The sequence below is a fragment of the Acipenser ruthenus genome, chromosome 6 (genome assembly GCF_902713425.1).
Source record: "Acipenser ruthenus chromosome 6, fAciRut3.2 maternal haplotype, whole genome shotgun sequence".
Classification (NCBI taxonomy): domain Eukaryota; kingdom Metazoa; phylum Chordata; class Actinopteri; order Acipenseriformes; family Acipenseridae; genus Acipenser; species Acipenser ruthenus.
In genome coordinates, this window is record NC_081194.1 from 60838424 (window position 1) to 60909103 (window position 70680).

The window sequence follows — 70680 nt, forward strand, 5'->3', positions numbered from 1 at the left end:
ACAAGCAAAGTGTTCTCTTAGCCGAAGTGTTCTTTAAGACAGAGTTGACCACCGGACCCAATATGACAAGGCCAATCACAATATGAATCAATAAATACAAATGTATGTATTACTTTCATGACGCATGTGCATCAACATATGAAATTAACAGAATAAGTAAGAGAAAAGCAAAAGGCAAGCGTGTATTAATAAACTATAATAATAAGCTAAGAGACAAACTAACGTCATATGGTAAAAATGCAGCAGTGGCTCCAACAGTAATTATAAATATAAGAATGAATTTCAACACAATGGTTATTAACACGGCACCACCCTACACACATTATAAATGCAGCAACAGGTCTAGATTACTCTCGCGATGACAAGCCAGTTCTGTATCAGTTTTGAATCTGTGCCTAAAAGGGGTTATTTTAAGTGAAGTTCCTGTTCCTTTAGGCACAGCACTTATAATGGGAAATTTCTGTTTCACCACAAGGTTATTCCCTAAGCCAAATTGTTCCTATGCGCAGCGACTACTGTATATAATACAAATATAATATATATATATATATATATATATATATATATATATACACACACACAGTATATGTCAGTTATTACCAACCCTGATAAAGACAACTTTCGGTTATTAACAAAAAAATTGCCCAGGAACCAATCCCATCCCATAGACTTTAATGTTAATGGAATTCTGATATTAGCAACTGCACACCGCTTATTGACAACTTTATTAGTAGTTGCCAGTGATACAGAGCGCACCTGCATGATTTATATGCATATGGTTGGGAGTTCCACGCTGCCTCAGCAGAGTGGGACTTTATGGTAAAGGAATACTGCAGCTACCAGTCTCTGCTCTAACCGAGGAGTTTAAGTGCGCCAAGGTCAGACTGGAAATGACATTAGTAGAGTCACGCGATAAATGCGTAAGGGAGGCAGCACCTGTGTTGAAAACTGGAAGAAAGTGGGCGGCAAAGAAAGCTGTGGAAGATGCAAAGGCTGCCCTTCGAATTGGTGATATCATGGGGCAAGTTCAGCATGGAAGAGGGGGTCTTGGTTTCAGTTCAACTCCTCCTACATGGCACAAGGCGGCCCCAGCTCAAAGGAGGAAGCTGGTAGTCAACGAGGTGCAAAAGCAGGAGGAGAGGATGAGGTGTATAAAGGCCATTTCCCAGGCCAAACAGGGAGAATGGATGAGATGGGAAAGTGTGGAACAACGCAAGATTGGCTGGCAAGACCTATGGTCAATGGAACAGAGCAGGATCAGTTTCCTCATCAGGTCAACATATGATGTTCTCCCATCACCACAGAACCTAAACCTCTGGGTAGGAGAGGATCCCTCATGTCCTTTGTGTTCATCACCTGCAACATTAAGGCACATTTTGACAGGATGTAAGGTGGCTCTTAGCCAAGGACGGTTTACTTGGCGCCATGACCAGGTGCTGCGATGTTTGGCCTTAGCATTGGAAAACAAGCGTAACATGACCAATAAGTTGCCACCTGTTCCATCAAAACATTACACACAAAAGACAACATTCCTCCGCCCAGGAGAGCAACCACCAAGAAAAGGTGTTAAAACCAATCCTCGCCCAGGACAACTGGAAGCTGCTAGAGACTGGAATATGCTGGCAGATGTTGGTCAACGGCTTATTTTTCCACCTAAGATTGCCACCACTAACCTTCGACCAGATATTGTCTTGTGGTCTGGATCAGCACTCCTTGTTCACCTGGTAGAGTTAACAGTGCCATGGGAGGATGCTGTAGATGAGGCGTATGAGAGGAAGAAACTGCGGTATACTCAACTAGCCACTGAAGCGGAACAGCGAGGATGGAGAGTTCGGGTTTACCCAGTGGAAGTGGGTTGTCGAGGATTTGTGGCACACTCTACAACCCGGTTTCTCAGAGACGTCGGATTCAGTGGCCAAGAGTTGCGTCGCACAGTGAAGAACTTATCTGAAGCAGCAGAGAGGAGCAGCAACTGGCTGTGGTTGAGACGGAAAGATTCTGGCTGGGGACAGGTAAGTAAGCTGGGCTGAGTTGAGTGGGGGACGGAGGGGGGTGATGCTGGGACGCCAGAATCACCGTCGAGCCCTCTTGAGGTGTCGTGGGCTAGTCGACGAAACACTGAGGATGGAAGGTGCCCACTTGAAAACCCCAGAGATGTACCCTACTTAGCTCAATCCAGACGGTTGTCATGCTGATGCGCTGGGGAGGCCGCACTTTGGTTGATCCCCGGAGCCAGCATCGCAGCCGTTGTGTGTGCTGATGCGCCAGGGAGGCAAAATAAGCTGATCCCTGGAGCCAGCATTACACTTCAGCCATTAACACCAGACAGAAGGATATCTACATCATCATATGGAAGGAAACGTAAATGGAGGGAGACACATATGGATCACATTAGTTTACTGTAAAGCTACGTCTTAGTTGGTGCTTATCTTGGCGAGAGCCGAGTTCAAATCAGCATGAAGTTTTAACATCTACTCTCGTGTAATGGAAATCATACTTCATGCAGCTTTTATAACACACTGACTTCACAACTGTGTATTTCTGATGGACTGAGGCAGAATCATGGCTTTGAAACTGGCTATGAAGTTGCACGCAAAATTGAGATGGTTTTACAGTGGGAGGTGGTACATTATAGAAAGCAGACAATGTTGAACAATTTCTTATTTTAAAAGTCTGTTCTTTAGAATTGATTGTAAGTACAACACATATTTTCTGTTTGCTTTACTCATTGTAAGGACAATTGTAGTACAAGTCTCCCTCTGACATGTGATTGGTTCACATCACTGTCAGTCCCGTCCCTTTTCAAAGGAACACCCTTCATCTCCACTCATCAAAAAAAGAGAAAATGGCTGAATGCAAAAAAAAACTGCTCAACAGCAATTTTGTGACTTGACAGAAAATGAATTACAAAACATACTACAAAAGAAAGATGAAACAAACGGTGATTAAAACGTCACTGTCACTGTTTTCGGACTTTCTAAAATTCAAACAAATTAGACGATGTAAACAAATATGACAGCCAGGATTTAAACTGTTTTTATGCAGCAGTCAGCAAACCAGATGATAACTATGCGGTATGACCTTCAAAATACATTTTCTGTTATTTATTTATTTATTTACATAATGCTGTATCAGCTATATTTAAACAAAATATATAAATTCATATTTACAATCCAACCTTGCCTCACTTCTTGACGGATTCATATATTAAATATGTACGGCAGACTCTGCTCATTGTGGCACCTCCAGGGTGCAATGGCCTCAGCCTGCGACTTCGGGCATCATAGCCCCGTAAGCAACAATAGTCTTCTCTCATGGCAATAATTTTCCACTATGGCCCTCCTCTCCAGTCCATATTTACTATATATATTGAGTTATTATACTGTATATACACAGACAAAAAGACAGTAGATGGGGCTGACAGTGTTAACAGGACATATTGCCACATGATTTGAATAGAACAAGGAAGGCTGAGGCCCAGCACTTAGACAAGCTCATATAACATGTGAAAAAGAAACACAAAGCTATATACATGCAAAAGCTGAGGATTTGTTTCTTCACAACTGTAACCAAGACTGATTTATCTGCAAAATGCATATACAGTAAATACAATTAGCTGAACTGTTGACGTTTCTTAAGCGTCTGTTCAAGGCCTGTTGCTGTTTTCTTAACCAATAGAGCAAATTAAATACCTATTATTGCAAGGGACACTAATTATCAATGTTGCCTTTTCTAATCTGTCTAATCTGATAAGACAGGCATTAGATTCTACCACCAATTTGTAACTCAGCTAGTTCCCGCCAACATGGGAATGTGCTAGTTGTCAAACTTTGTTCCAGTGTTAAATGTAAACAAAACTGTAACATATTTCATATACACTGAATAGTTTCCAAAAATGAAGACCCCTACTTTTGGCAAACATTTAGGTTCAGGCTTATCTGATGGTTTGTCAAATGATTTCAACTTTATGCCAGGAGAAAATATGTAAAGCAAGAGGAGACAAAGCATGGAAATGATAAGACTTCAAAAATGCCACTTATACTTAAATAAAGCCCTAATTATATCCTTAGAAGTTTCATGTAATTTGTTATCCATTTTCATAATTACATTTTCATGGGGTTTTGCATTTGTTTCAACTTGTTAAAAGCTAAACCTATGTAATTTAAACTTTATTAAAAATACTTAAGAAGGATTGTCTATAGTTAAAGATGGGGTATTAAAATTCATGCCATACATTTTTTTTTCCCCAGCCTTTGTTATTCCTACTTCTAATGCCAATATGAACACATTACTGTGTCTATTCAACTGATGTAAACAGCAGTGGATCTAAATAATGTCGCTGTTTAGGTTCTTAAAAAAGAAGGGTCCTTTGGGTAAAAATCACCCTACAAGCTCCCTATTTGAATTATTTAAATGCAAGTGTATTGGTCCATCTTATTAGCCAGAACTCAGGCATAAGTATTAGTTATTTAAAAAAATTACAAATTGCACAAATCATTAGGCATCACCCAATACATTTTTTAATTGGTAAAACATGACATACCACGTGACCACATAATTTACAAACATTGCAGGCTAGAGGATTCTATCATTTGACTTCTGTTCTCTCATTTTTCTCCTACATGATATAGCACAAGCAAAATAAATAAAAGTTTTTGAGCTGTGGCTTAAATTGCACTTCAAGCACATCTTTCATATAATGAAATCTCTTTCACTGGCTTTAGTGACTCAGCTTTCCAAATCAATATGGCCCATAATTGTATGTAAAAAAATAATGTGATATCTGTATAATGTGAAATAATGTGATATCTTGTAACAATTGTAAGTCGCCCTGGATAAGGGCGTCTGCTAAGAAATAAATAATAATAATAAAATTACACATAAAACCATTAATTAAAATCCAATACAATCCACAATACCATGTCAGTGTCCCTTCAAATATGTTTGGTTATAAAATGGCCAGTTAAAACTATTAAATTATTCTACCTCACTGATTGACTCAGCTAATGAGTTCCTCAGCACTGAAGAGAAGAGTCTGTCATCACAAGAACCGAGATTAAACACGTGAAATACATAATGGCATAGCTTTAGCAAACTGAAGGTGCAAATAGATCATGAAGGTAATGGAAGTTCATGGAGAAATCGGGCCACTGCATGTTTCTGAGTCTGCCAATAGAAGGACCATGGGATGTCTACTCTTTTAGTGGAATTTCAAATGAGCCAATTGCTTGTCTTTTGGAAACCTGTGGCAGAGAATGCAATATTGTGGCAGATTGACCAGCCACCTGGAAGTGACATTAATCATCTTGCATAGCAACCAGATTGTCAAACATCTTTTTAGCCTCATCAGTTAAGATACAATACCCAGTGGGAATTGATATTAACCTTGACTTTGCTATTGTCTACACACTTGAGGCCTTAAATAAATTTGTCTGGTCAAAATTTGGGAGGCAAGAACAACTGTAACTACATATGTAAAAAAACAAGTGTGACACATGCATAGATAGACGGATGGACAGGTTCCTCATATTTAAATATCTCATAAATCTGACAGTCTTACTAACTTATGCTAAATAATGTCCTTAAGTAGTTTCATCTACACTGGTTCCCTAAATATGTGTAAAATTGTAAGTACACGATGTATACACGATGGTACTGCAATGGATTACCAGTGTGGTTTGCCAAAACATGTGGTGCCATTCTAAGATACATTGAGGAAGCCTTTGTGCTACCATTGCCACTTAGTACAGAATTATTGCTTTGCTTTTGTACTTCCACTGCTCCATTGATGAAGATATGGTAAGCGACTTTATACTTGAGAAGACAGAGAGAACACATGTTTAATGGTGTTGCTGGCTCTGTGTTTATTCTTAAATGTGCTACAAAAATCTTCTTCATCGTACATATAACACATTTAATAATTTGTTGTGACCTTCACCTTTTTGTCTAGAGATAAAATGAAATATAGAAAAGCCAGCAACATAACTGAAAGCTCTTCTTTTTTTTTTAAATCAAACAATAAGACCAAAAAAAAAAAAAAAAGATTACTTATCAAATGCAGAGGCACACATCTTTTATATGTTTTTAAATAAGAAGTTATCAGTGCTACAAAATGCTTAAGCACCGTCACTGGAGTTTCTAAATTTTATATATTTATAAATATTGTAATCCAAATATCCTTGCTTGTTTGTTTCATGGCACAAATAAACCACACACCGTATACAAAGAACACAACATAATTAGAAATAAAAAAATAATAATTTTACTAGTGATTAAAAAGTAAAATAAAATAAAAACTGAAAGAGAAAAAACTTAATTCATCGCAATATGTATCCAATTGTCATTGCAGGGTTGTCAAAATTATTTCATTTACATGTAGTTTTCTCATAAATAAACCATCGCCCACAAAAAAAAAGAAAGCATAAGTAGCACAAGCAACATTTCAAAATGAACTACTCTGGTAATTCCAAGATCAAGTTTCTACATTATTGTATGCTTGCAGAAATTACAATTTCATCTTATCTTGACATGACATAGCACTTTCAGAATGTAGGGTTCTCCTGTACTTGTTAAAAAATCCATATCTAACAGAAATGTACAGTGACTTATCACAAGAAAATCAGATGAGAAGTCTTTTTACCTATGACAAGTCTTTGTACAATTCATAGGGGCAACCCTTATGCCTTACCCCAAAAAATGACCCCATTATTATAAGGCACAAAGAATGTGAAACATGTATCTGTTATGGAAAGTCAGAATATTGGCAAATCTCAAGATTTACTGGAAAATGTCTGAAATAAATGCAGAAAATCACCAGTATATTTCAAGAACAACCAAGCGCCTTTATCAATACGCTTTGGGAAATCATAAGATTAATCGGTAAATGTCCAAAAAGCAATATATTTCTTCATAGTTTCGGGCATTTACCAGCTTACTTGGTAAATGTTGACAGTTACTGGTAAAACCTAAGATTTACCAGATTCAAACCTGTACTGTAACATATCCATCATACAGAATCACAGAAAAAACTAAAAGAATAATCTCTTTGGTTTTCCACCGTGATAAATTTTGAATCTATGAAAAATATTTTTTAGTCTTCAATGTTAATAATGTTGCTGCTTTCTAATCTGATGACTATTTAAAAGTATTTTTCTTTTTAAACAGCTAAACGTCTACAGGCATTAATAATGTATAGTGCAAAAGTCAGATTTAATGTTGTCTTCTGCAAAGTCATGCTTATTGAGTTAAAAAATAAAATGTGTGTTACACAAAAACATATTTTATAAAACCAAGCAAAGATGAAAAAAGGAAACCCTGAGTTCCATCTTACCATAATTTTCTATTATCTGTTTAACAAATTTAGGCAAACTAAATTCTAATCCTAAATCAATGACCTTGTGGTCTGCTTGAAGGTATTTAAGAATGAAAATCAAACCTGTTCGAAAAAAAACATCAGTATTGCACGGATTTTTAATATGCTACCTCCAGGAACCAGGATCCTATATACGAGAACTCCTTTATCAGGGGCAAATTAAATATACTCTGGGTATTCGTCTAGTAGAGTTTATGGGACATATTCTAAGATTTATATCATGAACTATTTAAAGAATGATTTTATAAATAAAATATAGCTTGGTATTCATGAACTCTTCTAGACTGCTGTTGATGTCTAACTCTTTCAACGCTGCAGACCTTTAATCATGTCTAGGAAAGATAACTCCACTCAAAACTGCACATCATTATAGTAGTTTAGGGTGGATAACTTCACTTAAATCATTCAGACCACTAAACTTATTGATTATACTAACTTGGATCCATTTGACTGGTTACCATGGGGGTAGTGTTAATGTAGAGTTACTTGGTGCTGAAAGAGTTTACAGCAGAATATACAATAACATTACTAAAATAACTCCAAGTTTTGTGACTAGGGCCCTCTAGTACACATGAGTACTTGAGCTACACATTAAACATTTGAATGTTGATCTCAGTGCACCCATATGAAACAGGGTACTTTGCTCCATCCTCTGAGATGTGCTATACAGGGTCAGGGAGGTCACTGGGTAAAGCTTTTTTTGATGGACACTTTGGGAAACTGGACAGTCAGCTCCTGCACCACCCGGGTATCAATCTGGGAACAGAAGGACACATCAAGCAGGAGGAGATTCTTGCATGACTGAAGCAGCTTTCTCAACGATGCTGGGCTCACCATTCTAGTTCCTGCAAGACAAAAAAATATATATATATAAAGAAAAAAGAAAAAAGAGAAAAGAATATTTCAGGTACTTAAAAAGGTAGAATAATTGATTACAAATCAATTATCAGGACGTTTCGGACTACAAGACCTTCATCGGCTGAATACAAAAAAACAGTGATATATATATCACTGATTTATTTATTAAGCATGACATCGGGTAGAAGAATTCAGAGTTGGTTCTAGGCCTACTAGGAACCGGGTTACCCGATTTCTGGAAAGGGTTAATTACACCGTTTTTTCCCCTAAAGCACTACAAACTAATGCATGTGTGTTTGTGGCTGTAGGTCGAAATAATCAAGTTATAAGGTTGTTGTACATCACGGCTGGAGCAGTGGAGAAGGGAAGGGAATGCAAGCCAGCTGACCTACAGGCACCTTGTAGACAATATACAAGGTATGAATACTTTTGAATTAGCATGTAGACATCTATTTCTTGTAACTTTTTTTGCCTCATCCACAAAAGTTCAAAGCAAAACTTTTGCTACAAAAGATTTTTCCTAAAATTCTTTGTTGTCGAGAAATTTCTAGAAATTATAAATTTCCACTGGAGTATGTAATCTTTTGACTACAACTATCTATCTATCTATCTATCTATCTATCGTCAGTGCTTGGAAATTCTGGCCTGTGATTGGTTAAAACCTCATCATTAGGAGCAAAAATAGATTGAACTATTGCCCTAACATCCGCTAAACAAAATACTGTAAAGCGATAAATATTTGCGACCAAAATATTTGGTGAATAACACCCATAAAACCTATTTTGCTCCAGAAATGTTGGGGACCTGTTGTACTGGTAGTAGTATATTACTTCATTATATGCACAACACTAAGATATTCATGCCAATTTTGTTAATTTTGTTTTATTTTATACGCAAAAAAACGCATAATATATATATATATATATATATATATATATATATATATATATATATATATATATATGAAAAAACTACAATTACAATTACAATAAATAACAATCATTTTAAATGATAAACTGTAAAGTTGTAATGCTGATAAAGCCATAAGCTGAAAGGTTTTACTTTGTATTAAACACAACAAATAGGTTTTATTGCCAGTAAGAACTCTCTCACTTTGATACTGTCAGTCTTTTAGAAGGACTGAACACACAACCTATTTAAGGCAGTACTAGCTAACTCATCTGGTAAAGTGTGCCTTTTCCTTTCCTAAACAAGGGAAACAGATTGTACTGCAGCCTTCTACTCATTCAACAATATCTATGTAAGGCAGTGTAGCTCCTTTAAGCATTTTTCTAAAGAGGGTAATGTGAGGATGATTTGCAGGGATTTGCCTGGGATTATTCAGAATAGGATTTCTCAAATTGCGTTTAACTTCCTCAAGCAGGTAAGACTTGTCCAAAGAAAAACAGTCTGATTTTTTTTTTTTGAACAGGGGAGGTTTCCTCCTCCTTACCTAGAAGGTCTAGATGTTGCAGGTTTGGGCAGTTGGCTGCCAGCTCCTCCACATCTGTGTCGCATACAGTCCTGTTTGCTGTGACAAAGAACTTGCGCAGCTTTGGAAGGTGGCGAGCCAGATGCACGAAGCAGCCAGTGCTGCTCTGCAGTGTGGAGCACCAGCCGAGGTCCAGCTCTTCCAGTAACCGGCACCCTGACACCAGCTCGCTGATTCCTTTCTCTGTAATGTTTTTACACCTCCAGATATCCAAGGATTTTAGATTTTTGCTCTTTGCACTTAGCATGCTAGCAATCACATCATAATCCTCAATCTGAAAAAGAACAAGAATGGTTAACACCCATTCATTTACAGATTGAAGACAAAAAAATAAAATAAATAAATAAACAATTAGGTTTAACTGTGAGAATTGGAATAAAAACACTAGACACTGAACACCAAAAGGGCTGAGTTATGAGAGAGCTGTTCCTAATAAAGGGAGATCAAAGGGGTGGATGGAGGGGTCTTCATGATGATCTTGTCTTTATAGCAAACTGATCTACTTTTTTGATTTTTAAATTTTAAAAGTACATTCATGATACTCCCAAGTTATAGTTAATGAAAAATCAACACCAAACCTAAAAATGCAGATACAAATTACTTTCAAATGATGATCTGCACTGTACTATACAGTCAGAGACAAAAATATTGGCAGCCTGTGCTTATTATACCATAATTTGAGGTAACAGATTAAGGACAAGCATTTAGTAAACTTTAACCACTGTTTAATAAAACTGAAAAAAAACAAACAAACTTATTTCATTTAAAAGCATTTGTTCAAGACAAATGTCTTGGCACACCTGCTTTAGTATTGCATGTGTCCTCCTTTTGCTATTTTTTTTTTTTTTTTTTTACAGCTTTCAGGTGTTTATGATAATTCAGTATGTTACATCTTGTTAGTGAAATCTGTCTTGCATAGTTCCTTCAGCTCAGACAGATTGGATACACAATGCTTGGCTACAGATTTTTTTAGAACAGTCCGAAGCATTTCTATTGGATTGAGATCTGGTGATTGCGAAGGCCATTCCAGAACTTTTATCTTTGTTTTCTTCAAGAATTCCAGCGCCGAGTAAGCCGTATGCTTTGGGTCGTTGTTGTGTTGGAAGATAAACATCTGCCAATCAACCTACGAGCAGATGGTATCATTGTACTTTGTAGAATGTTTTGACATATGGCTGCATTCATTCGATCTTCAATCACATCAATGTTTCCAGTCCCTGACCTGCTAAAACACTCCCATCATGATCAAACCACCTCCATGTTTAACTGTAGGTACAAGGTTTTCTTTACTGAAGGCTTTCCCCTTTTTTTTCTCCAAACATACAGTGGTCCATTTTTGGGGAAAAGTTATATTTTAATCTCACTGGACCAGATCATTTTGTTGAAGAATGCTTCAGATTCCTGTTCATATTTCCGACGGTTTGTTTTTATGAATTTTCTTTAAAAGCAGTTTGCAGTGAGGTTTACGTGAACACAACTCTTGTATGACTCTTGTATACAACTTTGTTCAGGTGCCTTTGTACAGTTCTTTTGCACACTATTATGCCTTGATGCGTCTAAATTTTTCTTTAATTCCTTTGCTGTTAATCTTGTATTTTATTTTTTTTTTTACCTACTGTACCCGTAATCTTCTTTGGATGTCTGTTTTTTTCAAGAGTTTCAGTTGAATTTGGTCTGTGGTACCTCTTTGATTGTTATTGTGAATGTGGATTTGGGTATTCCATATTTTTAAAAAATGTTCTGTGGCCATTTCCTTTGTTGTAGTTTGCTATCAGTGCTTTCCTCAAATATGAATCCAACTTATTTGTCTTGACAATCATCTGCTGTACTGTCAAAACATTCTTCAACAGATGTTGAAAACAATTACCTCTTTTTCTGGCTACTGACTGTATAATGCAACTTAGTTACTGTGTAATGGTTTTCAATCAATTAATATATTTTTATTAGTTTATAATATATTTAAATTAGTTCTATTCAATTTTACAGTCTTTTAAGGTAAAGGTGCCAATACTTTTGTCATGAACAAATATTTGAAATTGCTTTTGTTTTATTTCTAAAGCTTGTTTGTTAAACTACCAGAAATTGTGTATTTTGGTCTTTATCATATTCATTAGTGGCTAGTGTTCAACAAATGCTTGTGTTTAACACGCTTTCTTGAAGGATCTTATATTAAGTGTAGGGTGCCAATACCTTTGTCTGTGTCTGTATGTATTGATTGAGGTTTGATGGATTATGTAAATGGTCACGTGTGGATCTTCAGCTTTGTTGGTCATGTGATCAGGATCTTTGTTGAGCCTTTTAAGGAAGATCAGACTGAGGGTACAGGATTATTGAAAGTCTACAACAAACAAAAAAATCTTAAAACTATGCAAGTGAAATACTATCACCCCGAACACTTTCTGGAGGATGGCAAGTGTGTGGTCATAGAGGATGATATTGAAAAAAAAAACTCCAAGTCCCTACCATGACACAGCTGCCAAGGTTAAGGTGCCGAAGGTCAGTGCAAAAAGTCAGAATGCTGAGCAGGGCTGTTTGCTGACACCAGGAAACACATCAGAAGCAGGCATGTAAAATGAAACAAAGAGAAAAAAGAGGTCAATTAGGCATTATAGGCTGTCAGTAGGTTCTATAAAATACTACTCCAGGCTTAGCGTACAGATACCACAAATGCTATTTAATGAGTCTCCCGGCTCCCAGCCCATTGATTACCTTGCAGTCAAGGAAATCATTACAAGCCCCAAAGTAGTTGACCAAGATATGAAAATGCATGAACTGCAGCCACCATGGTCCCTTGGCTGCTTAGTACTCTTCCCTGAGGAAGACCTTTGGAAAATGTGGGAACCCTAAGTAACAGTGAAGAAAGATAAATCAGCAGGAAAGATCAGTGCTATCCCAGAAGAGCAGTGGCAACTCTGATATTCACCGATCAGCAAGGCTGACAAGACTGTCAATAGCGGAGCCACACACAGGGGCTCATCGAGTGAATGCGACCTTAACCTGTCACAGGGTTCTAGTGACTTGCAGTAGTGTTTACTGAGAAGATTCTAATAAACAAATGCATAATAACACCTTTTCAGGGTCAGACTCTCAAAGCTTTTTTAGTCTTTTATAGTGTCTTTCTGGGACATTTGTGGGTTGTTATATGAGTTATGATCAGGGTTTAAGTAGCCATGTTATTACACTGTAACAACTGGGTAATGTTCTATGTTCCAGCATGGTAAGTACTGTATAATTACATACACAAGGTCTTGTGAACTACATCTTCTTGGTAGCTGTGAATACATGTTAACAGGCATAGTACTGACTCAATGGCATTCCAGTTAATTGTTAAACAGCCTAGTTTTTTTCCTTGAAAATATGTGGTCTTTTTGCGTGGCAGAACCAGTGTGCAAGCTCCTGTTAAAAAAAAAACTGCAGAGTCCAAAATGCACCTGCCCGGACTCAACTTATTTATTTTTTCATCTCTATTTGGAAAAGGAGACAGCATAGGAAAAAGGCAAGCAAGGTTCAATTAAGTTGTTGTTTTAAATGACGATATAATAAGCAACCTCCTGTAAGATCGCTAATAACAAGATAAATACCATGGCATGCTGTGCGGTTCCCATGATATATACCACGCTTTTAACCACCCCAGAAGTGGTATATATCATTGGAACCGCACGGCACAAAGTGGTTTATACTGCTCATAGCACGGCTACCTGTCAATGGGGGAATTAAAATAATTAAAATACATTTTAAATTAAACAAAACCAGAAATTTATATTGTGTATACATCCGCAGTATACATCCACATTGAATTTAATTTCATTTAAATGTATTGTTCACTTATTAAAAATAAATTGCACGTCTCTGTTTATTGTGAATTTATGCATAGAAAGTGGCATCTTGAAACTTGAGTACTGAGCACAAGCTAATGATGTTGCTGGCATGGGCGGAGTTTCAAATAACAGGGGACAGTGCATCAGTTTCTCAGACCCTTCAAATCCAAGCCGGTAAGGCTTTAAGTACATTAATAGCCCATTCTGTTGGGTTTTTTTTTTGTGTTTTTTCAATCTTAGTTTTCTTCTGTTTCATTTACCTGTTCCTCATCTGCTGTATGTGTCTACTCTTGACAGTTGCTGGTGCACTTATTTTATTTTATTTATTTTTTTTCAGGTGGGCTGCTGTCTTCACTATATATATATATATATAAAAACATATGAATGAATTAATGAATGGAGTTCTTATACATTCTGGTATTTAATTGGTTAATACCTGATCACATGACCAAAAATACATCCAACTGTTGCTACCCTGAGTTCTTCTCTACACACAACAAAGCAAAATGGCGGACAACACAAATTAATTACAAAATATATTACAAAACAAAGATGCTGCAAACACTAAAATCATCATAAAATCATCATAAAAACGTCGCTGTCTGTCTCTCAAAGACCCATTGATACCAGGGCTTGCAATACTTCCACCAAGTCTGACTGCCAACGAGTCATCTTAAAGTCATTTTTTTTGCATGACTATGGAATTACCTATTGTTCATTGTTTTGTTTTTTTAATGCAGAGGTATGCCAGGAGTTTCAAATATACACCCTGTAGAAACACATTTAATAATGATACTAGTGTAACTTAACCATGCACAGTCACTTAATATCAAAACCACCACCGAAACTTACCCAGCTGCAGCAATGGTGGTCCTGAACTACTTAATGTTGTTGTTAACTTGCATAAGAAGTAATGTATTGTCCTTTTTGTTTGCTAAGGACACCTCAAGGGTATTTATTACCGTAAGCATTAAAGTTATAAAACTAGCAAAGAATTTCTCTGATCAATAATTGGCCTTGTCCTGGGTGCAGTTCCTCACTAGTTTTATACCATTACTTTGCGAAAAGACTGAAAACGTTTAAGCTGTTTAAATATTAAATTATCTTTGTCTAACTTCGCCTAACTTTAAATTAATGTTATTTGTCTTATTTGTTCAACTTCGTTCTTTTCACAGTTGTAATCTGCTTTTATTTTGCGCCGTCTGTCCCTTTTTCTCCCGAGGCTGCAGGTCTTCAGCAGTGCTTTAACTTTATCTTGCTGTGTTCTGCAAATTCTCTCTTTTTTTTTTTTTCTTTTTTATTAATTTACTGACCACTACTGCCTGTTTGGGGTAATCGATATTAAATATGCAATACATTGGGTCTTGTACATTTTTTTTTTTACTTGTGCAACTTTGCGGTGGACTTCTCGTGAATTGTTTTTTTCTTTTTAGAGAAATTAATTGTCTGTTGCCAGTTTAAGTTTGCAAAAAAATTATGTATAATTAATGGTAAATGTTCCTCTTTAGACAATAGGAAAACACCAATCAGTTCGCAATTGATTGCGCATGTACCAAAATATGACATTGTACCACTTTCTGCCATTACATGAGTCAAGTTGTGGTACGCATACCACATTCTCATGATGTACCACTTTCTAACACTACACCAGCTCTATAGTCCAGATCATGGCTTCTATCAATGTGAACAACAACGTCCACAAACTTGAACTTAAAGGGGAATTATAATGCAAATGAATATATAACCATTTCAATAGAAAACATGTTAGCTAAAGCGTTTGGCGTATTTTCAGCCTCTCCTTGAGCAGTACATCATATGAAAACCGTTAAAACAAATGAACATTGAATGTATTGGAGCTCTCTTCCATCACGCTCTGTGTGACATCATGTCGTTGACTCGCTCTATAGTCACACATAGTATTCTATTGAGCGTATGTCCCATTCCTATATTATGTAGCTATTGTTTTGTTATGGCCGCCCTTTGTTGGTAAAGGCTTAGGCACACAAAAATACTTTTTGTTACTGTTTTTCCTTTTGTTATTTTTGCACCCGGATGCTTTGCATTCTGACATAATTCACCCTGCCAGTGTCGTTCACTGGTGTGGGGGGCTGTCAGTGATATTACGTAACAGCGGCGCCAGAAAGGTTCCAATATGGCGGCGGCCTGCATTTCCAGCTGACCCGGAAAGCTGACAAAAAAATGGCCAAACGCTTGACTTTTTAACAACATTGGTGCAGCGAGACGCATTTGTTATTATTATTATTATTATTATTTATTTATTAGCAGACGCCCTTATCCAGGGCGACTTACAATTGTTACAAGATATCACATTATACACATTATACATTATTTCACATTATTTTTTACATACAATTACCCATTTATACAGTTGTGTTTTTACTGGAGCAATCTAGGTAAAGTACCTTGCTCAAGGGTACAGCAGCAGTGTCCCCCCACCTGGGATTGAACCCACGACCCCTCCGATCAAGAGTCCAGAGCCCTAAGCACTACTCCACACTTATCGATACAGAGCATTTAGACAGCCTTGTTATTTTGAGTACAGTTCCCCTTTAAAGCTTATCTATAAACTTCAGGTACATTCAAACGGTATTCCAATTCCAATAGAAAAGAAGATAGTGACAGACATATTTAAAAAGGCATGCAAATAGAATAACCTAGCTAGAAAAAATAAATCAAATAATTTTTGGTATTTTTATTTTTTGTGCATTGTGCAGGGATATCAGACAATGTTTGTTAGGTAAACTGTTCCCCCACTACTACCACTAGTTGAATGACAATTGATTTGAGTTTGTTTCAAGGACTCAGACTCGAAAAACACACGCTTTGAAAGTTCTGCTGACGAGCTTGTTATCACGAATGTTAACCTGAGCTTTAAAGCCAATTGAATGAAAACAAATTTTTTGCTTCTCACTCATTGTGAACTGATACTGTAACCAGCTGCACTTGGTAGTTGCGAATTAATGAATGAATGAAAAACAAACTAAATAAACCTAGCTCTCAGCTGGAGCACTAACTAGATCTCTTACTCGAGTTTCGGTTTCTTTTTGTTACTTCTTCTTCCTTACGCCTCTATACCCCCCATCACAAAAGTATCAGCTAAGCCATTTCTATCTAGGTGTTATGAACTTTAACAAGCAGTTAACCAATTGGATTTTTCATGGGCGTGCATAGATGCGAAAACTTGTGACATCTAGTGGTCAACCCATTACACTGCAGCCAGGGAACAAGCTCTTCTAATTCTCATATTAAGTTTGATTCTGCACCACAATAATCATATCGGTCTGCTTTTAAGAATCAACCACTTATAAGAATCAAAACACCGGGGACGGATGTGATTCTTATAAATGGAGAGCACTGTATGTATGTATGTGTATATATATATATATATATATATATATATATATATATATATATATATATATATATATATATATATATAATTAGGACTTTTAAGCAATTAAAAAAATGAAAAGCAATTAATCTCGTGATTAAAAATCTTAGTTTTAACTGATACAAATTACTGAAGGTAACATTAGCTGTTTCAACACCTTGGACTGCTTTACCGAGGGTAACATTAGCTGTTCCAAGATTAGTGCTAATTGAGGTCTTTAAAACGAGTCAATGTCATAAATCAGCTGGGGAATATATTCCTCTGCTTTTATCCGAGACAGGGAGGATTTCAATGAGCAACACAGTGTATCCAGATCAGGCTCCCTCTAGGAACAATGCTTATTTTCTGTTCCCACAATACCCCCACAATATGCCACAAGGTTTAATTGATTCTTCCTACCTCAATTTTTGTGCGATATAGTAAGAGACGTCTCAAGCCCACCAGTTTGGAAATGTGGTTGAAAGCCTGAGGATGCAGTCTATCACAGGAGGAGAGGTTCAGTTCCTGAAGGTTCGGGCACATCTGAGCAATAACTTCCAGACAGGCCTCATTCAGGAAATGACAGCATGCCAACTCAAGGCACACCAACTGGAAACCGCACACTTTCAAGAACCTGCCCCAAATAAGAAGAAAAACAAAATAAACCCAGACAAATAGAAAAGAAAAACATTTGTACTAAACACAGACTTCCATTCATACAGCAATTTGTGAAACACACACCTATTATTTAAAAATGAGTTGTCTGGCATGCAAGTATTATAATCTCACAAATTATTTTCAATGGAACTGCAGTGGTTTTGTGCTTAGGGGGCTGTGGTTGGAGGGAAGATGCAATTGTATAAGCCAGTGGTTCTCAAACTTGTTTGTTCGCGGACCACCTGAATTTCTTTTTTTATCTTGGCAGACCACACAATAAACAGTATAACTTACCTTTCTTTGTTTTAATGTGATGGGTTAGCTTGTTTCTGTGAGCAAAGTTATGTAATGTTGGGTGTAATGTTAGTTAGTTTTAGCCTCAGGTCAGGTTCGGCATTCATCCTGCTTTTATATTTAGACTTCAGTGCTGCAAGTGGTGAAAATCACATCTCGCACAGGTACGCAAATAGCATCAGAAAACTCACTGCATTGTATGCAAGTTCTGGGTGCTCTTTGATTCTCTGAATCCAGAATTCTAGTGAATGTCTTTTAAACTCACAAGAAAGCTCCAATAAGTGCTCTTCTTCTTTAGTAGAGAAACCAAGGGGAAGCTCACTGATTTCTATACTGAATGGGTCACGAATCCAGTTATTGGTTTCGGCTTCTAATGGAAAGTAATCTTCAAACTGTTGTTTGAGAGCAAGTAGGTGTTCTTCGATGTCCTTTGTGTTGCCATTGTTGGTAATAATGTTAAAAGCTTCTTTAGTATAATAAAATTGTATTTTTAATGGTAGCTCAATGCTATTTTTCAAATATTTCAGTACGCCTTTCAGTTTTTTTATATTATTATTTTTCTTTTAGAAATTGTGAGTTAGTAAATGGAAAATATCCACATAAAATCACAGTTGTAGAGGGGGCAGAAATTTCAGCTTCACACCCCATACGGTCATTTCTTAAAAATAAATAAATAAAATAAATTCCTTCAGAAATTCAGCTTTTATGAGCCTTTTCAGAAGCAGCTGTCATAGCTGAAATAGTCATTAAGCCTGGTAAATAATGATCTATTCAGAAACAGCAATAAATAATTATACAGCTCACACACAATAAGAGTTTAAACAGGTAAGGAATTAAATATTCAAAAAATGTATATGGTATATTATTTTAAACAGTCTTTTATCAGTTGATTTTCTACACAAATAATGTTGATGGTATAACATTTAGCTTTAATAAAGTTAAAAGGCAGCAGCATTTAGATTGGACCCTGTTTAGAGTTTTAAAATAGACCCTTTATACCAGTTTTACTTAGTTAAACATGCAAATGTTATTTCACAAGAATGTTACTTAAAACGATGTATGCCAGCCATGTCATTTACTGTATGCCAGTTGATTTTCCATGCACAACATGGGAAAAATCAGGTGGAGCAGAACGTTTACGAAGGGAATCCTGTGACTGTCTCTGATCTATTATATTAGCACTAACCTGCAGAACCCCGGCACAGAGATTGCTCCCCTGTTTCCGCTCCAGGACAGATTGAGTCTCTGAATCAGGGTGCAGCGCGACTGCAAGTGGTCGAGAGCGGCATCGTTCACTCGTGCCCAGTATGGCTGTAAACTCAGCTGGATGTATTGCAGGGGGTCGCAGCAGTGCTGGTACAGCAGCTTACAGGTCTGTGCCAACCTGCACAGGTCTGGGAGGGTGAGATGATCTAAAAGCAGCTGAATCAACTATAAAAGAAAGGAAGAAGTGGAAATGATATATTTGTTATTGACTGCATCTACGGTACATGCTTACAATACTTTGCAATGTTCTGTATAACTTTTAAGCATGCAATTAAGCACATATTCCAATGAAATCATTAAAACGCAGACTGATTACCTTTTGACATATTGCTGTGGCAGCAAAATTACTTAACCCTGGAACCAATTAGCATACTCCTTTCAATGTCAAGCAGTGTGTCTGTGGACTTAAACTTTGTAATAAATCCCAGAGGGAAAATAAATGGCTTGCTTTTGGGGAGATGGGTTTAACTCATTTTAAGACACTTTCTAATGTATGCAGAGTAGAACCATCTGGAGATATAATAATTCACATTGGATATCTAGAAATTGTGCTTAAGAAATCAGCAGATCAGACACTGTAAACATTTATTTTCAAGCACATTCTGTATTGTAGACATTCTGGCAGAAAATTACAGACTGGCCTTAATTGTGGGTAGGACACGACATGTGATCATATACAGTTGCATAATAGAGGATTTTCTACATTTTATTTACATTCAGTATTTTCTGAATTCACTTCAGCTGCTGTCAAAATGAACAACTTGAGCTGGGATCAAAGTTAAAGGATGATGCTGCTATCCTGTTAGCGCCTTAAAATAATAACACAAAATAAACCAATAAACCAAAAACAACCTTTAATTTGTTTATTTTCTTTGGTACTTCCTATGAAGGGCATGGAATGGCAATACCAGACAGTTTTCTTAACTAATTTATTATTATTCTCGTTTAAATTGAGTTAGTCTATTATTTTATATTTCAGTCATCCCAGTGACTTTAAAATTCAGAAGTTGGGCTCAAAAGGGATCTCAAACATACCTCCTCCCTAACTTCAGCTGGTACACCAGAGTTTAACTATTTACCTGTCACCTGTGTAACACTCTTTCCCCAGTGGATGTAAAAAAGACCACATTTATTGGGGCAGAGTGTTGTGGGGGGACAGGTAAATAGTTACACCAGCTGATATTAGAGAGAAGACATATTTGAGGCCACATGTATGCTGTAAACTTCTGATGTGATGACACAGGAAACAGTAAACAAGATACAAAGTAAATCGAAATAATGCATTAATTAACAGAACTGTGACATTTCAGACCCATACAGCTTAAGGCATACAGTGGCACTGTAATTAAAATGTTATCACTGCCTTGGTGACATCCATATGAACAGCTGTATACAGTACTTCTGTGTATAGTGTCTTCAAAGTTTTTAGTTATATAATCTCAGATACACAGGTGTTTATCTGTATACCAAACAGACTCTGCTGTTTCTGAGCATTCTTAAAAGTGCTTGATTTCAATGGACCCAGCTATTGTCATCCCTGATGATAACTCATGAAACACTGAAAGAGAAAACCAATTGGATGCTGGGATGCATTTTATTGGATCTACATTGGCAGCCTTCAGACCCTTAGCAATCCTGCACTAATCCTCTGCAAAACAAACGTGGAGACTGGAAACATATGGCTAGCATGCATATGTTATTATTTGTTTTCTTTATTTTAATTAACTAAATGATGGGTTTTCAGACCTTGAGGGCAAATCTCATTAATCATAGCTGGTCAGGAATATACGGTGACTGTCATAAAACTGCTTTGTCTTTGTGTAATCAGGCCCATTACTGAGCTGTCATAACAATTTAGGATTTTAAAACCTGCTAGAAACTGACAGGAGTGGTTTCTGCCTTGTGTTATTTTTTTTTCACAGAAAGCATACATTTACACTGTGTAGAACACGGCATCAATAAAATACTACCCTTATTGTGTTGGGCAACACATGTGCCTAGGCAGAAGTGAAAGAATGATTTTTAGATCACAGCACACATTAGGACAGCTGTGTCGTTGCTATTGCTGTTTGAAAGAGGGGTGAGTGAAGTGTCATGAAAAACAGATTTTGGAGCTAAAAAGCTAAAATCTGATCTACCTAGTAAAGCTTATTGGCTTGCACAAACACAGTTTTGGAACCATTTTCTTTGTTTCTAAAGCCAATCTATATGAATGGCACATAATGCTGGGACTAACATATGTTTTTCATGTTTGAATATTCTTTCCAAATTTAAATAAATAATATTCAAATTGAATATATATACACAGTCACCTCCAAAATTATTGGCACCCTTGATAAAAATGAGCAAAAAAGACTGTATAAAATAAATAATACCAGTACTGAGCTATATTGTAATTTTTCAACATGTGGAATATATTTGACTTTATTAATGATTCAATGGAATCAACCAAAATTACACATTTCTCAAATTATAAATTTATTTCCAAAAAAAACGAAGTGTCACAATTATTGGCACCCTTGTTTTCAGTACTTTGTGCACCCTCCCCTTGCAAGGATAACAGCACTGAGTCTTTTTCTATAATGTTTAATGAGATTGGAGAACACACTGGGAGGGATTTTAGACCATTCCTCCATACAGAATCTTTCCAGATCCTTAATATGCTTCGGTCTGCGCTTATGGACTGCCCTCTTCAATTGAAACCACAGATTTTCAATGGGGTTCAAGTCCGGAGACTGAGATGGCCATTGCAAAATGTTGATTTTGTGGTCAATTAACTATTTCTTTGTGGATTTTAATGTGTGCTTGGGGTCATTGTCTTGCTGGAAGATCCAATTGCAGCCAAGTTTCAGCCTCCTGGCAGAGGCAACCAGGTTTTTGCCTAAAATGTTCTGGTACTGGGTAGAGGTCATGATGCTGTTGACCTTAACAAGGGCCCCAGGACCAGTGGAAGCAAAATAGCCCCATAACATCAAAGATCCACCACCATATTTTACAGTAGGTATGAGGTTCTTTTCTGCACACGCATCCTTCTTTCGACGTGAAACCCACCGCTGGTGTGCGTGGCCAAAGAGCTCTATTTTCGTCTCATCTGACCATAGCACCCGGTTCCAATCGAAGTGCGAATGCCGTTTAGCAAACTCCAGGCGCGTACGTTTGTTGGTTGCTCTCAATAAAGGCTTTTTCCTGACAACCCTTCCAAATAGCCTATTGGCATGGAGATTTGGAGACTTGGTGACCCCAAGATGCAACCAAGTTCTGTAATTCTCCAACTGTGGCCCTTGGATTTCCCTTTGCCTCCCAAACCATCTGCCTCACTGTGCGTGGGGGCAAGACACACTTGCGTCCTCTACCAGGCAAGTTTACAACTGTTCCAGTGGTTTTGAACTTCTTAATTATTGCCCTAATAGTGGTAAGTGGTATATTTAGTTTTTTAGCTATTGTTTTGTACCCATTTCCTGATTTATGAAGTTCAACAACCATTTGTCTCTTTTCATTTGTGAGTTCTTTGCCTTTCCCCATGGTGATGGATGACAAATGGATTTCATATGCGTGGTACCTCATTTTTATACTCCAGTGAAACAGGAAGCCATGGAAGGCCACAATACAGTTCCTTAAGACTGAGATGAACTTAAAGAAATAGAATGTTAATGCAGATTTCATTTTGTTTGATTTTATTTATAAGAATCTTTAGGGGTGCCAATAATTCTGACACCTATCTTTTTGAGAAAGTTTGTTATTACTTGTTAATAAAAAACTTTCTCTGAGCAATTGTATTAGAATAAAAGAATATGGTTTTCCCATATATTTGAGCATAAAATATAGCTCATTACCTGTGTTGTTTATTTTATACGGCCTTTTTCACTCATCTTTATCAAGGGTGCCAATAATTTTGGAGGTGGCTGTATATACAGAGAGAGAGAGTTCTGGTCACCTCGCTACAAAAAGGATATTGCTGCTCTAGAAAGAGTGCAAAGAAGAGCGACCAGAATTATTCCAGGTTTAACTCTTTGCAGTCCATTTATTAAGTGCGTGTCAGGCGCTGAGGTCCAATTTATTTTCACACGCGCAGTTAATTTTAGACGTGCTGTTTAAAAGTATTTTTTTTCCACAGTCAAACGGGTTTAAAAGGCCCTGCATATCAACAAAGCACTCACTAGGCATCTCCAGCCCCGCCCCACCCTTTCGTTCGCTATAGCTTTAACATATGCTAATAAATAAATAATAATAATAATAGTCGTACATACCGATCAATCATCTCCTGATCACTTGTTTTATCACCAAACGCCTCAATAATACGATCCAAGTCATTACTTTATTACTATAACATCTGAAAAAAGCTCTGCAAATGTCTGTGATATTCTCTGAGCGCTGATGCAGTCACAGCCAGCTTGTTTCCTTATGGCCGCTGTTATCTGATGCCAGGGGCAAGTATGACTAATCATGAAATACGGCCATTTTTTTTTTTTTAGGCTTGTCTCGGATCCTGTTGCTCCCACTCGGCCATTGAATGGTTTTCTCTGCTTTTTCCAGAGAAAAAAACGACTAGAAACCCGTTTTTTGCGTCTTTTTGATGATGTCGGACAGGGACCGGATAGGAATAATTGCAATGTCGGACCAGGTCCGACATAGGACCGCAAAGGGTTAAAAGGCATGTCATATGCAGACTACGTGGCAATCTGATTCAAGCATTCAAAATTCTAAAAGGTATAGACAATGGCGACCCAAGGGACTTTTTCGACCTGAAAAAAAGAAATAAGGACCAGGGGTCACAAGTGGAGATTAGATAACGGGGCATTCAGAACAGAAAATAGGAAGGCACTTTTTTACACAGAGAATAGTGGGAATCTGGAACCAACTCCCCAGTCATGTTGTTGAAGCTGACACCCTGGGATCCTTCAAGAAGCTTCTTGATCAGATTCCGGGATCAATAAGCTACTAACAACCCAAACAAGCAAGATGGGCTGAATGGCCTCCTCTTGTTTGTAATCTTTCTTATGTTCTTATATATATATATATATATATATATATATATATATATATATATATATATATATATATATATAATCAACCATAAATATGCAGTAGTTAAATCTATACACAGAAAAAATTTAAGTTGCTTAATCACTGTACCAACTGTACCACTGTACTATTGCGGCAAAGACAGAACAAAATTATTAAATTTGCATTTAACTTTACAATAAACTTTTCAAAGTAATAATTTATTATCTCATGAATGCAAAATGTAAGAAGCCAAGATGTTGGAAGCCCTGCAAGGCAAACTAAATTAACATTGTTGAAAAATAAGATCTACAGCTGTAATAGGAAGCTAATAATAATTTTGAAGCAGCTTGTTCCTACAGGTGAGCTCTTGCATTGCCAAGCTACAGGACTGTAACGGCATGCAGCTGCACCATCTACACTACCAACTGTTTGAAGAGGAAGTTATACTAAGTTGTATCCAATACACAACATGTTGAAGCTCTTCAGTAAACCATAAAGGTCTGGTTTGAAGAAACGATTTTGTATTATTTTTACTTCATAAAACTAAAATAAATAAATAAATAAATAAATAAGAGTAGTGCTGGATATTTTAAATGCCGCGACTTTATTCTCTCGTACGTGATTCTCGTTTGCCAGAGTCATTAAATGAAAACAGTGCAGAATGTACAAAACAAACAAACGACAGCAGTGAAGGGAAAAGCAAAATAGATACATTTCAGCCAAACTGGCTGAAGATTTACCCATGGCTGGAGTTTAATAACAGTAAAATTAGCTGTTCAGTCTGCAGTCTCTATGCAACTGTAAAGTTTACTGGCCATTGTTATAAAACATCTACATTATTGAGACATTCTAGTAGCAGTACACACAATGCAGCTTTGAAACAGAAACATGAAGTAAAAATGCTCTGTCTCACAGTGATGAACAGCTGTTAGGTCTCCTGAAAGCAGCTTATTTTAAAGCAACACCAGTGATAATGATGATGTAGTAAAATATATATAGTTTTTTTATAAGCAAAAGTGCCTTTTTTTTCCCTCAGCACACAAAAATGAAACTCAATCCCTGGAGACTTAAAAATAAAATCCAAGATGGCCGCCGGGTGAAAGTCAAAGCGAGGCTTGGTGCGTAAAAAAGTATTTGTTACATGTTTAAAATATTTTTTTGTGTTTTCTTTATTTCAGATATGTTTAAGTTAGATGAAAACTATTTACAAAAGTCGATTTGATTTTTTGATAGTTACAATCAGAAATTATGTTTGTCCACCCTCGTGTAAGTGGATAACTACCGAAAGCCAGGAATGCATCTTAGCTATCGAAAGCCAGGAATGCATCTTAGTTCAGTTGACGCCATCTCACTATCTCGTCACATTCGCACTCTTCCCAACCCACCCACATCATGTGATCTCCACGTCCCAGATGACCACCTATGGGGAAAAATAGAATACTGTGTCTTTTGCCGGCTCACCGTACCTGGAGACACTTCGATTCTTCAAATGGAGGCAATTATGTGGAATTACTTTCTCTGATTTCTGACTACGACAGCATGTTACAATCACTTGTCAATAGCCACAGTATTCTCGGGTACCTGTAACAAGATTCTGAATGACTTCATCACTTCGGTGCCTCAGGTTCTGCTAGATTCAGAAGTACGTAGCTATGTAAACAACCAATATAACCAATGTGTTACATTTACTAAAATAAAATTAACAATAAAAATGCTTTTAAAAAGACCAAATTCCCAATGGCTTTTTTTTTTTCTTTTTAGATTCTATTGATTTTTTTGTATTACATACAAGACAGCCGCTATAATATTGTTACCTTTATTAAAAATGTGCACGGATTACTCTACCGATTAATTAACTAATGCCCATACATTAACCGATAAAAAATTTTAATCGATTGACAGCTCTAAATATATATATATATATATATATATATATATATATATATATATATATATATATATATATATATATATATATATATATATTTATATTTATTAATTAGTGCTGGGACGAACACTGGATTTTCATGTTCGGATATTCGCTCAATTTAAATATTTGTTCGGATATTCATTCGTTTTCAAAAAGTAATAAAAGCCATTATATTGCTCAGAATGCAGGCAGAGACTGTATAGCAGCAGGACAGGTGGGCGTGGCCCACGTTTGTGCCTGTGTTTTACAGCAAGACGTTAAAATAACACTTCAAAGTAGAAAAATATCACAGGAGTAAAGAATACGTTGTGTAGGCCTTACTTTACCCCAGTGAATTAACCTCTAAACAAAGGATGCCAAATAGCAGTTCAAGTTGAACATTGATTTGTTTATTCCTGAAATAAATAGTACACCAAGTTGACACTGCATTTCAGAGGTCACGTTTACACAGAATTCTGTGATATATATGCAGGACATTTTAATAAAATGCAAAAAAAATAACAGCAGTGCGTTTCTAAAACGCAGATGTAAAAGACAAGAGATTTTCATCCCTATCCAACAATTTCATTTATATATCATAGTAGTTTTATGCAATGCAACGAGTAAAAATGGTTCCACTGCTCCCTGCATCCTCTTTTAAACAAAAAAGCAACTGAGGTCTCAGTATCCCATGTAGCACTGTGCACGTCCATGGTATTAGAGCGACTGTATCAGAGCATCTTACCTGTTGACACTTAGCCAAAACACATGCTCAAAAATCATGGTTTTAAGACCAAGGATGAGGCCTGCAGGGTTTCTATTGAGAACTAATCCGACATCTTTCCTGCTTTGGCAAAACTTGCAGCAATTGCAGTTACGATACCTGTATCTTGTGTACCAGTAGAACAGGGTTTTAGCTGACTTATGACAATTTCAATGGAATTATTAAGACTTTGATTTGGAAAGAGCATGAGTAATTTTTTTGACTTGGGTTGTAAAAGGAAAATGTAAAGAACTTTTAAACAGCAAAACTGTAAATAGTTCTGATGTTGACAGCTACCCGCAGAGACATTGGTACATGTTCTACAACACTGATTTATACATAGTGAATGGGGGATTTTCAAAAGAAAACGTTTCATGGTAAGCTTGTCTTTATGTCTATTTCTACTACCATTATTTATACTGTGTACTGTTTTGCATGTTAACTTTGTTAATCTGAAATAGTTACATTAGAAAATATCTATGTTGATGCAATATGCAGATGTTATGGTTGAAAACGCAGATTTTGAGATGGTATGCTTTTCACAAATGCACATTTTTAAAGGCTAGCGTGACCTCTGCCGCATTTTATTTATTTATTTTACTTTTTATTTTAAATTCCTTGCTATTGCCGTTTCTTCACAGTAAACAGTGGCCATAGACACGTTTTCATAAAGTAATAACATGAGGTTTACTTGTGCCTTATTGTAGCTGAACGAAACCAAATAAAAACTGAAATTCAACTTTAAACACTTCAAATAAAACAAAAGTGGAAATGACGTTGTAAAAGAAGGGATAAAAGACTCACCGTTTTGGTTCTCGTTTATTACATTCTACATAACAAAGTCGCAACAAAAAAAATATATAACATACAATCTATATAAAAATCACTACACGACATTTACAGCAAGTTGGGCACTGTTTAAGCCAGGCATTTCTCGCATACCACGTGGCGCTCTTTTGCATTTGCCCTGTTTGAAACTGTAGCGCAACTTTTGGCGAAGTGGTAAATAAGAAATAAGTGCAAGGTATATTTGTAATTTCTAGCGAATACGAACATCTGATTTTTGTATCCGAATACATGTCAAAAAATATTCGTTAGAATATTCAGATATTTGTCCCAGCACTAATATTAATATATATATATATATATATATATATATATATATATATATATATATATATATATATATAAATATATATATATATATATAATTCAAAAACAGCAAACAGCTCTATATCCAAGGAGAATCGTTGTAACTAATTATTAAAAAAGTGAGTTTTCAGTTTATAAATTACTTTTCTATAAATGCGTTTTTTAAAAACTGTACCTCGTATGGAAGTTTATCAAAGTATCCATTATTGGTGTGTTCATTAATGGCTGTGTCTCCGAACTGCTTACGTAGTCTTTCTGCTTCATAAGCATCCTTTTCTTCTTCGCTGTCACTAAAATCGCTGATATCTATCAGGGGCATCTTGTACAGGGACAGTAAAGGCCTCTCCTTCACTCCACGTAGAACAACAGCATCCAGTTCCATGTAATACTCCAGCAGCGAGCTGTTGACTTCTAAACGTATTAGGTTGGTAGTGAAGTTTATTTGCTTGATGCACGGTGTAAACTGACGAGCCTGATGTGTGACCATTTTTGACGGCTCTCCCAACCACAGTACCTCCCATCTGAAAAAATAAAATAAAATACATACATAGTATTTTAGGAGCTTTGAGATATTTTAAATATTAAGATTAAACATCATTTGACTTTTAAACTTTAAGATATTTGGAATGTTAGTAACCACTCACAGCAAGAAGCTCTAACAAGAGTTTATGAATAACTTTACACTGTGCAGTTACTACTGACTGTATAACTACTGAGGCCAACAAGGTAAGTACTCTGTTTACTTACACAGCTTGATTGATAGTGGCTTTGATTAGTGCTGCAGCTGTCACTCTCTCACAGACCCACATATACAGTGAATATACATATACAGTACATGACAAACGCAGATAGAATGTAATGTTAAGTAGTAGGAGGCGCTGTGAATGAATAATATTTGTTCTTTGTTCTTCTAATCTGTATTGTGGATAATGTAATAATCTTTTTTTTTTATTCCATACATCTAGATCTGTATTATAGTAACTATGTAAATATGTTTGCTGAATGATTAGGAAGTTGAGGGTGATGTTATTTTTTTATATATTTTTTATATAAGAAAACTTGCTTCCTTCTGTTCTGACAATGTTCCCCAACTCTGAGGATTGGTTTTTCCAGCAGGACAATGCTCCATGCCACACAGCCAGGTCAATCAAGGTGTGGATGGAGGACCACCAGGTCAAGACCCTGTCATGGCCAGCCCAATCTCCAGACCTGAACCCCATTGAAAACCTCTGGAATGTGATCCAGAGGAAGATGGATGGTCACAAGCCATCAAATAAAGCCGAGCTGCTTGAAGTTTTGCGCCAGGAGTGGCATAAAGTCACCCAACATCAATGTGATCGACTGGTGGAGAGCATGCCAAGACGCATGAAAGCTGTGCTTGAAAATCAGGGTTATTCCACAAAATACTGATTTCTGAACTCTTCCTAAGTTAAAACATTAGTATTGTGTTGTTTAAAAATAAATATGAACTTATTTTCTTTGCATTATTCGAGGTCTGGCAACAATGCATCTTTTTTGTTATTTTGACCAGTTGTCATTTTCTGCAAATAAATGCTCTACATGACAATATTTTATTTGGAATTTGGAAGAAATGTTGTCAGTAGTTTATAGAATAAAACAAAAATGTTCATTTTACCCAAACACATACCTATAAATAGTAAAAGCAGAGAAACTGATAATTTTGCAGTGGTCTCTTAATTTTTTTCCAGAGCTATATACAGTGCCTTGCGAAAGTATTCGGCCCCCTTGAACTTTGCGACCTTTTGCCACATTTCAGGCTTCAAACATAAAGATATGAAACTGTAATTTTTTGTGAAGAATCAACAACAAGTGGGACACAATCATGAAGTGGAACGAAATTTATTGGACATTTCAAACTTTTTTAACAAATAAAAAACTGAAAAATTGGGCGTGCAAAATTATTCAGCCCCTTTACTTTCAGTGCAGCAAACTCTCTCCAGAAGTTCAGTGAGGATCTCTGAATGATCCAATGTTGACCTAAATGACTAATGATGATAAATAGAATCCACCTGTGTGTAATCAAGTCTCCGTATAAATGCACCTGCACTGTGATAGTCTCAGAGGTCCGTTTAAAGCGCAGAGAGCATCATGAAGAACAAGGAACACACCAGGCAGGTCCGAGATACTGTTGTGGAGAAGTTTAAAGCCGGATTTGGATACAAAAAGATTTCCCAAGCTTTAAACATCCCAAGGAGCACTGTGCAAGCGATAATATTGAAATGGAAGGAGTATCAGACCACTGCAAATCTACCAAGACCTGGCCGTCCCTCTAAACTTTCAGCTCATACAAGGAGAAGACTGATCAGAGATGCAGCCAAGAGGCCCATGATCACTCTGGATGAACTGCAGAGATCTACAGCTGAGGTGGGAGACTCTGTCCATAGGACAACAATCAGTCGTATACTGCACAAATCTGGCCTTTATGGAAGAGTGGCAAGAAGAAAGCCATTTCTTAAAGATATCCATAAAAAGTGTCGTTTACAGTTTGCCACAAGCCACCTGGGAGACACACCAAACATGTGGAAGAAGGTGCTCTGGTCAGATGAAACCAAAATCGAACTTATTGGCAACAATGCAAAACGTTATGTTTGGCGTAAAAGCAACACAGCTCATCACCCTGAACACACCATCCCCACTGTCAAACATGGTGGTGGCAGCATCATGGTTTGGGCCTGCTTTTCTTCAGCAGGGACAGGGAAGATGGTTAAAATTGATGGGAAGATGGATGGAGCCAAATACAGGACCATTCTGGAAGAAAACCTGATGGAGTCTGCAAAAGACCTGAGACTGGGACGGAGATTTGTCTTCCAACAAGACAATGATCCAAAACATAAAGCAAAATCTACAATGGAATGGTTCACAAATAAACATATCCAGGTGTTAGAATGGCCAAGTCAAAGTCCAGACCTGAATCCAATCGAGAATCTGTGGAAAGAACTGAAAACTGCTGTTCACAAATGCTCTCCATCCAACCTCACTGAGCTCGAGCTGTTTTGCAAGGAGGAATGGGCAAAAATTTCAGTCTCTCGATGTGCAAAACTGATAGAGACATACCCCAAGCGACTTACAGCTGTAATCGCAGCAAAAGGTGGCGCTACAAAGTATTAACTTAAGGGGGCTGAATAATTTTGCACGCCCAATTTTTCAGTTTTTTATTTGTTAAAAAAGTTTGAAATATCCAATAAATTTCGTTCCACTTCATGATTGTGTCCCACTTGTTGTTGATTCTTCACAAAAAATTACAGTTTCATATCTTTATGTTTGAAGCCTGAAATGTGGCAAAAGGTCGCAAAGTTCAAGGGGGCCGAATACTTTCGCAAGGCACTGTATATATATATATATATATATATATATATATATATATATATATATATATATATATATATATTACATTGCACTATCGCATTGGCTGACCGTGTAATATGTGACATGCTCCTATTAACACCTAAAGGATTTTTTTTTTTTAAATTAGGATTACTTTGATACAGCGTGTTAAGACTGCTTTTGGTGTGTGCAGGATTCCCAAAGTTGACTAATCTACTCTCTGCTGGACATCATTAACACCTACACAATGTGAGTTGATTTCTTTTGACTGCTTCAGGATTTAGTAGGCCTACTTAGTCCTCCTAGGTTATTAAAGCAATTTACAAAGTACACATGTAACACACAAAGTTAAATAAACAAGTTTCATGTCGTTACTGTGTTCTAACGATGCTACTTAATTTAAAATAACTGTAGCAGGCTCTTATTATTGAACACCCCTTACTTTAAACAATTCAAGACTTTTAGTAAGATATATGTGTTGCTGTAAAATTGATTGTAAAATGGGGCTGTACAATCATTTTTAAAAAAGTCAATGGCTTAACTTACAGTGCAGTACTTAAATCATCACTAAAGACTGATTAATGTAACACAACTTTATGTACATATGATAAAATATAAATTATTAGGTTTATTGATGGAAGTGCTTCCAGCTAAATATGATTGATAAGGGGCGTAAATGGGACCTATTAGAGTTTACCTTACTTCTGCTGGTAGATTCTGAGAGAATGGGTTGAGTGAGCAGGCAAGGATCCGGATAACAGCCCCAGGGTGGTAGGTTTCAAGAATATCAATGGAGGTGGGGTAAACAGGCTCCTCAAAAGCAAGCTCTACATAGTCCTGACTCTGAAACTTTTCCGGTGTCCTTCGAAAGGGCTGGGGCGCACTGGCACACTGCTCCCACCATTTACCATACATCCTAAAAACTGCTGTCTGTGTGAAATCGCCAGAACTAGGGTAGACATTGGGCATCCCAGCCAAGTTCCACATGGTGTAAGACATGCTGTTCTCGCTGCCATAGTGAGAACTGAAGTCGACGATTTCTTTGACGTACTGTTCCACTTCGACAGTGAGAGGTAGCGTTCGCTGGTTGGATTCAATGGCTCGGCGACTGTTCATGATCTCTCCTCTTGTCCCTATCCTGGCCCGACGCCGAAGGCAGATATAGTAAAACATGCTCAGAACTGTTAGCATAGGAAACATTGGTATTTAATTTGAGTATGTTCAAAGCAGCAGAGGCAGCCTTGGTTTCTCTTTACACCACATGCATGTCCTGCAAGGTTAACAAAAGAGAAGACAACATATAAGAGCAGCAATACAAAATGATCCCTATTTGTAGAGCAGAAACTTGTGAGTTATTGCACAAAACACCTATTTTTTATATAACCAAACACAGGTAGCCAATGCATACCTTGGTTATTCCCCAGTTAAAATGCAGCCATAAATCCAGCTGTGGCTTACCCCGGCGGGTATAGGCTGATAAAATCGACCCCTTTGCAAACCAGAAGAGTCGATTTGAAACTCCTACCCATAGTAATTTGATAATGTGCTGTGTCCAGAGCCTTTTGCTCAATAGACATGTAAAACACTGTTTGGTGAATAACCACTGTATACACTGGGACGATGAAATTCGAGATGAACTCAACTCACAAACATAAACTAGGATGTGCCAGTCAATTTCTTCATTTTTATGTAGGATGTAATTGTTTTATATTGTATATTAACTATTGATATTGTTTGTTCAATAATACAGCATTTGTCATTTATTTTCACCAGGACTTATATTAAAAGATTTATTAAATTAAAAAATAGGCAAAGTGTGCAGGTCACCCAGAGCAGGACATGTTGAAGCACCTGTATTACAAAACAATATATATTCCATTTTTTTAAATACTTGTGCTCGTGTTTATCAACTTGAGGAAAACCTTTTTTTACAGTGAATTCTGAATTCTTGACGGAAATAAACTGCACAAATTCCAGGTAATGTGGTTGCTGATAACAAAAGACAGTAACAGTAGGCCATCTCCCTGCCCCTCGGTGCCCTAAACATCCATTTGATTTACTGTACGAAGCGTGACGTGGGGAAAACTAACGTTTGGAATGGTTTCGTTTTCATTTTAAATGTATTACCAGTGTCTAGCACTCAGTATAACATTTACATATTTTAATACACTAAACGTGACACATTTAAACCTGTTTCAATATAGTCACAGTTGAAATAGAAAATTAAGAAGAAAAAAATATTTAATGACAAAACTATGTAGCGGCAGTATTTTCTAATTCCCTAAAGTTTTATATAATTTTCAATGATACAGCAAGTTAAAGCAGTGTAGTCTGTACTCAGATCCTCAACAGCCAGGGCACTCACTTTCGTTTATCAAATCAAAACTATATGCATCCATGTGTAAACAGTTGTATTGTCATTGGTAGAATAGTACTTAAAGAAAACAGCTGTACCGGAACCTCACGGTAATAGCAGCCTTGTCTTAAGCATACATGTATATTTCTTCCTTAATTGCTGGTGATTCTGAATGTAACTCAATCGTGTGGTACTGTAGAACTACAAAGAAAATAATACTCACGACATCTCTCAATATCAATTCTGAAAAACAATTCACCATTTCTCCAATGCCTTGATCCACTGTACTACCGCAATCAATGCTGTCATTAAACCTGTTTCTATATTTATCTCGAACATCAACATCCTTCTATTTCCGGAAGCGTGGGTGACAGAGGATCTTTGGGAACTGTAGTCCTAAACAAGTCTGCCGGTTGTTAATTTTCAAATCGAACCTTATCAAAAGACTCTGTATTCCAGAATCCTGTAGTGCATGAGAGGCGGGGTTTATGGTTTTGTTGGCATTGCACATGCTTCAGACTGACCCATGGATCTGTCTGTCATTTGTATTAAACTAGCTTTACATTTGTACAAGGCTCAACCCCCGGTAGAGATCGTTCTAACCAGTGACCATTCATTGAAGGCTTCTTAATTCAAGTTGGAAATGATATTATTTTAAATGAACCAATGTTGTTGTTTTCTTTTTCTTTTATTAATCATTGTCCAAAATGTTCTCGATGAAGAGGGATATTATGAAGCCTTATAAACACTTCTAGCTCAGGTGGAACACAGTTGTGAGCCATTTGAACTCAAAAGGTAAAAAAAAAAAAAAAAAAAAAAACGTTGAAAACAGCACTATATATGACATTTGACCGCTGATAATGTCACATGATCATACTACCCCACACTGTGACATATTACATAAAACACAGAGGCACACTGATACCACTTTTGTGTTAGTCCACTGTGTCATTTGTCTTACCACCACCCAACTTTTTCAGATACTAATTTCATGTAAGTTACATGAAAAACGGCCTGTATTTTTTGGCTGTATTTTTACAACATTTTACCCCAAACATTGAATGTTATCATACGTAGAGAGACAATTAGTGTAACGCATCAGACATGCTATTGGATTAATAAAGTTGAATGTGTTTGTGAGGTCTCCCTTGCTTTAAATAGTAAACATGAGTATAGTGTAGATAGTAATTCACGAACGTTTCTCTACAATATTATTCTGAAGCAATACCAATATATACTGTTTGCACCCCATAGAAAACTAACTGTGTGATGTTTGTCTATCTATTTATCTATCTATCTACATTTAACAATTTAAACTGTACTTTAACAGAATGCAGGGTGTTTTTCTTTTTTAATCTTGAAATGAAAATGAATACAAAGAAATTGTTATAGAAAACATAACTAGCCAAATCAATCAATCAATCAATTAATTTTCATATAGCACCTTTCATGGCAAGCCATCCCAAAGTCTTTACAAAACAAGCACAAATTAAACTATAATATTAAACATTAATTACAACAATTACAAATGCTAACAATTCAAATATAAAATGTCTACTTTCCATAAGCTTGGAAAAAACTAGGTTTTTAATAGAGACTTAAATTCCTCCAGTGTCAAGGTTTCTGACAACTGGATGCAGGGAATTAATTACAGAGGGAGGGTGCTCAAGTAGAAAAACTCTGGCCTGCCAGAGTGACACACCTAAATAAGGGAATGGTCAGCAGCTTAAAATTTGAAGAGTGTAGTTGATGTCTAGGAATATAGGGATGCAGTAATTCAGATAAATATGTAGGGCCTATTCCCCAAACAGCCTTATAAGTCAAGAGTAAGATCTTAAATGTAATACAAAACTTGACGGGCAGTCAGTGCAAATTTCCCAAAACAAGTGTAATATACTCAGTCCTTTTTGTACCAGTCAATATTTGTGCAGCTGCATTTTGGACCAGTTGCAACCGATTCACCAGGTGAGAAGGCAGCCCAATCAACAATGCATTACAGTAATCAATACGCGATGTTACAAAAGCATGGATCAAAATCTCAGCATCCTTCTGTAAAAGGAAAGAGCGAACTCTTGCACTCGCTAACCAAGGGGGCGTGACTGAATGTACAAAAGGGGACGTGGCTACGTGATATGTTCCTTTGTTTATGGTTAAGAGAAACGCTGAAGGACGAAAGTAAAATAACTGTGAGTGTATAGTGTTTGTTTGTTTTGTCAAGTCTACTTGTACTGTTCACAGAGTCATTGTATATTCACCACTTGCACGTTAGCACCCACTGTGGACTTGTGATCGTGTGTGTGTCTTGTGTGTGTTTAATAACTGTGTTTATTATTTCGGGACTGCAACCCGTAGTTTAAACAGTCCTGGGATTATTATCTGCGGTCACAAATGACCAGGATTACAAACCCTCCTCCAAATAAAACATTGTTTGGATTGAATTCACTTGTTTGTCTTGACTTGTGCACCGCATCACCACACCTGCGCACTGCAAACCACTTTGCCACAGCACCTCATCCATAAATTATGTACTTTACTAACTGTTTATTCCACAGGTGCCTATGAAGCCAGTCAGTGGTGGCATATGCAGATGAAATCTCTGTGTGATTGTCATAACAGCTTTGATATGCAGGTTTTAATTGATTGTCAGGAGAGCTTTGAGAGAGTTTCATCGGCTAAAATGAACTGGACAAAGAGCAATGCATTCCTAATAAGATATAGGGTGGGAAGTGGGCTTGCAGTGGAACTGGTGTGTGTTTAGGTATCTGGGAGTGTTTTTTAGGTGGGGAGGGGGTGGTTAAAGAGAATTGGGATTATTAGAACAGGTGCGAGGTAGGCAGCAGAGCTGGTGTTGGCTGATCACTAAATTGTCCTTTAGTGGAAGGGTCCTGGTGATAAATAACTTGGTCAGCTCAATGTTAAGGCACAGGTTCAGGAGTGCAGACCCTGTCTCTTCTGAAGGAAATTCAGAGAGCTTTGCTCGGGATTTTTTGGGATGGTTTACACTGGATTAAGCATGGGGTAGTGTATCTGCCTGTGGGAGAAGGGGTCAATGTCTAATTGATGTCCGCAGTAGGGTTGTGGCTTTTAGACCAGTCTATTCAGAGGCTGCTTTACGGCCCTGAATCCTTCCTGTGGAGGGCTCTGGCTTTCTCCTTTCTTCGCAGGGTTGGTAAACTGTGGTATGACAGGCAGCTGTTTCTAGTGAACACTGAAAAACTCAATCTCTCTGTTTTGCCTACATTTTATTGGGAAATGGTAAATGCTATGTGATTTTAGTTCTCTGGGCTTATTTTAGATTTTAGAGCAACTGCTGGTGCACAATCTTGCCCTGGCATTTTTAGTCTTACAGTCTGACTTTTTATATCTATTTTATTGTCTAAAGGAGTCACAAAGTTAGCCCACCTGATAAACGCGATCTTGGAAAAAAATCTGAACTTCTAGCTGAGTAGTTAGGAGTAAAATCAGTAAGGTTTATTAGTATGTTTTTAACACAGCTGTGTGCTGCTCTGTCCGGGGAGGGTTTGACAGTGTTAAAAAAAATTTCACTGGGACAGTAATCCCAGAGTCAGAGACCCCAGTGTTAGAACTGCAGGTCAGACCAGGGGTAGAGCAGAGCAGTGATACTCAAGGCAGGCTACTGCAGTGTGGGAACAGCTACAATTTACAGCTCGGTCAGATTGAAAAGAAAGAACTTTATGGATTGTGAGTAAAGATCAAAAATGTAGAAAATCTTAAGGAAATTCCTGACCCAAAATGTTGTGAATGGTTAGGTGCACAGCATTCAATTACATGCCTGGAAGAATCTGTATAGGCTACCACTGCAAAAGAGAGTGGGGGACTTGCAGCGGAGAATTTTGGCCACTAACTCTTTTTTTTGTGTATTATTCAGCCTGGAGCAGAAGACAAATGCCTGTATTGTAAGAATAGAGAAACTGTATTCCATTGTTTTCTGTATTGCCTCAGGTTGCAGCCTCTGCTCTGTTCTGGGTTGGGGGTTGAATTTTCTGACAGTTTTTATCTTTGGGCTTGAGCATTCTAAGAAACAGAAGCAGAAGGTGTAGTTAGCAAACTTCCTCTTGGGCCACGCTAAGCTGGCCATATTGAAGAGCAGGAAGAACAGAGAGGGGGTTGAGGCAGTTCAAGAGCAGATAACAGTGTCGATAGTTACATCAGGGTTAGATACAAGTGCAAGTGAAATACAAGATAAAATACATGCAGGGTTAAATACAGTAAAATAGCGACCAGATAAGTGCAAGTTAAAGTGCATTACTATATTGTCCAGAAGGAAAGAGTTGAGTTTCACAGGTGTTGTCTGAAGAGGTGTGTCTTGAGGAGGCGCTGGAAGGTGTAGAAAGGTCATTCCATCACTGCAGGGCGAGGGTGGAGAAGGAGCTGGCTCTGGAGGCAGGGTAGCATAGCAGAGGTACAGCCAGTCTTCTAGTGCAGGCGGAGCGGAGAGGTCGGGTGGGGGTGTAGGGAGAGATGAGGTGTCTGCTGGAGGTAGCTGGGTGCAGTCTAGTCAAGAGGAGAGTACAAGAGTCTTGAACTGGATGCGAGCGGTGATCGGGAGCCAGTGGAGTGAGCGAAGCAGTGGAGTTGCGTGGGAAAAGTGAGGCAGAGAGAACACCAGGCGAGTAGCGGAGTTCTGGATGAGCTGGAGTGGACGGGTGGCGGATGGAGGGAGGCCGGCCAGGAGGGAGTTGCAGTAGTCTAGATGGGAGAGTACCAGGGCCTGGATGAGGAGTTGTGTGGAGTAGTTGGTGAGGAAGGGTCAGATTCTTTGTATGTTGCTCAGGAACAATCGGCAGGTGTGTGCTAGAGTGGAGATGTGCTGGGAGTAGGAGAGGCAGGGGTCAAGGGTTACTCCAAGGTTCTTTGCTGAGGAGGAGGGAGAGAGCGTGGTAGATTCCAGAGGAATGGAAATAGAGAGATCAAAGGAGGGGGAAGATGAGGGGGGGATGAAAAGTTGGTCAGATTTAGAGAGGTTGAGTTTGAGGTGATGCAAGTGCATCCAGGAGATAGCAGACAGACAGGTAGAGATACAGGTGGGGATGATAGGGTCAGAGGGGGGAAGGAGAGGAAGATCTGAGCATTATCAGCATAAAAATGATATGAGAAACCATAGGATGCGATGAGGGGACCCAGGGAGTGGGTGTAGAGAGAGAACAGGAGAGAACCCAAGACTGATCCTTGGGCAACTCCTGTTGAGAGAGGGTGAGGTGTGGAGGTTGAGCCATGCCAGGTTACCTGGCCAGAGCAGATTCCCAGGTCAGTGAGAGAGGATAGGGGAATAGAGTGATAGACAGTGTCAAAGGCAGCAGAGGAATCAAGGAGAATTAGGACAGAGGAGAGAGAGGCAACACAGGGGAGTTAGTGACAAACAAGAGAGCAGTTTCAGTGGAGTGAGCAGAGCAGAAACCAGATTGGAGAGGGTCAGGCAAAGAGTGGTTAGACAGGAAAGCAGAGAGCTGGCGGTGTACTGCCCGTTCAAGGGTTTTAGAGAGGAAGGGTAAGAGGGAGACAGGATGGTAGTTCTGGAGGGATGTGGGGGTGAGGGTAGGTTTTTTGAGGAGGGGGGTGATAGAGGCTTGTTTGAAGGCAGAGGGAAAGAGGCCAGAGAGGCGAGAAGTGTTGAGAAGGGAGATGAAGGGCAGTAGAGCAGGAGCAGCAGCTTGAAAGAGGAGAGTGGGGAGGGGGTCCAGGGCACACGTGGTGGGTTTGTGGCCCTGGGGTCGGGAGGTGAGGGGACAGAAGGAGTCGAGGGAGTAGGTGTTGGAGGAGAAGTGGGTGGAGATAGCAGAGTCTACAGAGAGTTGTGAGAAAGAGTCGATAGGAGGGAGGCTAGCTGTCTATTATACTAACTAGATGGGTAAAAGCTGTGTGTAAACCAATGAAATTGCAAATCAACCTCTATTCAATTTCACACTCACCTGGTACTAATCACAAACAGTAAATCTCCTAATTAAAACAAAACCAACTTTATAATGTTACTTAAATACAGCTAATGTTAATTTCTTGAAGCAGGATCACTTACCTATCTGCCTCTGACTCTGGTTACCTGTAGACTGGTGATGTTGTGATGGTGTTTAATGTGTTGATGACGTCTCGGATTAGGCTTGAGCTCACCTACTACAGCCTGGTCCATCTGCTGGACATGTTTCAGAGGGTCTGGGGGGGTGTTGTGTGAGGTTGAGGAGGGACAGTTATGCTTGAAGCTATTAACTTTTTAAGTAAACTGGTAAATGTGTGTTGGGGGGGGGGGGTTGTGCTTGTGGTTTTGAAGATTTTAGTATATGAGAGTTTTGTGGTTTCTGTATGAAGTTTTTCTGTAAACTGTATTTATGAATAACCAATGTTTAAATAAAGATTATATATATATATATATATATATATATATATATATATATATATTTGTGTGTGTGTGTATGTGTTTGTGTGTGTGTGTGTGTGTGTGTGTGTGTGTTACGGTAAAGTCAGAATTCTGTGAATCTTAAATTTTACCAGTAAATATCAACATTTACCAAATAAGGTGGTAAATGTCTGCAATTATGAAGAAATAGATTGCTTTTCAGACATTTACCAGTTAATCTTTACCGAAGCGTGTAAATGCAGGTATATCATCGAATAATGTATTTATTCCTGCATATAAATTGTCAATTAACAAAATAATTATTATTTTGTCAAAGAATATATTGTAACGATCCGTACATTTGTGTTTGTGTACTGTAGTCCTCGCTGTCTATATGTGTTTACATGCTGTGTGTTTATGCCTCCCCGCTGTATTCCACCGCTGCTTGGTTTACCTTTTGTGTGTGTATTCCTGTGTACAGTCAGCACTCACATATCCGACCCAGAGCATGTGAGCGGAGCAGAGTGGAAGCATGTGAAAAACCTCTTGCACCGCTCCCGCTCCTCTCAGGCACTTTACCCACTCAAACTCCACGCTCCTAGCAAAATGGTCCCACTCCGCTCGCAAAGGAATGTTTCGCAAAGGAAAAATATTTAACAATGTACATATAAAATATAATCCATAAACGATGAAGCTTTTGTGATGCTCCAACAATATTGTGCAATCTATGAAATCGCCCTGTATAATCAAAGTACAAAATAATCAATAATATACAGTTGGCACAGTAAGAGTTTTATTACAACAGCGAAAGCCATTGTGTGCTTGTATATGAACCATGTTAATTGCAAATTTCGCAAAGTTTATACAATTAAAAAAATCTTTAACCACATGGTATGTACCAAAGCAGGAACCGGGTACACGATTTCAAAGGAACCGGTTCACACATCTCTACATTTTGGAAGTGATTTACACTAGCAGTGGAGCGGAGCGGACTGGGGAAATAAAAGCCTTGGAGCGAGCGGGTTCAAAGAGGAAGAGAGCGAGGAGCAGCGTTTATGAGCATTCTACTCCCCTCACATGCTCTGATCCGACCCTATAGAATTTTGACTTCAGCAACGGTTAATCACGTGTGACGCATATCTGATTATTTCACTTTGGCCCGTTCCAACCCTTGTATCTTTTTTGTGTTCCCTGATAAATGGACAATATCAAAAATGCATATCTGAAAGGACTATGTTTTAAAATAAGTAGGCTTCCATTAGATGTACTATAGTGGTTTTGTTGGTACAGTACTATATTTTTAACAGAAGCAGTATTTTAATTCAGAACAATATGATTTTGCCAGAACTAAAGAGACAACATGTTATTAACTGTAATACAGTAGGGCCTACATACTTTTAAATCCGGTACGTATTGTAGCGGTATGTAAAATTTCCCATTAAAGACCCAACAGCAAAATGTTGCCCATGCACAGAACTGCGTAAAACATAAAAGGCAATGCAATTTAGAAAAACCAAAAGATTAAAAACAAACAAACAAGCAAACAAACAAACGAAAAACAACACAGTTTCCACAATTAAAACAGTATCCAAAGTCAGTATTCAAAATTGCAGAATATAGTGCTCGATAAGGCCCTAATGTCACAGTTCACTTGCAAATGAAAATGCACAAAAACAACAAAGGGTCACAGAGGAAAAAAAATGCATCACAGCATCTAAAACTGTTTAATGATTAACTGTTACCTTACCCTAGCTTGTCTCATTCGGTTTGTTTTGGCTGCATTTTCGTCAGATGAAACTGGAGGAAGGGCTGTGTAACTGCACAATATAACACAGACTGAATTGGCATTAGAGTTTTTTTTTTTTTTAAGAGATGGGCTTTGTATCAGAAAACTGGAGATGGAGTCAGAAATCGTGTGTGATGGGTAAGTGCATCAATTTGTTACTTATATATATAATGGGGATTGATTTTATTCTTAATACAAGGGAGGTAAAAACGCGAATGACATGTATCTGGGTAACGAATATCCGAGTGCTATCTGTATAATATAACCTGCCTGTTTGTCTTCCTTGGTCTGTTATGATTGGTTGTTATCTGTCTGTGCCCATTGGTCCTAGTGTGCGGCTGAGGGCCAATGGGATATCTGAGCCCTGGTACCCTATTTGCATAAGGGGTGGGGCTAATGTTATAAGAAGGCGCTATGATGCCATTTTGTGTTGTTATTTGAATCAGGTGTGTAACCAGAGAAGCTGACAGAGCTGTGGACTCTGGATAGAGAAAGGTGTGCTCAATAAATTCCTTTGAAATAGATAAAGCGCCTCTCTCATGTTCTACTCCTGTTGAAATGCTACAGTGTTTATTTCTGCATACACATTTTCCATTATCAAAACATTACACTAAAAATAAACATAAACTACACACATTAACTCTATCAAGCAGTAATCACAGGTACAAATACAGAAACACACGATATAAAGTTTTTTTCAAACAAATGGGGTCACTAAAAACTTGTTAAAAATACGAGAATGTTCGCTCAAACTTGGAAAGGTGTGTAATTGAACTGTAATTGAATTGAACAAGTGGTTATATGTAAAAATGGGGGGTGGGCAATTTTAGTTTTACAACTACAATACAAAAATGCAATGATGACATGGATTAAAAACTCTTTTCTGTCAGCAGGTTACAGAAATGATCCTCTAGTTTTACCTAGTAAATGCTATAACCTCAGATGCGTTCGCCTTTAAAATACATTCCTCTAGTCTCTCTGACGTAACCCACAGCAATTTCACAAAGCCAATTTCCTTAGGAAGCTAACATAGAAGTCACTATCTAGATCATTTTCAGAAGAAGATGCAGGTTCAGTTATTTCACCAACATTGTATGTGGGGTTTCATTTTAATTCACCCGGCACAGCACAGACATTCACATGTCCTGTGGTTTGGCCAGAAGGTTCATCAGATGAAGCTCCTAAATTCAAAGTCACCCCATAAAAGCTGAGATAGCATGTCGGGCCACTGACAAGTGTCAACATATCATCTGGGGAGGGGGGGGGGAGCGGTATACAAAACAGTGTTGCAAGTGATACAACTATTGTTTACTAAAACAATTCTCCTTTATATCTCAGCTCTGTTCTACAATAAAGATAACTCCCCATTGACATTAGCCAAGTGTACAGTATACTGGCCTAAACTGCTTTCCTTTCAGTGCATTCAAAGAAAATTTCAATAACCAGGAGACCGAGAGGTCTCTGGTTATATAACAATATAATTACATTTTCTTTAAACAAACACAACACAGTCTGCAAGGGCAATATGAAAGCAGACCAGGGATGTCTCCAGGGTACTGTATTGGAAGCAAAGATTCATTTTTTGGCAAGCATACATCTAACTGAAAGAACTTGATGATTATGAAAGGAACAAAAAATGCAACACCTGTCTTTTTCTTTGAAATAATAGAAGGTCAGAAATTGAAACATTGTAAAATATGGAACTGTTCAAAGTAAGGCAATGTAAGGCAGACATTGAAGCAATTGTAGCTGACAGGATTGGAATGAAGGAGAGGGAGAGGTTGCCATGAAGATCATATTATAAAATTTCCTATGGAAGTCACCCTCAAAGAGCTCCCATCCACCCTCAGAACCATACTGTACCTTGAAAAAGATGACCTTGTAGTAAAACAAGCTTCCTTCCTTGCTTACCTCCAATAGACATTTGCACACAATTACTTGTAGCAGTAGCAGGTTATAAATGACAAACTTTCTTTGCCATTGAAAATATATTTTGTAAACTGAATGAGCTGAAGATTTAAACTAGGCACACACATCCTTGTTCAACACATTCTACGGTATTTGCCACATCTAAATGTTTGAACAGGCTTAGATGCATGCAGATAAACATGTGTTATGGATATAAGGGGAAACAACACAGTGAAACATTTACACATAGCTAGACCATACCACCTACTTCTTAGTTTTGGATGATAAGTGTAATATATTGTGGGGAATGCCTGTCTCGATTTACCTTGCACTTTTTATATTCAGTATCAATAATTAATCAGAATTATTTGAAAATCTTGTAACCTAACTCAAACAAATTGCTTAGCATTGTTATCTTCACATGAAGTAATAATACAAGAATGGTAATACCTTTTGTAGATATGCCCTTTATCACCGTAAATAAAGGGCGGGCAGTTGGAAGATCCCACTGTTCATTTGGTTGTTAAAGTGTCGTGAGTGAAGGCAGGGCTGTCAAGAGGGTAACAGACAGAGACTGGGAGGGGAGAGCTCTCTTAGTTGCTCCAGTGGAGTAGGGCAGAGAAACAGAGAGACAGGTCGACAGAAGAAAAGCAGGAGAACAAAATAGGGGGTAAGCAGAAGGAAGGATTGGGGATACAACTCACAGAATGGTGCCATTTTTACTATTATGTGTTGGTTGGTTTTCTTTGCTGCCTTCAGATGTTACAGATTCTCTTTCACCACTGTTTGGTTTGCTAAGTAAAAACGTATACGTTTAGTGTCATATACCCTGATTAGCACTAATCTTAGACTACCTTACTAAAGTATCATAAGGTAGTTCAAGATTAGTGCTAATCAGGGTCTGTCAAACCAGCTGTGAAGAAACTAATGGGGTAATTTGATTAAGCTTTAGCGGGGATAAGGTGGGATAAGGTGGTTGATGCCATCCAGGGTGATTCCCCTGTGCTGTACAACACTCTAATACAATTTTGTGATTCTATACTTTTCTTAAAAAGACAAAATGCATTAATTGAAAGTTAAAGTTTTGATATAAACTATTACTAATCTCCAATTGGTCAATCACACATCCACTCAATAAAATATTTCACAACATCACGACAACTGAAGCCATATCATAACAACATATTGACAGCGAATTTTTTTACTGGTAATGGCAGCAAACCATCCAAATTCAAATTAGTCCTTCGTCCACACTGGAAATGACCCATACCAAAAAAATGGAGGCTACCTCCTCCCTCTACACAAATATCGACACTGTCCTCTTTCATTAACATCACAGCAATCTCATTTATAGCAACTGTTCTTAATAATCCAATATTCTCCACAGAATGAAATTATATTAAAAATACACATGAGGTGTGACAGGGAGCACCTTGTCACTGGTTCTTGTGCGGATGTGTGCAGTTGGGACGTGTAACAGGAGAGGCGTTGCTAGGCAACCAATTGAGCAGGTAGGCTCGCCTGGCGCTGAGCTGATCTGGAGGTCTGGATTGGTTGGGTGCCGTGCCCGGGGAGGCTGCATGCAGCTCAAAGGGTGTCTGCACCACAGCTCGAAGCTACTGCACGGCCATAGCCATACAGACTGGTGCTGAGCGAAAGCTTGCTGTGTTTACATCGAGGAGGAGAGCCTCCGCTCCAAGATGGTCCTCGAGAAGATGGTATTCATGAAGGCATTGCCCAGCCGAGGCCGTCAGGAAAAGGCTGCAGTTGCCAGGAGTATGCCGGGACTTCATTAGGTCAGTTTAGGGGATTTGATCCCAAACAAGTATAGAGAGGTTTCGTAGTGTAGTAGGTTCCTGGAGCGGGACATCTCTTTTAGTGAGGTTAATTGCTTTGTGTGGCAAACTTTGATTTTTGTTTTGTTTTGTTTTGTTTTGTTTTCTTTATTAAATCTGGCACTAGAATTACAATTGTTGATACCCTAGTGTCGGGGACACTCACCTGAACATGCTTTTTTAAAACATCTGAAGGAAAATCATTATCAAGATTGTAAGTGCGTAATTAGTTAGTAAGTAATGATGATAAATATCATTTTATTATCAAATTGTTTTACTCCTTGATACTGAGATTGGTAAAATATCACAAAGGTAGTTTGCTGGGTCATGCCGCATAACACCCACAGCTGTTGTGATATTTCAGCACATCACAACAAACTGTCGGTACGATAATTCTGAAATAACTAATTATATTTAGTGATATAATTAGTTGTTTCAGTTATTAATTTATATAAACTGCAATTTTTTTCCCACAAAGTAATAATTAATATCCCAAGAAAATAAATGAACTAGATTTATGGTCTCAGGGGTGTTTTTACATGCAAGACTAAACAGTAATTAATAAATTGATTAAAACAAATCACACTAAAACAGATGCAACAGGGGAAACCTAAGATCAAAAGTAAAAGTTCCAAGTTTCTATATTAGGTGCAGCAGTAGTATATAGAAATGAATAAGAGATTAAACGTGGATCTGAACATCAAATAAATTCTGTGTTGAATGTCAAAAGCAGATGAGAATAGTCTAGTGGTTCTTTGACGGCCTTATGAAGATGAAAGAGCTCATTCTAATAAAACTTTCAGCCAACAGCTTAGAAAGTAAATAAGGTATTCTTTAAATATATTCAAATTGATATGGAACTATTGTAATCTGACATATTGTGAAAAAGTGTCTTGTTTATCACCATTGAGCAGGGTGAATACCACAGTCTTCTAATAAAAAGAAGCTTTTGAAGAGCATATTCACAATGTTACTAAGGTGTCTTTTTTCCACCTGAGGAAAATTGCTCATATTCACTCTTGTCTTACTGAGTCGGATGCAAAGAAGCTTATACATGCTTTTCTTCACCCCTGTATAGACTATTGCAATTATTTGCTCTCTGATGTTTCAAAAAATGTTCTTAAAAACTTGCAATATATCCAGAACTCAGGGCCCGATTTCTTTTTAATCAATTCTAACTAAAACAAAATCTTATGCTCTCATCACACCAGTTTTAGCTTCCCTGTGGCTTCTGTCGTCAGGTGCAAGTGATGTGATGCAATAAAGTAACTGTCCAGATGGTATGTCTCCCAAAAACAATCTATGTTTATTTTTTTAATACAAAATAAAACAATCCGCCCCTCTACCATCAATGGTATTGGGCGGTACACAGCGGACATGCAAACCCAAAATAATAATATTCAAAAACAATAATCCAATGGATCGGGTCGATCCTGCGTCCTCAGTGCACGAAAGGGTGCGTGCTCGGTTCTAGGGATCGGGTGAAATAAGGACGTGGAGTTAGTGCAGGGAAATGCTCCAGTGCGCCTGCTGGCTCCTTAGTGACAATCCTCAATCCTCAATCCTCCTCTGCAAACACAGAACACAAACGTAACAAAAACACAGAACACAAACATAACAAAAACACAGAACACAAACCTAACAAAAACACAGAACACAAACATAACAAAAACACAGAATACAAACATAACAAAAACACAGAACACAAACGTAACAAAAACACAGAACACAAACATAACAAAAACACAGAACACAAACATAACAAAAACACAGAACACAAACGTAACAAAAACACAGAACACAAACATAACAAAAACACAGAACACAAACATAACAAAAACACAGAACACAAACATAACAAAAACACAGAACACAAACATAACAAAAACACAGAACACAAACGTAACAAAAACACAGAACACAAACGTAACAAAAACACAGAACAAACGTAACAAAAACACAGAACACAAACGTAACAAAAACACAGAACACAAACGTAACAAAAACACAGAACACAAACGTAACAAAAACACAGAACACAAACGTAACAAAAACACAGAACACAAACGTAACAAAAACACAGAACACAAACGTAACAAAAACACAGAACACAAACGTAACAAAAACACAGAACACAAACGTAACAAAAACACAGAACACAAACGTAACAAAAACACAGAACACAAACGTAACAAAAACACAGAACACAAACATAACAAAAACACAGAACACAAACGTAACAAAAACACAGAACACAAACCTAACAAAAACACAGAACACAAACGTAACAAAAACACAGAACACAAACGTAACAAAAACACAGAACACAAACCTAACAAAAACACAGAACACAAACATAACCAAAACACAGAACACAAACGTAACAAAAACACAGAACACAAACATAACAAAAACACAGAACACAAACATAACAAAAAAAACAAAACAAACGCTACAGGCTCTGGCCGTCTGATTACGTTTGTCAGTGCAAGGCGGCGTAATGACATAGCTGCTTCCCCTTTGTACCCACAAAGTCCTCCCTGCAATCAACCCATCACCATGGTTTCTCAAATAGAGGGCCGTCCTGCAGCTGATTGCCATAGAGTCTTTCTGGATACGTGCAACTACGTGCTCCCCCTAATATGGTCACCTTCCGGTTTCCACCTACCATCAAGGCAGTCCATCAAGGAGGAAGCATACCATCAACCTTACACTGTGCCCTTTCTGGTCAGGAGGGAGATTTACAACATTGATCCGTTCTTTCTTTATCACAGCTTCCAGTGGAGTTCAGAGTGAAATTTAAAATCCTATTAACTTTTAAGACTCTGCATGGGTTTGCACCAAACTATACCTGTGACCTTCTTTCGCCATATACTCCTATGCATAGCCTTCGATCTTTTGACTCTGGTCTACTATCAGTACCTAGAACTAAGCAGAGTTCTTTTGGTGACCGAGCGTTTACCTCTATAGCACCTAGGCTGTTGAATGACCTTCCGAAGGTCATAAGGGACAGTGATACTGTTATTATTTTTAAATCTAAACTGAAAACCCACTTTTATACTTTGGCTTTTATTGTCTGACCTGTTATGTGTTGTTGTATGTATTTATTGTTTTTCTTATTTTATTGTCAATTATTAAAATTGCTTTTTTTATTCTCGTGAAGCTCCTTGAAAGGAGCTATATAAAATAAAGATTATTATTATTATTATTATTATTATTATTATTATTATTATTATTATAATACTCAGACAACGGAGTGGAGTTCAAAAACAGGGTGGTACCTGTATGTTTATTTGTATACAGCGTGTTCAGAGGACTCTAATTTAATTCTTTAAATCAAAGGATTCACAAAATAAACAAAGCAAAACAAAATCCTAACTCCCTCCTGGAGTACTAACTAAACACAAACCTGCTAACTTACCTATTAACGGGCAGCTAATGATTTTAATATCGAATTGAGAGCCAGAACTGATCAACAGGCATAACTTTGAATTGATCTTTCAAATCAGAGTCACGAGCAACGTTAATCAAATTCTCTTTTAAACTCACAGCAATTTTGGCCTTTGCTACAAAGTTCTCTGAAAACAGATTTTGAACCCAGGTAAAATCCTGCAATTCATTTGCCTCACTTTTGGGAAAATAAATTCTGAATTGCGTGCAAAGCTGAGACTATCACATCTTTAACTTTCAGGACCGGCATTCCAAAATATACATCGAGGAAAAGCTCTGTACTTTTTCCTGAGTGATGACAATGTTACGGTTCTTACCGTGCAAACAAAGGTTAAGTTCATTGAGCTTGTCAAATATGTCAGCCAAATAGCCCAGTAAAACTTGAAAATGCTGGTCGAGTGTTGGTGAAGTGGGGAGTGGAGTTCATCAAAAACATATGACACTTCTTCCTGAGTTTGCGGACTCTTGCCAAAATTCTACCCTGTGACAGCCATCAAACTTCTGTATGAAGCAGAAGTTGCTTGGGCAAACATCCCATCTCTTCACATAGCACTGAGAAAAGTCCTGAGTTCAGTGGTCAAGCTTTTTTTTTTTTTTTTTTTTTTACAATTTTTACTACAGTGGTTAATACATCTGACAGCTCTTTTGGCATCGCTTTTGCAGCAGCGTGGTGCAACAGCCTTTATACAAGCTGCAAGTCCACTTTTGCGTCCACTCATGGCTTTTTGCCCATCCATACAAATCCCGACAACAAGTCCGCTCATTTTTTTGTCTAAACATTTTGAACAGCTTCTCAGAAAGAGTTCTCATTGGGCCAGAACGGCAAAATAAAAAGTTTTCTTAATCTCAGATGAACTGATGTTTTATCGAACATACAAAATTATTTGGGCTTCATTGGCACTGTCAGTGCTGTTGTTGATTTTTTGCTTTACTACTTCACCTTCTTTCTTAAGCTGTTTTTGTTTGGCTGAGATCATTTATTTTTGTTTGTGTAAACTGCGAAGGGCTGCTCTGTAAAATGCTGCATTTATTATGTCTGCGCAGGTAACGGTCAACATTGCTAAAAATGCTTTGGAGAGAACTTGGGTCAAAGTCGTTCCCATTTTTCAAAAATTCGAAACATGTTTGTCCAGGTCTTTTTCAGGTATATAGTGAAATTCTCTTGTTTCTTTCACTGAACACAAATACGACATTGTGATGTTTGTGTCTGTAAGTGTTTTTATTCTTGAATCTTAATTTTCTTGCTCTTTTAAAAACATTTGTTTAAATTCTTCTGTTACTGGTGTGAACCTTGTTTTTGTCAAATTGTCGATAATTTAGTTTTGAATGTAGCCTATTATTGTCCGCTTTACAGGGTTTGTTTAATTAGTGATAAATATGGTAGTTGTTGACAATAAGCAGCACAGGTAGGTGTTGCACACTGATGACATAGGAAGGAGTAATATGAAACAAATATTAGTCATGTTCATACGTAAGAACGTAACTGATAAACAAACAGTTTCCCCATAACATCCCCAAAACCTCATTGCTGTTCATTTATTAATATCGATAATTTATTGTTTTCACAAAATGACATAATTAAATTATCATTTCATCTGATAACATACAATAAACAAATCACAAGTAGCAGTTCATAACCGTGTTGTTGTTCTTGTGCAACATAGCTGGTCTAGTGTTGTGTTATAGTCACTCCTGGAGACAGCATGTTGTCAGGTGAGGGACCTTTTTTTTGCTTTGTTTGTGCCATTGTAGAGGATGACTGCATACTGTTCCTATGTGACAATACCCCATGAGGTATAAAACTATGGGGATGGAAGAGGTGACTGGAGGCTGCAGTGGCTTTAGGTAATGCTTTCCAGGTTTACCAACATGTCTTTTGTCTTGAGATACAGTGAAGGAAAAAATGGTTGGTACAAAAAAATTTGGATCTAGCACGGCGATCATATCAGTGCTTATATCACTGAAAACAACAGAAGCAGACAGGATACACAGCCTAATTTACAAGATTGTGTGTTGGTTAATAGCTAGGCGCATTGAAACACACAAAGCAAGCTGTACCTTGACGTTACTGTCGTCACCCAAGACTCCACACCTGTTGGATTTGATAAACTTGCCATAAACAAAAGTCAGAGGAGCAAAGTGACCAAGAGGGTGTGCATGAGAATATATTCAGGGGCCATGCCATGTACATCTTTAAAACTGAGAAAGAAGATCTTGATCTTGATTCACTTCACCAAGCAGAGTTGGACAGTGGGCAATGGTCTCTTTAAAGTCGAGTTCAGCCCTATCTCTGACATTGTAGGTTTCATTTAAAGTAACTTAATGCCTTTTAATACTGAAAGATCATATTATCTAAAATAAATACTTTTACATTAAAAAAAAAATGGTTTAACATGCTGAATAAAACATTTGTCAATCAGAAATCTCAAAGAATGTGCTGATGTGACATTTATTCTTTCATAAATCAGCGTATTCTCCTGTGGCTTGCCTTTTCCTTCTCTTCTGAAACACAGCTAGGGGCACAAATCATACTTTGGGGCATGTTGATGATTGCCAGTCACGATTCCTGCCTTGTTTACTATAATGAGGAGGGTTATAAATGCATGTGACCGTTCTTGGCTGGCATTTGCATAGATGAATGATTTGTCCAGTCATTTGCTCTCCAGTGATTTGAGCCCCTATTGTCAGCACAAAGAGCATTCAGTCTCCCTGGAATCCGCGACAGCCAATCTCTCATTAGCAAACATCCTGTGCCAAGAATGATTCAGATAATTACCGCTGAATAGCTAAACTGTTTCAAAAAAGACATTTTATTTGACAGCAACCAAACATCAAGTTTTTTTTTTGAATTGCTGACATTCAAAAAAGTCAAAGAGCATTTTCTTTAAAAAAAAAAAAGAACAAAAAGGCCCTCTGTAACAAGTCTGATAGTTTTACCCCAAGGTTGACCTTTCAACTCCAGCCAATGGAAGAGCAAATACCACCTGACATTGAGGAAGGTTTAAATAAAGCTGTATATAAGTATTTGCAAGTTTAGCTGTATTTAATTTCCAAGCTTTACTTTTATATAGGATGGTACTTTATTGTTTATGGTTTATACACTGCAATCTGTTTCAGTTTATACCTTTTTTTGTGACAGGACCAGGGTGGATATTATTATTATTATTATTATTATTATTATTATTATTATTATTATTATTATTATTATTATTATTATTTGTACAATGCTTCCATGTTATCTGAATTTCCTGGCAAAAGAGAACATTTAAAATTTAAAGGAATAAATTAGTGAAGGGTCCTTACACAGTTATGTATAGTACAATATCTTTTACATATTTAACTATAAACATGGCCTAACCATGATAACCAGATTCATGAATTATCAAAATGTTAATCAACAAGGCAGTCAATGGTCAGACATGCAAGAAGGAGTCACACACCAGAACTGTAAAACAATGGTTTTAGTTTAAAAATAAACCATATATGCAAATCAATAATTCAGTCCCTTTACGGCTGGGTGTGGAGTTACAGCATACACCATTTATATATGTGGCCAGACTAAATTGGAAACCAGTTATTCAATTTAGCCTGACCACAGGGTTTTGGCCAAGGGATTTTTAACCATATCCCAGCCAAAAAAAAAACAAAAAAAAAAACATTAAAATATTGACATACAAATGCAATCTCTGTGGGTAACGGAATTAATGCCCATTGCCTGCCACTTTTTCATCCTTGGGGCAACAGTTTACCACTGCAAGCCATTGTTGTATATTATATTGCCAGGCTCCCATTTAGAAATAAATTAACTTAATTTGTCATTTGGAATTAACTTTGAACAACACATTACATTCTTGCTAACCCCCATAGTCCAAATTGACAAACCACCCAAACCATGCTATCATAAAGAAATCCATGCTGGTAGCAGCTGTAATAAAATAAAATAAAGTAATAAAACTTATTATCATACTTCCTATTTTACCAATGTAAAACATTTACAATTGTCTCTCTTTTTAGATTTATTCTTGAAGAAATAAAAAGATCCTCATTTAAGTAATACAGTTTTTGAAAAGTAATTCTGGGTACTATGCTGTACTTTAGAAATTAGTAAAACTGACAGCTGTCCTGTGAGTCATTCTGTCACTTATCCTATTGGAAGACAACACTCCCAATCACGCCAGCATGAAATGCTGTTGTCAGTACTACTTATTAAAATAAATCATTTTGTATTTTATTAAAGAGAACATGAGCCATCTTTTCAAGCTCTAAGGGAATTCCAAACTGATTTGTTCAGTGGTGGTAAGATGTCCTCACCTCCTGGAGACATCCTCTTCCAAAGGGTTTTGATTAGTGGTGGGGAACGATATGAACATTTTATATCGATATCGTGCAGGTATTTCAATATTGATATCGATAATATCGAGTCTTCTAAAACACAGAAAAATATAATCACACAATTGCAATATCAAATATTTACATATGAAAAGCAATAACTTACTTTAACTTCATGGTGCTTTGCTTCATACTATCCATGGAGAAAAACACAGTCTTGTTATATATTTTTTACAATGCCATCATCATCCACCTCAAAACGTTCATTTTCTGGCCGTACAGCAACACTTGTGCCAATAGTGCCAAACTTAATACTTTAGTGTGTGGTATTTCTTAGGAGACTGGTACGTAAGGAGTGTGTTGTATCTTAATATAAAATAAACTTGATTATATTGTATTTTAACAGTATTAATATTAAAAAAAATATGTCCATGATATCACGAAATAGAAATTATTATCAATATCATATCAAAATATGGATACTGGTGCCCATTACTAGTTTTTATATGCCAATGAAATAATTACATTTTCCATGATTCAATCTGCCACTGAGACTGACTTGGAGGTGATTTGACATAATTCCTGTTCGTTTTCATCAGTGGCAGATTCAGATCAAAACAATTGCGGCTGTCAGCCCCAGATGGGATTGTAGTTGGCAGACCTTGATTTCTCCAACTTGCACTTATGGCATTCTAATGAGCATCCATGCAAAGGTTGTGAAAGGCGGGCGTTGTTATACACCTATGTTATTTATCCTGTGCAAATAAACCACTCATCTCTGCTCTTAACTAATAACATGTATTAGTAAATATATTTGTATTTTAAGTAATTTAACCGATCAGTCTCTAATTCTGTTTGCTATTAGCTTATAGAAAGTGCTTTATTTATTTTACACAATAACATTTTTCTAACAAACTGCAGCACCACAGTGTTTTGAGCAAATTATAGATCTTAATAACAGAATAACTCATACTTGTGGTAGTACAACATATTGTGCAGCTTTAGGGTTCTTTTAAAGTTTTAAAATTCTAATCGTCTTTAAAAAATACACATACAATTGCTCTGCCTTTTCAGCTTTTTGATGTAGTAAAATATGAAATGTAAAAGTTCAAATCATTGCATGAAACTAAGTATTTTGACAGCGCCTGCACTGCCGCTGCATACACATTACACAACAGAAGCACATGGGTTCGGTGTACAGTACTGCAGTTTTTTCTTTTTTTTCTTAAATGTAATGATGGGAACACAAAGGGTCTTGTGCAGGGCTACTTGTTTTAACACATATATATATATTTTTTCCTTCTCCATTGGGCCCCGACAAAATGTATCCATCCTCCTCGCCCTCTCGGTGGGCCTGGATGTAACTGTGGTAATGTTTAGCAAATGTGATAAGCAGGGATCATAGGAATCATAGGAAAGTTTGTTGCGGAATAACACAGAAAAATACAGATTTTCTATGCTGTCGGAGAATTTTTTGTTTTACACTTGGGACATGGCAAAAAAACATGCAAAGCTTTTTTTGTTTGTTTGATAACCAAATCAATACACTTATCTAAAGATCGGGTCAATTAGTTTGGCAATATCCATCCAGATGACAAAAACTAACTCTGACATAAAGTACTATGAATACTAGTTTTTGGGTTTTATTATTACTACACAGAAGTATTTGTAATGTTTAAAGTAAAATGGTAAGTGTGTTTATATTATTGATTGATGGCACTCCTCTGGTGAGCTTGTAACTTCCTTCGAATTTAAAAGTGTACCAATAAATGCTTCCCGTGTTAACTGTTATTCAGTAGTACTGTTTGTGTATCTTATAATGTGAAGGGGGAACTCAATTTTAGAATTTTATTTTATTTTTTATTGCGGAATAATAGGATCCCTTGTGATAAGGCTTTATATTACATTGATAGTAGCTATATTCACCCTTTGGCCCATGCTAAAAAATAAATTGTACTTTTGTGACGTCAAAAAGTCATATTACACAGTTACCCGTGCAATACGACTTTCTCTGTCAATCAAGATTAGCTCTAGCAAAAACCAGTTTGTCTCAAACTCAACATGTTGTCCCATTTTCCCAGCTGACACTGCTGCTTGAAAAACTTTTATTAGTCAACAAGAAAATGTAAACACATCCAAGAAAACCAAATTTAAATGTCACCTAATATTACTGGTAACTTAAATAGACGGCAGTGAAAGTATATTGTTGCACTGTGTGTATGGACTGAGCTCCCTATAGCCAGCTGCTGCTACTCTCTCTCCTTCAGTTGCTGTCTCCTAGCAACAGTGCTGCTGAGGGACCTTTCTACAGAGGCTCTGGTCAGACTGTGAAACTGGGGATCGGGATTGCCAAATAAAGAGCTAAATTTCCTTAAGCAATGTTCCTGGTCTTGTCTTTATAGACCCAGTAGGTGGCTTTTTTTAAGATTACGATACTATTCTGAAATGAAAATGTTTTATTGTGTTTAAACATTACGAAAAGACAGCAGCAAGAACCTATGAAACCGGAAAGGTACATTCTATTCTGAGTAGTATTGATAGATATCTTGAACAACAACATATTGTATCATATTTATTAAATCCATGTAATATAAAAAATAACATATGGGCTGCAGTGCATTAGGAGAAAATATTTATCTCGTCTTTTTGTTCCATTTCATAAACAAGCCTTGATGAAGTATTTTCTAGCAATGCACGGCAGCCCATATATTATTCTATATATCTTATTAGTTTATAAATGTGTTATTAAATAACTACTAATACAAAATGAACAAAATTTGTAAATGCATTAAAAAGATAGTTAACAGTTAAAAAACCAAAAGAGTGCTACTTTAAATAAAGCCTGACTCTGAAAGCCCTAAGCCTGATGTTTTTATAACCATTGTTTTACTTCATTTGGAGTATATTTTCATGAACTGAACAAGCCCTTGTAAATTAGTGGAGAAATAAAGAGCAAAATGTACACATTTTTCTTCAGTTCATGGGGGAACTTCCATCTGTACAGAAACCTCTAGAAAAAGGCCAGAGAGTGCCTAACCAAACCATTGCATTCAACCAAAGTACAAACAATTGAAGCTAGAATATCTGTGCCCCGAAAGCTCAGTGGGTTTAGCTCCAATGCAGCATGTAGTCTTGATTGACTGTAAAAGGTGCTGTCAGCTTCTCCAGGCATCACTTTCAAGAACTACTGTCATCTGCCAGCTCACTGTACCACATGCAGGGAGTACACTATTGCTTTCCATTTGATAACATGCTGCCAAAAGTATGTTACTTTCACATCACTCTTCTACCTGCTGTCAAAACTCCTGGTAAATAATACATTTACCCCAATCTCTGCCTTTTGGAAAATCTGTAGCTGTGCCAAACTGTTTGGATCCACAGCTAGGCTTCCACGGGGACAGAAAAGCTGTGTAAGTAAACGTAAATTCATCATTAATAATGCTGACTGATTATGTGAACTGAACTTTTATAACTGTTCGTTAAAAGTTATTATTTGATAAAAACAACTATTGGACATACACAGAAGCAGTGTCAATATTAACTGCCAACTGCCCAGAGTTTGGCAGAAAAGATACTGTAGTAAATCAATCTTTAATTAAATATAAGCATTTTTTAAACATCCTCACCCTCATGTCTCACTGCCTGTTGCTAAACCAAGATTTATAACCCATGTTGTATTAGCTTTCCCTTTACCTTCAACTTCTGATTTCCAGGAGCTTGGTTGCCTGACTTGAATGCAAATTAATACAAAAAGATGCCAATGTAATTATTTACATACATTTAAATACAATTGATATCTTACTAGATGTATACAAATGGATACACCTCTCCATTGCCAGACTTTCATAAAAAGAGCTGCAGTTGGCATTCTGAAGTAATACAAAATTGTATTATAATAAGAACTCACCTGCCTATTTGGAAAGTACTTAATTAGATGGTGAATAATAGCATATTTTCATTTATGTGGTCAAGGTAAGAAATATAAAGTTAAGTTCTAACGTTTTATCATGTGTGGATATTAACAATGAAAAAAAATACAGTACATTATTTAAACAGTTGTAGCAACACGTGGGGATGTATAACGTTATATTTTTCAGAACCCCGCTACTTACTCTTTAAGTTACCTTAGCGTACTTACCTCACCTGCCCTTACTGACCAAAACTCTAGAAAGAGTGCAAAGAAGAACAACCAGAATTATCCTGGTTTTAAAAGGCATGTCGTTTGCAGACAGGCTCAAATAATCTGTTCAGACTTGAACAAAGAAGTCTACGCGGTGATCTGAGTCAAGCATTCAAAATTCTAAAAGGTATAGACAATGTCGACCCAGGGGATTTTTTCGACCTGAAAAAAGAAACAAGGACCAGGGGTCACAAATGGAGATTAGATAAATGGGGCATTCAGAACAGAAAATATGAGGCACTTTTTTACACAGAGAATTGTGAGGGTCTGGAACCAACTCCTCAGTAATGTTGTTGAAGCCGACACCCTGGGATCCTTCAAGAAGCTGCTTGATGAGATTCTGGGATCAATAAGCTACTAACAACCAAACGAGCAAGATGGGCCGAATGGCCTCCTCTAATTTGTAAACTTTCTTATGTTCTTATGTTCTAAAACAATACAGAATGTAAATTAGAAAATCACCCGGTCTTTAATATATAGAAATGTATGAGGTTGCATGACAGGTCATGTGATCCACTAGACCTATATAAGCTGTGTGAGAGTTGTGTGCAAGTGTACCTGTGCAGCTGCCTCACTCACATACTGCCTTACTGTGCTTCAAAGTAAGCTCCCTTACTTTAAAGCATCACTCCCATCAAGACAGTCTCACAGGTATTCCTTGAACGGCCACATCGGTCAGAGGCGTATTAAGGACATTTTTATTAATGGTTTGTTAATATTGTAAACAAATATCTATTAAAAACAGTCAGCTAAACATTTTACTACTTAAGGATTATCAGCTCCAAGTCAATCATATAGGTGAAATTGAATTAAATTAGTTTAAAATGATAATGTAAACTAGTTATAGTAACAGTTAAACTTAAAATGAAGTGTGGCAGTAAACTTTTGATCACCAAATGTGGTACATTGCAAATGAAATAAAGAGAAAGTTAGGGGATGAGATAGTCACTTTACAACATTATATCTTTGAAGGACGTGTTATAGTTTCAGTTTTTTAAAGATATTTACATAGTTTCCTTTCAAGTATGAAATGTAATTATTACCGTGTGGGTATTTACCTCCTAAAGACTCGAAACCTGCATATTGATATACCGAGGTCTCCGACCTGCTCCGTTCCCGACTTGGTACCGTATCGGTACCGAACCTGGACCGAGGTTACCGTCCCGGTGCCGTCCTTATACTGACCCGGTGCTAAAGTCACCGCATCGGTACCGAACTGACCCGATTATGACCCGGTACCATACCCTACCAGTGCTAAAGTCACTGAACCGGTACCCAACCGACACGGTACTGTCCCGGTTTCTACCCAGTCCTACGCGGCCCGCTACCAACCAGTACTCAAGTCGTGACCCGCCCAGACGATTTCTATAAGCACATTGAGGCACCAGCTATACAACTGTGTACCGTACACTACATTGCTTGCTTCTTGCATCATGTCCAGGTTCCTCCCTGTGCGTTATGCAAAGCCAGTCTGCCTATGGAGAACAAGCAAAGCAGATGCTCTTCATGCCTGAGGCCAGAGCATGTCAAGGAGGCACTGGCTAATTGCAGCTTCTGCGAGTTTTGTGAATCTTTCTCCAAGCGCAAGCTTGAGAAACATTTATCCCACAGCTCTAGAGAGCACTCTGCATCCCTTACTCCTTCTCAACGCTCTTCTCCATCACCCTGATCATCTTGTTTTATCACCAAACTCCTCAATAATGCTATCCATTATTTTATTTCTATAACATCTCAAAAAGCTTGGCAAATGTCCATGATATTGTTTGAGTGCTGGATGCGGAAGCAGCTATCTTGTTTGTTTATGTCCGTGTTATGTCTGTGGTGAAGGGACTATGCGTATTGCTCAGATCCGTCTCCTTTATTTTTTGGCTTCTCTCTGCTTCTATAGAACTCACTCAGCCATTGAAAGCTTTTCTCTGCTTTTTCCGGAGAAAACATGACTAGAGACCTCTGCTTGACAGGGTCCGACATCGGACCGGAAAGGAAAAATTGTAATGATGGACCTGGTCCGACATAGGACCGCAAAGGGTTAATAGACTGCAGGCCAAGCCACAGACCTAGCAGCATCTCTAGGAGTTTGCTAGGACAGGCCCAGGGCCCCTTTTCAGGGAGCCTCCTATCTAGGAGGGTACTTGGACTCCAGGGCCATAAAGAGAGGTCATCACCACGGACATGTCTAGCCTGGGCTGGGGCACTGTGTGGAATGGCAGGGGTTTGCAAGGTGTGTGGAACCCTCTTTGGCAGGGTCTCCACATTAATATTTTAGAGCTGCAGGCAGTTTACCTGGCCTTGCAGAAATATTCGCAAGAGGTTCGAGGGAGGCATGTGCTTGTCCGTACAGACAACACAAAAGTGGTGGCTTACATCAACCACCAGGGCGGCCTCAGGTCGCCCAATCTCCATCGTGTGGGCCGCAAGCTTTTGCTCTGGGCACATGAGAACCTTCTCTCACTGCGGGCAGTACATCTCAAGGGGAGTCCTCAGTGGCTCAGATTGGAGGCCGCCCCGAGGTGGTGAGCCTCTTGGGAGAGGTTCGGGAGAACAAAGATATATCTCTTTGCCTCCCAGGAATTAACCCACTGTCCCCTCTGGTTCTCCACAATAGGAGACAGGCACCCGCTGGCAATAGATGCCTTAACACACCAGTGGCCGAGGCAATTGTTATATGCCTTCCACTTGCTCGCCATGCTCCCGCTGTGTCTGGAGAAAATTAGGCAGGACTGGGCCATGGTGCTCCAAGTAGCTCCTTATTGGCCCAGGAGACTGGTTCTCAACCCTGATGCAGCTTCTGAGCGGCCAGCCATGGAGACTGCCAAAGCACCGCTACCTGCTCAATCAGGCACAGGAAACCTTATGACATCAACCCATTGAGCCTGCAACTCTACGTCTGTCCCCTGAACGGCTACATTTGAGTCATCTGGGGCTTTCTAATTGACACCCTGCACCATCCACATGTTCCCAGTATGGGTACAAGTGGAGTGTTTTCCAGACGTGGTGTCAACCCCACGACCAGGGCCGGATTAAGTTTAATGGGGGCCCAGGGCTGTTATAGTTTTGGGGGCCCCTCTTTGTATATTAATTTGCTTCCATTTACTGTTTTACTACCACCATACTCAATTAACATTAATGTCAAATTATTCAGTCTTAGCTGATCCATATTTTACCTGATTCGATGTTTGCATTAGCGCCAGTTTTGAAAATGAACATTGGCCACAGTGTTAGTTACTGCCAGTTTCAAATACAAAATGGGCAAACTGCAGACTCTTTTGTCGTAATAGCAAGTTATCTGGAAATGTGTTGTCCTTACCTCTTATGAATATGTATATGTATAATAGGTTTATAATAAATATATATGCATTCAGAAAAATGTTTAGCAAATAATGCAAGGATAGTACACAGCGCTTTCTTATGTAATGTGTTTTTTTTAATTATTATTTGTGTCAGCAGAATCAGAAAAGCTGCACACACAGGACCTATTTTTTTAGTTTTTTGTTTATTTGGACCAAATGAGGCAGGCTGTATTTTAAGACAACCTAACAACTTCATGGAAACACGGTTTAAGAAAACTGTACGATATCAGTAAGTCGCACAAGGCCAAATTGGAACTCAGGCACAAACGCAGCTGCCGGTATTTTAATATTAATAGACTTTATTTGCATATGGAACAAGAATTTCTCAGTATAAAAGAAAACTTCATGGAAAACACACTCTCATACTTCCTAGGTGCTGCTTTGTCAGACATTTACAGGTTCTGATCTGAGTTACGCTTCTTGTCGCAGCACACCTGATAAAAAAGTGGCACGTGACTTGATCGCAGGTCAAGCCATATTATCAGGCAGTGCTTGCTCCTCCAACGCAATACTTGGTAAAACAGCCTAAAAAGGACATTGTCCCTCACTGGAGGCTTAATGTGGTGCTTAATACACTCATGAAGCCTCCATTTGACCCCATGCATTCAGCTGAGCTGAAACTTTTATTGCTCAAAGTGGCTTCCTTGGTCGCCATCACCTCCCCAAAGCAGGTGAGTGAGATGCAGGCATTCTCGATAGCAAAATCCTGTTTAATGTTTACAGAGGCCAGGACAAAGGTTACACTTCGTACCAATCCTGCTTTTTTGCTGAAGACAATCTCGGCATTCCATGTCAACCCGTCTGTGGAATTGGATGCTTTCCACCTCCTTTCCAGTCTGACAGAGTGGCAGGTCCATACGCTCTGCCCAGTGTGGGCCCTGGCGTACTACGTTGACAGAACGAAAAGTTGGAGCAAGTCCAATCAATTTTTTGTCTGCTATGGGACGAAGTCCCATGGTCAAGCCCTGTCTAAGCAGCTGCTGTCCAAGTGCACAGCAGACACGGTCAGGACTGCCTGTGAGTTAGCCAACTTGCCCCCTCCAAAAAAGATCCTGAAAACCCTGGTTTTGGAACTAAAGTGTTTCCCAGTCGACCCTTACAACACAGACACAGAGGTGAGTTTCTCCCTCAATTTTTTCACACTAGCTACTTGTTACTGGGGTTCTATATGGTAACGCAGAAGGCAACCTCTCAGCTTAGCTTTTTAGCATTCATTCTGCAATATTGCCATTCACCCATAGGTTAATGGTTACATTTCGTACTTGAAAGGGAACGTTAGGTTATTATCATAACCCTGGTTACCTGAAATAGAAATGTAACCATTAACCTGCAATGTCGCTGCATCCATGATTGCAGCAGGCTTGAAGGAAAAATGACGCTTAGATCTGTGAGCGCAGTTCTTAGGCACCCTGAGGGGCAGGGCATGACTGCGTCACAGGCTGGTTGAGCAGCTTTGGCATATCAATATTCAGGTTTTGGGTCTTTAGGGAACGAGGGCTATGATAATAACCTAACTTTAAATTCTCCTGTAAAAATAAAAACTGATATAAAAAGGCAAGGATGCGACAAAAAAAGAGCCCTACTGCTTTGAAAAAGGATTCTTACTTCAAAGCATTACGATTGTCTTGTCCTATTGCATTGTTTGTAACGACCTCTATTCAAACTTCAGAAGGTAATTTAATTGGTTTTATGAAATCAGTTGTATTGCATATCAGAATTATTAAAAGACCAGTGCATATCACAACCTTGATCTTTACCCTTGATTCGTAAGCATTTTTCAAATACATACTAATGTGCTAAAAAGAACAGCAAACAGCAGTCTAGCATATTATTTTATGTATACCGAACTGATGAGTTTTTTTTTTAATTACAGGCTTGTGAAAGGAATTTTAGACAATCAGTTTGGAGCGCGTCCCTATATAGTTCTGAATCTTTAAAATGTTTGTGGATGCAAATTAGCATTCCTAAACTCTTTCCATGAAGGCAAACCTTTCTTAGACTAAATTGTATGAATCCATCAATACCCGTTATGTATGTGTGGTCAAGCATGTGCAAAAGCATTTACATGAACAATAAGTGTAGGGTTTCACATCTTTATTTATTAACAAAACAAACAAACAAACTACAAGTCACCTTTTCATGAGCTAGAAAGCTTTTTGTTGCAATGCTTGAAATGATACCATCAATTCCTGTCTCCTTGTCTTGCAGGTGGATTGATTAATTGGTAAATTGGTCAACCATTTAGGGCCCTAGTTCTCCTCCATCCTAGTCACATTCTCATATGGCTAGAACTGAGAGGAACTGGGGAGGTTTTTAACCCTGTCCCTGCCAAATGTCTATAATTGATTGGGCATGACTTCTGCTCTGCCACAGTACAGTATAAATTAGACAGTGCTTCTAGACAGTGGTTGATGATTAACTGTTTAAAATTCTGGGGACACTTCAAAATACAAATGTATTAACTACACCCAGTGTTGGGGAATTACTTTTAAAAAAAGTAATTTGTTATAGTTACAAAACTGTAACTCAGTGGTACTCAAATCTGATCCTTGAGATCCATTCCAGCCAGGCCTTTATTTTAATGCAGGTCCTAAATTAGTTAATAGCCTCTTAGCAGCTTCAATTAACTATATTATAACCTGCTTGGAGTAAAAACCTGGACTGAATTGGATCTCGAGGGCCAGAATTGAGTACCACTGCTGTAACTAGTTACAGTTACAGTTACAAATAGTTACTTCTCAGGCACAGTTTACAATTTACAGAGATGTTTTTTTTCAGTTTGGTCAGATTGCAGCTCAAAATATTAATTGAAGATCCAGTTATCATTCCCTCCTCTGATGCCAAGCAAGATGATATTAAAAGCATGTCCATGTGACTTGTAAGGTTTGACTTGCTCTGTTGGAGCCTGTGGCAGGGCGTCGTGTAGGTGTGTGTGGGGGAATATTGGGTTTGCAGGGAGGGGGTTAAATTCCTCCCTGCCAGAACGCATGTGGGAATGTGGCTGGGGCCATAATGGAATAGTGGATGATTAATTAGGCTCCTGCCACAGGTGTATAAAAAGAGAAATCACAGGTGTTCAGTTAAGTTAATGTTGGTGAAGGTTGGTGTTGGTGTTGGTGTTGGTGTTGGTGTTGGTGTGGGTGTGGGTGTTGGTGTGGGTGTGGGTGTGGGTGTGGGTGTGGGTGTTAGTGATGTGTGCTGTGCTGTGTTTGGTGTTTTTGTGTAAACCTTTTATTTTGGCCACTGCACCTTTTTGTTTGTTGTTTGTTTTTGTTAGATTGTAAATAAAGTGTCGTGTCTGAGTCTCTCCTCTGATGGAAACACCCCTTGCCAGTGACACTACCGTTTCACAAACCTTTCACTTAGCTATAGTCCTTTTATTAAATGTAACTAAAAGTAACTACTTTATTTTTTCACATAAAATGTAATATTTCGTTACCTGTCTGAAAAAGGAACTGAAAAGTTACTGAAAAATGTAATCAGATTACAGTAATGTGGTGTGTTACTCCCCAACACTGACTACACCACAGCTACACTTTTGTCATATTATTTAATACATATGCTTACAATCAAATTCTATGAGAAAAAGAAATTAAATACATGTCATTGTTAATGCAAGGAGTTCCATTAAACAATTGTGTTCTAGGGGTATGTAGTAAATATTCTAAATAGTAACTTTGCATTAAGCCGTACACTAGTAATGTGTCATTAAATGTTATTATTATTATTATTATTATTTTATTTCTTAGCAGACGCCCTTATCCAGGGCGACTTACAATTGTTACAAGATATCACATTATTTTTACATAAATGTTACTGTAATAATGTTTTATTCCTCGATAAGCAAAACTAATTATCCATGTTTTAAACACGTACCCTTAATCCAAAGCATTACCAAGGTTTGGTACCCCTACTAAAGTCAATCATATCAGTGAAACAGGTTACTGTTAGAATCTAGATTGCATTTCATGGTTGACCCAGAAGATACATCATCCTTAACAAAACAACTAGCAACAGAGGATCGAACCCCAGCTGCCAGGTTCCTAGACCAACACATTGGGCAAGATTCTTAAACCCAATACATGCAGTGTAACACATATACAAAAAAGGTAATACTTTAAAATAAATCATTCCGCAGTAACTGGATATGAACTCAAACACTGCAATGAGGTTAGCATCGGCTGGTGATAAATTCCAGCTCTTTTGAATATCTTTGCTGAGAGTGGTGTCTGCAGTGCAGGACACAATGCCATGTCTGTACTGATGGTGCCAATGCAGAAGTGCAGCGATGCAGAGATTCGCTTATCTCTTCCCCACAATCCCTCTTGGCACTAAGGTAACCTCCCTGTACCTTTCAGACCCCCTGGCGTGTACTCTCATTTAAAATCTTTTCAGATTCACCATTGTTTCATGCAGGTGAATGCTATCTTCCCAGGCAAAGGACTCAATATGTTGTCATGAATGTATAATTCAACTAATGGTTCATTGGGTATTGTTTCTTTTAAAATATTCTTTAGTTCACAAAACCAATTTCATTTTACAGCATTTATATCTGTATCCCGATTGATGTAAGTTAGGAATTTGTATCAGTAACTATGCCAGTCAACCAAGACATTGCAGTATGGACAATATTAATGTTATATTGTTGTTATTAACATTTTCTCATTTCTCATTCTCACTGTGGTGACAGAATATTAGGGGCCCAATCTGAAGCTGTTATAACCCTACTGTAAACACATTTAAGAAAGATGTACATTTTATTACACACAACAGGTTACTAGTTTTTGCTGCAGGCAGTCCTACCTGATAATTGACCTTAGCAGTCATTGTATTATTATTATTATTTATTTCTTAGCAGACGCCCTTATCCAGGGCGACTTACAATTGTTACAAGATATCACATTATTTTTACATACAATTACCCATTTATACAGTTTTTTTTTTTTTACTGGAGCAATCTAGGTAAAGTACCTTGCTCAAGGGTACAGCAGCAGTGTCCCCACCGGGATTTGAACCCACAACCCTCTGGTCAAGAGTCCAGAGCCCTAACCACTACACACTGCAGTCAGTTGTCTTACAGAAACCTGGTATGTCTGATTTATCTTCCCTCCCATGTTGGTCATGTCACATCTAAAAATGACTGTGCTTAAGGGAGCTCTGGTAACATTTGAGATATCTGCAGTCATGGTAGGTCGTGATAGCACTTGACGTGCAGGACAAGTGGAAGCCTTTCTTGTTTCAAAACCCTTTTTGTATTGGTTATTGCTTTCCTGTTTCTTCCTCTGCTAATTTTTGCACATGGTCTGATTAGTGTCCTTAACTGGCTCTTTATTAGACTGCTGTAGGTGGGTTCATACTTTGCCCTGATTTGTTTGTTTGGCAAGTACTTAGAACCTGTACGTTCATTTAGAATTTCTTATTTTTGTAAATCAGAGTTCTTAATAACATATTTCTTCATCAAACAAGTGGTTAATGTTAAGGTCTTCCTTTTTTTTGTTGACAAGTGGATTAAAAATTGCAGTTTATACAAACTACATCAGCATTCCTCTAATAATACTGGTATTCATCTAATAAATATACATCATTAATTTCCCTTTTATGATGTTCCAATGCAGACGAACCAGCTGTTCAATGAAATAGCTCATCACCACCTTTACAACAAATCATATTGCTATTGGTCCATTGCCGTAGGATACAGTATGTCACGATACACTATAGCTTTTGATTTCTGTAATGTATGAAATGGAACTACTGTATTTAAGCTTAAAAAGCATATCTGTAACCACACTAATTTAAGCAATACATATTAATCAAATTATTGTTTCTTTAATAAATACAACCCTTTCTGATATATATGCGAGCAAACTGTGAACATTGCATATTACAATTCAAGGAATCTTCCACCCCATGCTTATCTTCTTTTCTTAAAAAAAAGGATTTAGTGCAATTTATTCAAATATTTTGACATTTTGCTTCCCCTCACTTCCAGAGCTGAAATGGTTTCTGACAGATACAGAATCAGTATCCTGCTGTTTCACTCTGATGATCTCATAGTAAAAAGACAGAAATGTTGCATTTCTTCAAGGGAGCAAAATATTCCAGAATAGCAGCAAGGCCTCTGTCAACAGTGATGACTCACTGGAGCCATCCAATTTTCAGTAGATCTCACAACTCAAGGAGACAAACAGTTTTGCCAGCAAAAAACGAAACACCACAAATTTAAATGTACAACAGGCTGTTATAATATCTGACCAAAACATTTTGCTTGTACAAAGACATTCAAGTTAGGAATATAGAGATTCTTGCAAAAGGGCCAAGTTATACAAAACGATTGTAAATATAAATGATGTGACATTTTTACAAAAAGTCAGCCCTATAAAAGTTTACCAAGGCATGTTTGCTCTGTTATGGTGTAGTTTGCTCTGCTTATTCCATGCATTAATATGCACTTATCACACTTCACCATGGTGACTTTCACTATGCTTTATTGTAAGTAGTGCTGGGACATGTATTCGGATACAAAAATCAGATGTTCGTATTAGCTACAAATGACAAAAATACCTTGCACTTATTTTGCATGACAGTTTAAAAAAAAGGCAAATGAAAAAGAGCTCTGTCTGATATGTGAGATTAACATATATTAAAAAAAACACAGAATCAACACAGCAGCTCTTGAGCCTCTATTTAAAAGTTTTAGACAGCAAAAAGTAAACAAACCAGATTATGTGTGTGCATGCATAGTGATCTCTATGGAAAGCCATCTGGGACAAAAACGCGTTCTGCTGCTTTAGAGCAGGTCAGAATCACATGGGACAGAAAAAAGGCAAGCACGTCATTCTGAAATGCCTCATTTAAACAATACCTAACTTCTTGAAAGTGTTGTGTAGTGATTTTTATATAGAATATATATATATATATATATATATATATATATATATATATAGTGAGAGAGAGAGAGAGAGAGAGAGATATTTGACGTGTTAAAGTTAAATTTTGTTTTCGTTTGCTTGTTCATCTACAAAAAGGCACAAGTAAACCTCTTGTTATTACTTTATGAAAACGTGTCAATGGCCACTGTTTACTGTGAAGAAACGACAATGGCAAGGAATGAAAATAAATAAATAAATAAATAAAATGCAGTGTCAACTTTATGTACTATTTATTTTGGGAATAAACAAACTTGAACAGCTATTTGACATCCATTGTTTTGTAGTTAATTCACTGGGGTAAAGTAAGTCCTACACAACTTATTCTTTACTCCTGCCTCTGCTTCTATGCTGTCTCTGCCTGCATTCAGAGCAGTATAATGGCTTTACATTTTCAAAATGAACGAATATCCAAACGAATATTTAAATTATGAGCGAATATCTGAACATGAAAATCCCATGTTTGTACCAGCACTAATTATAAGTAAGTGCAACATATCTTCATTCACAGTGCTTTACCAATCTTTGACCATGCTTTTACTGTTTTACACTTTGCAAGGAATACCGCAGTAAACATTTATAAAAATATTCAACTGTGGGGCACAACCACATGGGGTGATTCATGCAATCAGGGGAATGCAGGTTTGCACCCTGGCTATGCAAAGCTGTTGTTGCTGTTTTCAAAATGTTTCTGAAGGATTTTGGAAAGCAACATTGCTGCAGCACCAGTGCAATAACACTTTCTAGCTGTCGGCTCATGGTGGTCATCCTAGCCCCATTGATTTATGTCTCTATCTGCCAAATCTTTTACCACAACAGTGCCGTGGAATGGCCTTCATTATGATACAGTACCTGCTCATAGTCAGTAATTACAGGCACGATGTGTTTTTTAAATCACATCAGCTGCAACCCCATTGCTTGCCATTGGAGTGTAATAAGGTTGTTGAATACTCTCTACAAAGTCTATTTGTCAATAACATTGACCATATCATTATCAGCTAAACCAATTAAGAGATACGGTTATTGTATGTCTATTAAGAGGTGAGGGAGTCTGGGATAGGTATGTCAACACTGTTTCAATCAATGACAAAATAATGTATTGCAATTTTGTTGGCCTGCTGTGCTAATGTGATAATTGAATGTTTCCATCAAAGGACAGTCTGTTGAAAGGAGATCTGCACTAAAAATAACTCAATATCTTGTTTACTATCACACTGTCATAATCTTCACTCACACCTTTGGAGGGGCCTGTAAAAATAAAATTAAAAAATTGTCAGAACGATAGCTGTTTGAAGATTTGCTGTTTCCTAGACTTGTTGTATTGAATCTAAACATCTGGAAAGAAAGATGATGACTGAAAACTAGCAAAAAAAAAAGTTTTAATCCAGGCAGATTAGTGACAAGTGGTAAAGGATTGATGAAATAGTGGATCATATTTTGGCACCACAATGAAAGAATTGATTTTGTATTCACCCTAAGCTTTGTGCTTTTCAAGCTGCTAGTCCTTCGAGTGTATTTCACCCATTTTACTGCTATGGTGTAACAGAGGGCTGCAATAATTAATAATCAATACATAGAGAGAATTTGACAAAGTTCCAATACCAGAGGTTAATGTCTAAGGTGCAGAAGCACATTACAGGAAAATATGGTATTCTTAAGGGAAGGTGGAAAGATATGACACATGTTGTTTGACTGGTTTCCCACTTAGCTTCTAGCAATAAAATACCGAAAAATGTCCATGAAATCTAGAATCTTTTTGGTATTCTACAGTAGCTTAATCGCATAACTTACTTAGTCTCTGGGTCATTCTCTGCTTTAGGGTAACAAAAGAGTGACCAAATGTCTGTCCAAAGTACATTCTGGATTGCAGTATATCATGAACAGGAAGAAAACACATGCATGCATTGTATATTGAATCCATGTTCAGAACCAGAAAATGTAGATTTGATCAAAGATTTGACAACCTGCCTCCTTCACAGTTTAAAAGATACCGGTTGTATATGGTAATATAGAGCACTAGAAGAAAAAAAAAAAAATAACCTTATGGAACCTTCAATCAGAAGTAAAGGTGGTCATATTTTTAGCTATAAGAGCTGCCAATCCATCATCATTCATAAACATAAAAAAGTAAAAAAAAAAAAAAAAAAGATAAAATCAAAAATAGAAGTATAGTCATTGGTTAACCTTCACATGACTAATATTTGTTTTTACTTATTGCTTCCTAGATGGACATCTGATATTATATATATATATATATATATATATATATATATATATATATATATATATATATATATATATATATATATATATATATAAGTATTTGCATACATTAAACAAGTATAAAATTATGCAGTTGGGTTTATCCTCAGGATTAGTATCAATACTATTTAAAAGTATGATTAGTAATAAAACTAATAACATTTTGACTTCCTGGTAATGGACCAGTAGATTAGAAAATTCAGAATACATTTAAGTGCCTCTAGATTCTCATTAAATCGGTACGAACTAGTTAAAACCAATAGGTAATTAAGAGTTTAATGAAGCATGCTGCAGTTAGCTCCAGTCTACTGTTGGTTTCTCTGTTGGGACTCCATTTTACTTTGCACTTCTCCTACAGCTAAGCTATTCCACTGTCTCATTTGGGCAATACGATATATTTAATTAGATTAATGAATTTTGATGGGGTCTCTCTGGAACCTTCTTGGTGACAGAGTAACAACAGATTATATATTTGGGTTGCACAAGTGGCAGGCCTCACAAGTGAAGCTGCTTCAGGCAGGTCTGTCTGCCTGTTGTTCCCAAGATACGAACAGGGGATTTGACAGGTACAGCCTGATTCTGAAACTATTGGAAATTAAAAATGTAAATAATAGCCATGCATGTGGTT

At 37.6% G+C, this 70680-nt stretch overlaps 1 protein-coding gene across 2 annotated transcripts; it reads right to left on the reverse strand.

The window, feature by feature from the left end:
• Positions 1–6239: 6239 nt before the first annotated feature.
• LOC117411574 (F-box/LRR-repeat protein 4-like) lies at positions 6240–34059 on the reverse strand. 2 transcript variants are annotated; one of them, XM_059025619.1, is made up of 8 exons: positions 33937–34059; positions 32019–32591; positions 28152–28497; positions 19069–19313; positions 17352–17565; positions 12186–12257; positions 9684–9996; positions 6240–8217 (listed from the first exon to the last, which is right to left on the reverse strand). In XM_059025619.1, exons 2-8 carry the CDS (start codon positions 32519–32521, stop codon positions 8054–8056), a joined length of 1857 nt encoding a protein of 618 aa, XP_058881602.1. In that variant the 5' UTR covers positions 32522–32591; positions 33937–34059; the 3' UTR covers positions 6240–8053. The 2 variants fall into 2 exon arrangements, with proteins under 2 accessions (XP_058881602.1, XP_058881601.1); XM_059025618.1 differs by having other exon boundaries at positions 33901–34059.
• Positions 34060–70680: the final 36621 nt, after the last annotated feature.

What these genes read in the sequence shown, in the direction of transcription:
- LOC117411574 (XM_059025619.1), bottom strand. Translation starts at nt 32,521, where the DNA reads ATGTTTCCTATGCTAACAGTTCTGAGCATGTTTTACTATATCTGCCTT. An exon ending in TTGATAAACTTCCATACGAG is followed by an intron (nt 19,314 to 28,151) that starts GTACAGTTTTTA and finishes TTTCTTTTATAG; the next exon opens with TTGATTCAGCTGCTTTTAGA. An exon ending in ACCTTGGCAGCTGTGTCATG is followed by an intron (nt 9,997 to 12,185) that starts GTAGGGACTTGG and finishes GTTCTTTTTCAG; the next exon opens with ATTGAGGATTATGATGTGAT.